Genomic DNA, 64769 nt, shown 5'->3' on the forward strand with positions numbered 1-64769 from the left:
TCTGCCACATCACCCCCTGACTCCACAAGCAAAATTCAGAATTTTAGCATAGGGGACTCAGTATACACCTTATCTTGTAGAGCTCGAGGACGGTCGGAATTGGAGAAGGCACATTGACCAACTCTGTGGCTGCCTCTCCAACTCCACTCTTAGACAACCAGAGGTAACTCCTGCACGAGTTAGCCAAAGCCCTACCCAAACGGAGCAATCACTCACTCCTTCCACAGCCAGCTCAAGCCCGAGGTTACCAGGAAACTCATCTGGTTATGTTGCAGGCCCGCAGCGAGCTCCGAGCGAACCAGCTCTAGAAGCTCCAGCCACGGCCTGTGAAAGGTTCCAGGAGCTTCCACCAAGCGGAGCTGCAGAACAAACAGGTCCGTCCGACCTGTCCAAAGAACACACTCCGACTGAACTGCACAGGTCTGGCAGAGCTACCCAAAAGCCCGCCTACCTGCATGACTACGTAACGAATAGGATTATCCCATCTAAGAGGGGAGGGGTGTTAGATACTTGCTTTGGCTACAGTGGTTTCCACCAAGGTCCTCTGTTCCCGTTGGATCCTATTGGTCAAAGGGTCTGACATCTCCCTATAAAAGGGCTGCTGTCAGACTCTACCTTCACTGGATTGTTCTTACTTACTGTACTTTAATAAAGAACTGTTGTTGCCTTTTAGCCTTGTGTGCCTTTCCATTACCCAATCTAACAAGGACATTTTATGCATCAGAATAGTCTCTAGGCTGAAGAAGATTTTTGTTGTAATAAATATGCTAAACTCTAAGGCCTTTGCTTGCTACTAAATTATACCACTCTGGGCCTGTCCTTATGCAGGCAGAAAGCAATTCCAGCATGAATTTCTAATACACACACCCCTGCCGCCTCCATGGTCTACGTGTATCTTGTCTCTACTATCTGCTCTCCGTCCTTGTCAGCCATCTGACTTCGTTCCAAATGAGCTTCATGGGTTTTCCATACCTTGAGGCTGCCTTGGACAGCGTCGAAATAAGGTAGAACTGATGACTGTAAGCTGGCACAGGTAAAAATGACTTAACCCTGTGTTACGTATGGGCTGGGGATGAGATGAAGGCAATAACACGGGGACCCGGCAGGAAAGATACATGTTGCCAGGGCATGTTCATGTTGCGGTTAGATGCAAGTGAGGGCACAACTTTTCATAAAATGCAGTAAGGCTTTTTGGTTGTTGTTGTTTTGTTAAGCATTTGATCCACAGGCTGTTTCTACAGAGAAGTAACCTTTTGGGAGCTCTCTGAAAAATTTAACTTGACATTTCATATGATGGAGTCTATGATTTTGTTGCCTTGCATCAGAGGTGGTATTCAGCAGGTTCTGACCAGTTCTGGAAAACCAGTAGCAGAAATTTTGAGTAGTTCGGAGAACTGGTAAATACCACCTCTGACTGGTCCTGCCTCCATCTATTCTCTGCCACCCAAGTCCCAGCTGATCGGGAGGGAATGGAGATTTTGCAGTAACCTTCCCCTGCGACACCCACCAAGCCATGCCATGCTCACCAAGCCACGCCCACAGAACCGGTAATAAAAAAATTGAATCCCACCACTGCCTTGCATCTAGGCAAAGAGGCACAGATTCACACCGCTTTCCCCAACCAGGACCCTTTCAAATAGAATCATAACTCTCCTGTTTTCCAACCAGTAAGATACCAGGAATTTTAATCCAAACACATTGGAGGGTAATGAGATTGAATAGAGCTGCTCTAATATCCTGCTTCCAAGAACATCCATGGGCTTCTTAAATTTGGCTTTTCATTTGCATGCTTCAAACATCTGATTAAACTGAAATAGGCTTCGATAGGACTACAACACCTGTCTATTTCGCTAATTCTTTCCTGCTTTCCTTGCTGCCAATTGGATAAATTAGATGAAGAACTGCTAATTTAAAGTATTTTTTTAAGTTAGCTTAAAAAAAAACCTTGGTCTCTGCGACCTCCAAAACCCTCACAATAATTATGTGGTTTGAAGCAAGCGAAATGTGTTAACATTTTGAACTGATTAGGAGTAGGAATTGGAGAAATTCATTTGGCATTTTGCTGTTCTCCTAAAAACATTTTTTTATTTTGGAAATGAACCTATGAAGTTTATTTTGAATATGAACAGGAGCATTCTCACCTTCCGTATTTGAAGACCTGCTGTTCCCAACCCAGCAGGGAAAAAAATTAGGACAATTGCAAGCTTATTTGGGTTTTCTTTTAGTATGTGCAACTCTTCACAGCTGAAATTTGGAACTCATGCATTCTGTGATCTATTTATCATCAGCTCATCTTATCTTTTTTACAAATCTTTGCCAGTATCACCATATGGTGGCCCCAAATAAGCATCCCGTATATGCATAAATTTCAATGGCAAAAGGCCACAAAATGCCACTGAATGTCATGCTGACATATACTATGACTAGCCATAAAGGGAGAGATGTGCTTTGTTGTGTGTAGGATTTTTTTTAATATTTATTTTTATTACACATTTTTCTTTACATATCTCTATCACATATTTAACAGATCTGCGGCATTATTCATATAACTAGAATCAATATTTGATACATTATATACATTCTGTTTCTGTAAAACATCTAATATTGATTTTCCTTATAAGCTACAGATTTCATGATTGTATAATTTTTGTTCCAAATTTTTTCCCAATCTTCTAATTTTATGGTAAGTCCCAATTTTTTGGCCCAGGCAACCATGGGTTCTTTTATAATCTCCTCTGCCCTAGCAAATTTTACAGGAGTTTATTTGTATGCCGCCCTTTTCCCTGGGGGGACTCAGGGCGGCTCACATCTGAAAGGGAAAGGGGAAACTGACTTTTACATATACAACAACACATAATTAAAAGAAAACACAACATTCATACCATTCGGGAGGGTACAATCTTAGCCCCAGGCCTGGCGGGATAGCCAAGTTCTGATGGCTGTGTGGAAGGACTGGAGAGTGGTGAGGGTACGAATCTCCACGGGGAGATCGTTCCATAGGGTCGGAGCTGCCACCAAGAAGGCCCTCCTTTGCGTGGTCGCTAGTCAGCATTGACCCGCAGATGGAACCCGGAGGAGGCCCAATCGGTGAGATCTAATAGGTCGTGTGGAGGTAATTGGCAGTAGGCGGTCTCTCAAGTACCCAGATCCACTACCATGAAGGGCTTTATGAGTGACAAGTAGCACCTTGAAGCGTATCCGGAGATCGACAGGTAGCCAGTGCAGCTCGCGGAGGATAGGTGTTATGTGGGTGAAACGAGGTGCACCCACAATGGCTCGCGCGGCTGCATTCTGGACTAGCTGAAGTCGCCGAATACTCCTCAAGGGCAGCCCCATGTAGAGCACGTTGCAGTATTCCAGCCTAGAGGTCACAAGGGCACGAGTGACTGTTGCGAGAGCCTCCCGGTTCAGGTAGGGGCGCAACTGGCGCACCAGGCGAACCTGGGCAAATGCCCCCCTGGTCACAGCTGATAAATGGTGTTCAAAAGTCAGCTGTGGGTCCAGGAGGACTCCCAAGTTGCGGACCCTGTCTGAGGGGTGTAATGTTTGACCCCCCAGCCTGAGAGATGGAATACTTGCCAAATTGGTGGGAGGGAAACACAACAGCCACTCGGTCTTATCTGGGTTGAGCACGAGTTTGTTGACCCTCATCCAGTCCCTAACAGCTTCTAGTCCCTGGCTCATCACGTCCACCGCTTCATTGAGTTGGCACGGGGCGGACAGATACAACTGAGTATCGTCCGCATATTGATGGTATTTTATCCCGTGCCGCCGAATGATCTCACCCAGCGGTAGGTGATTAGTAGGTAATTATATAATTTAGTTATTATTTTTCCCTCTGGACCTACCAACAGATTACCTAATTGTTGTGGTTGACTATCAAATCCATATTCTTCTGCATCCTTTTTGTATCTAGATTGTAACCGTAAATATGGCCAGCAGTCAATACATATTCCTTGTTCTTTTAACACCTGATTGTTTTTGAGTTTCTCTTGGCTATCTAAAATTTCATTGTATCTAAACATTCTACATATATCTAATGTATTGGAGTAGATCATTGCTTCCATGGTGGAAAGCCACCCCAGGATCTTAATATAGTGTTTTCTCTTTATGTCTTCCCAAGTTTGTATCAACGCAAACTAGGATTTAATACATGTAGTCCTTGATGTATGGCCACAATTAAGCTCAATATTTCTATCACTAAGCAAGAGCATTTATCCCATTTTACAAACTTTCTTGCCACAGTTGTTAAATGAATAACTGCAACGGTTAAGTTAGTAACATGGTTATTAAGTGAAGCTGGCTTCCCCATTGATTCTGCTTGTCAGAAGACTGCAAAGGTGATCACATAACTCAGTGGTGAGATTCAGCCAGTTCGCATCCCTTCAGGAGAACCGGTTATTAGGTTTCTGAGCAATTTGGTGAACTGGTTGTTGGAGGAAATCATTAGGGCAGAGAACCGGTTGTAAAATTATTTGAATCCTACACCGACATGATCCCAGGAGACTGCAACCATCATAAATACGAGTCAGTTGCCAAATGTCTGAATTTTGATCATGAGTCCTTGGGGATGCTGCAATGGTTGCAAGTGTGAAAAACTGTAATGTCACTTTTTCAGTGCTGTTGTAGTTTTCAATCAGTCACTAATTGAACTGTTGTAAGTCAACCTGTAATCTAAATGTCTGGACATGCACATAATTGCAAGAACTCCATTTATTGTTCTGACTTTGAAAATGTGTCCTTTTCTTTTCTACAGCAAAATGCTCAGCATAGCAGGGAAGGGGATATCCATAGGATAAGGACTAAGGACTAAAATGATATATTTGTGCCACTAATTTCAATCCCACCCCCTTGAGGTATTTTAATCCATCAACAGGTAAAGCTCATTCACTCATTTTCTATACTAAACAGTTGACCTAAATACTTTCATAAAACTCCTGCAAGGAAAAAAAACACCCTACCAAGCAGGAAAAATTACTGTACCGTGTTTCTGGACATGAAAGAGAGAATTATTTTACTTCTCTGATGTTGGTTTTCTTTTTAATCTCCATTATGTTCTTCAATCTTTTTGAAATCCTAAATGTTTTCCTTTTCATCTTTCCTCTTTCTCACAAGGTGGGATTTTGTCGTCATTGTTTGGAAGGAGGTTGGTTCATTTTCTTTGTTTTTTGCCTTCTTGGCTGCTCCTGATAGCAGACACACCAAGATAATGTTGTTTTGTCTGACATTATTTTCCAAACTATTGATGACTTAAATAGCCTGGCATCTGGGACTACAGTTAGTCTTTATGATGCTGTTACTCTGTTATATTTGTTTTTTAATCAGAATGCTGTATGGAGGAACTATAAGCCATTCAGAGCTGGGCCAGAAGGATTGGCATATAAATTGAAGTACGTAAACAATGTAGAATCATTTTCCTTTGTTCTGTGTGGATTTTGTTTCTTCAAATGGAAATTAGACTCTGGGTAAGCCTGAAGAGGCTGAGTGTGTGCCCAAGAAATTAGGCAGACAAAAGTAGCAGAATGGTAGAAATCTTAGCGCCATATCTATTTTCTGTCTAGGCAGGGCTTAGAGGCCACCTAAGCAATATTAACCTCAAAGCAAGCGAAAAAAAACTGATGACAAAGCAAGTTCGTGTTAGAATTGTTGTTATTATTACATTGACGCAGAGGAAATGTTCTTTAGGCATCATCATACTTCACTCACGGCAATGCCAGCATTTGCCAATTGGCTCTTTATCCCAATTAATTAAATAAAAAGGATTGTATCTGAGGATTTTAAGGTTTCGGGAGCAACTTCCTATACATTTTTAATCTGATAACATTTACAGGAATGCATCTCAACAGCTGTATGGAGATGTTTGCCTGACCATAATATTTCTGTTAGCGGGCGTAGTTAATGAAGGTCATAAATCTGCACTATATCTAGCTCGAGCAAAGCCTTCTCTTAGTTCTTCACTTTAAAGATGGATTGTCAAAGATCAGAGGAAGTATCACAGGTAATCATGGATACTATCAAGCTGCAGCTCACCATCTTTACCCACCACCGTGATGGCGAACTTATGGCATGCATGCCGGAAGTGGCACGCAGAGCCATTTCAACAGGCACATGTTGAGTATCGTATGGTACCGGAAACTGGCTCCTCTTCTGGTTTCCAACACACACGCATGTGTATGTGAACGTGCGCTCCCATTTCAGCATGCAGTGCCAAAAGGTTCGTCAACACTGACCTACCATATGATAGATGCTTCGAGAAACATTTGATACATAATCTTCTGTATTTATGTTCCTTCAGATTTTTTGATAGGACTCATAATGAATACAATTGATAAAAAGTATCTATAGGTAATCCTTGACTTACAACCATTGGTTTAGTGACTGTTTGAAGTTACAGTAGCACTGAAAAAATAGCAATAGCAATAGCACTTAGATCTATATACCGTTTAATAGTGCTTTACGGCCCTCTCTAAGCGGTTTACAGAGTCAGTATATTGCCCCCAACAATTTGGGTCCTCATTTTACTGACTTGGAAGGATGCAAAGCTGAATCAACTTTGAGCTGCAGACACTCAAACTGCCAAATTGCAGGCAGCCAGTAGTCAACAGAAGTAGCCTGCAGTACTGCATTCTAACCACTGCACCACCACAGCTTATGACCATTTTCCACACTTACAACTATTGCAGAATCCCTATTACATGATCAAAATTCAGACGCTTGGCAACTGGTTCATATTCATGAAGGCTGCAGTGTCCCAAAGTCATGTGATCGCCTTTTGCAACCTTCTGACAAGCAAACCCAATGGAGAAGCCAGATTCATTTTACAGCTGTATTACTAATTTAACAACTGCAGTGATTCACTTAACAACTGTGGCAAGAAATGTCATAAAATGGGGCAAAACTCACTTAACAACAGAAATTTTGGCCTCAATTGTCAGCATAAATTGAGGATTACCTGTATTAGGAGAATGTATGCATGAAAATGTGCATATGGAAAAGGGAAATATGTGTTATATGAAGAGAACATGTTATAATAAAGAAATTACTGGGGAAAGTATGCACAAAAATGCATACAAATGCACTTCTTTAAAAAAAAATCAAATTAATGCAGGAAGTTTGGCTTGCTGCCCGGGAAATAGGGGGAATTAGAGTTCATTGCATCTAGAAACTACGATCAAATCATGGAATGCTGGGATAGAGGTTCAGGAACTATGGGGTGAGTCATCCTGAGTAGTGAACTGAATTCATTATGAGCAACCTGGTTTCCCGTTCGTGATGATGTCTTCTCCCATCCTCTCCTAAAAGAAACAAGACTTCAGCCTGTTCCACTATACATATCCAGGCATGTTCTATATATTTATGCAGCAGGGAAGAATCATCATCAGGTTTAAAATATTGCTATATAGGGAAGGCTGCAAAGTTGGGATCTGCAAGAACGAGAGTTCATTGGCACAAGTTCCGTTTCTCATCCTCTGGTGATATAAATTTTTGACTAGACGCAATTCTGCTTTGAACTGTCTCATAAGCAACCTACTCTGATGTTTAGGGCAATTGCATATTTCCTCTGTGTTTTTGTTATTATAACAAATAATAATAATGTAAAAAAATATCTGGCTCTTTTCATCTTCAAAGAGATTTGGGAACATTTGGCTTGCTAATCCACATGCTTTTGAAATGTACGTGCACAGTATTATTATCCTCCTTACATTACCAATGAGAAAAGCCAAGGGAGAAAGAGATTTGCCTAAAGACACTCCGTCAAAGGAAATCACGATCAGCTGGGGGATCAAAACATTTGCCAGTTGTTGTAGCTGCTTTGCAGACAGTGGCCTTGTCTGCAACACTTCCTGGGCCTCAAGTTAGAGCCTGAGTCTCAATATGTAACATGGAAGTCTCAGAACAAGAGATTGCAATCAACTGGCCATCAGTTGTCTCAACTTCAAACTCCCAGCCGTCCCAACTTGGCTGGTGGCAAGGACCTGCAAGATCTGAAAGGAACTAAGCTATCTGTTCCAGTGGTAGGTTCCTACCGGTTTGGACTGGTTCAGCCAAACTGGTAATAGCTTGGCAGTCTGGGTCGCTAGATCTAGGCGTACCATGCCTCCAAACTGGTTTCCCCAGCAGCATTGTAGGTGCCACCATTTTGTTTTTTGCTTCTGCTCATGCCCACAGCAATTTTACTTGTACTGTGCATGCACGCCCAGCACGCATCAAGCGTGACACATCCCTGAGCGAACCAGCAGTAGTCTCTGCCGGAACCCACCCCTGGTAAGCTCCTATTTGTAGACATATGGTTCCTTCTGATAAATCTTTCATGAGCTGTGCAGAACACACATGCATAGTTCTTGCCAAGCTAAACTAACCCATCAGCTAAATCCAATAATTTCCCTAGTGCCTAGTCCACACTTCTGCCTCTTTGCAGTTCCAGATAGGTAGCAAAAGAGGAAAATGATGGAGAAATCAATGAGATATCACATGTGGTCTAATCGACTTGTTTTATCATAAACTGTGCAGAATTGGGACTCAGCACTACAGTAGAAGAAATTCAGATGCAAGCAGCCAACTGTAAGACCTTCTCCCTGGAACAAGCACGATGTAGGCTTCCTGTGACTGATACTTTTCGTATGTAGACTTCACTTGGGCTTCTAAAATCTGGCTGAAGAATGAACACAAGACTTCATTTGACGTTATCATGCATTCTCAATATCCAATATTTCAGGGGTTGCCACAAAGAAAAGGGAGTTAAGCTATTCTTCAAAGCACCTGAGAGTAGGACAAGAAGCAATAAGTGGAAACTAATCAAGGAGAGAATCAACTTAGAACTAAGGAGAAATTTCCTGACAGAACAATTAATCAGTGAAACAACTTGCCTCCAGAAGTTGTGAATGCTCCAACACTGGAAGTTTTTAAGAAGATGTTGGATAACCATTTGTCTAAAGTGTTTCCTGCCCAAGCAGGAGGTTGTACTAGAAGACCTCCAAAGTCCCTTCCAACTCTTTTTATTCTATTCTTTTGTTTGAGACAAAGATTGGGTTTAATGCCCTAAATGTCCACTTCCAGCTTATGATTCTAGAATTCATGATTCTAGAATTAATTATACATTTTTCTTGCAGCATCTGAGTTGAGTTCTGAATTTATCTCATCGTCCAACTTTTACATTTGTAATACTACTCATTTACCCATTCACCAAAGATGGCATCATCAACATTTCCAGTAAAAGCAGATAGAGAACATTAGTGATTTTTTTTAGTTACCTGGTCTATTGCATTATCCATTAAATATCCAGTAAACAGATTATTTAACAGTCTGACTGGGTCTGTTTTAAAATACAGAAGAGATGTTCACGGTAATGTCATCAAAGTTTACCTCAGAATATATGGTCATCTTCAGAGTGAATCTTGATGTGTCAGTGTGATGACTTAACACAATATAAAGGCAGACAGCAAGGAGCTTGAACCAGAGCAGCAGCTATCTTACAACAACCTCCTGCCCCCAGATCACATGACTAGAAATGTTAACTGTTTCCTAACCTGCATAAAGAACTGTGCATAACAATTGAACTTGAGATATAACATAAAATATACACATCATTACATCTTCCCTCTTAAGTATAAAACATCTAATATGATACAAAGTCTTTCCATATTTTTGGTTTAATAGCTCGACCATAGTGAGAGAAAGTAACCGCTATCTCATCAGCAGTAGGATTGCTGTCAAGTTGAGAGTCACTCCCAGCATTGTCACATGCTGATACGCTTACGCTATCCTTGGTGTCCTGGGTAGGCTGTATATCCATGTTCAGGTATTTTGTGCCATCATGCGTTTGCGCTTCATTTTCCTTGTTATCTGCTTCTTCTGATGAAGTATCAGCGACAGTGTCTGGACGAAGATGATGCCTGTTTCTTCTCAGTTGCTGTCCACACTTGGTTTCAAATACATATGATTTTGGTGAATTGGCTTCACTGACAATTTGAGCAGGCTCCCATGTTCTCCCAGTGACTCTGTGTCTCACAGCTTACCTAGCACACAGTGGATGAAGAGACTTGGTAGATTTATCAAAATACAGTTTTTGCTTTCTCATGTTTATGATCCTCTGCATCATTACCCGCTCATGTGGGATAGAATAAGGCTGCAGTTTATGTGGTGCAATAGGCACTGTGGTCTTCAGTGTTCTCCCCATTAGTAGCTGTGCAGGTAAACATAAACCCTCAATGGATGTTGCGTGATAGTTTAGCAGGCACATCCTGCCCTGATGATTGTGCTTTCTGTATAATGGATTTGGCTATGTCAACATACTTCTCTGCTAGGCCATTGGCCTGTGGGTGATAAGGGCTTGTGGGTTTGTGCCTGATTCCCCATTCACGCAGGAAGCACTGGAATTTAGCACATGAAAATTGTGGCCCATTGTCAGACACAAGTTCTTCACACACTCCATGTCTTGAAAGTATTGTCTTAAAAGCCCATATTACTGTTGATGCTTTTAGACTTCCCAGCTGCACTAGTTCAAAGTATTTGCTGTAGTAGTCTACTACCATCAGGTAGTGGATGTCTTCAAAATGAAAAATGTCTGTAGCCAATCTCTGCCACGCCCGTGAAGGAGCATTCCATGATGTAAGAGGTTCCTTCATATTGTTTTTTTTAAAATGTCTGGCAGGTGTCACACTTCTTCACAAGTGTCTCAATATCAAAGTCCAAATTAGACCAATAAACCACCTCCTGTGCTCTGCGCTTACACAGAGTAATGCCCAAATGTCCCTGGTGAATTTGTTCCATTACTTCTGCCTGCTGTGACTTAGGAATAAGAATACGGTCACCCATTAATATGATATCCTCATGAATGGATAGTTCATCTTTCACAGGCCAGAATTCCTGCAGCTCAGGACACAGCTTCTTGTGTTTTTCTGGCCAGCCATTGCACATGACACGAGTTAGTTTCACTAGTACTTTATCCTTTTCTATGTCTTGTCTTATCTTCTCCAGCCGTAGTGGCATGTTCATTTTCATTCATTTCATTTCATTTTTTTTTTCATTTGATTTTATTTGTAGGCCGCCCTTTTCCCTGAGGGGACTCAGGGCGGCTCACAGAAAACCAGGGAGGGGGGAATACAACACTAAGACGACAACACATAATAAAATAATAAGCAACATGCATACAACATTCGGGCGGGGTAATGGTCCTTATCCCCAGGCCTGACGGGCGAGCCAGTTCTTCAAGGCTGTGCGGAAGGCCTGGACGGTGGAGAGGGTGCGAATCTCTACGGGGAGCTCGTTCCAAAGGGTCGGGGCCGCTGCTGAGAAGGCCCTCCTCCTTGTGGTTGCCAGCCGACACTGGCTGGCCGATGGAATGCGGAGGAGGCCTAACCTATGGGATCTTATAGGTCGTAGGGAGGTAATTGGCAGAAGGCGGTCTCTCAAGTATCCAGATCCACTGCCATGTAGGGCTTTATGGGTGATCAGTAGCACCTTGAAGCGCATCCGGAGATCGACAGGTAGCCAGCGCAGCTCGCGGAGGATAGGTGTAATGCGGGTGAATCGGGGTGCACCCGCGATCACTCGCGCGGCTGCGTTCTGCACTAGCTGAAGTCGCCGGATGCTCCTCAAGGGCAGCCCCATGTAGAGCACGTTGCAGTATTCCAGCCTAGAAATCACGAGGGCCCGAGTGACTGTTGTGAGGGCCTCCCGGTTCAGGTAGGGTCGCAACTGGCGCACCAGGCGTACCTGGGCGAATGCCCCCCTGGTCACAGCCGCTATATGATGGTCGAATGACAGCTGTGGATCCAGGAGGACTCCCAAGTTGCGAACCCTCTCTGAGGGGTGTAAAATTTGACCCCCCAGCCTGAGTGTTGGATTAGTGGCCAAATTTTTGGGAGGAAAACACAACAGCCACTCGGTCTTTTCTGGGTTGAGCACAAGCTTGTTAATCCTCATCCAGTCCATGACGGCTTCAAGCCCCCGGTCCATTACGTCAACCGCTTCATTGATTTGGCACGGGGCGGACAGATACAATTGAGTATCGTCCGCGTATTGATGGTATCTAATCCCGTGCCTACGGATGATCTCTCCCAGCGGTTTCATGTAAATGTTAAATAGTAGGGGGGATAAGACCGAACCCTGCGGCACCCCATATTTCAGGGGCCTTGGGGACGATCTCTGCCCTCCCACTAACACCGACTGCGACCTGTCCGAGAGGTAGGAGGAGAACCACCGTAACACGGTGCCTCCCACTCCCACCTCCCGCAGTCTTCGCAGAAGGATACCATGGTCGATGGTATCGAAAGCCGCTGAGAGGTCAAGGAGGACCAGGATGGAGGGATGTCCTTCATCTCTGGCTCTCCAAAGATCATCCATCAATGCGACCAAGGCGGTTTCAGTGCTGTAACCGGGTCTGAAGCCTGACTGGAAGGGGTCTAGGTAGTCTGCTTCCTCCAAGGACCGTTGGAGCTGGAAAGCCACCACCTTCTCAACAACCTTCCCCAAAAAGGGGAGGTTGGAGACCGGGCGATAGTTGTTAAGGACAGCTGGATCTAGGGATGGCTTCTTCAGGAGGGGTCTCACCACCGCCGCTTTCAGTGCGGCGGGGAAGTTCCCCTCCCGAAGAGAGGCGGTTACAACCGCCTGGATCCAGCCTCGTGTCACCTCACTGCAGTTAGAAACCAGCCATGAGGGACACGGATCCAGAGCACAGGTGGAGGAACTCACAGCTCTCATGGCCTTGTCCACATCCCCGGGGGTAACCTCCTGAAACTCAACCCAGAGCTGTTGTACTTGGTCCCCCTGAGACTCGGCTGGAACTGCGGGTGTGGAGTCCAAGTCCGTCCGAAACCGAGCAATTTTGTCCGCTAAGAATTGGGCATATTCTTCAGCTCTGCCCTGCAAGGGTTCCCCCGCCTCCCTTTTGTTCAATAGGGAGCGGGTTATCCTAAACAGGGCGGCTGGGCGGGACTCAGCGGATGCGACCAGGGAGGCTATGTGTGATCTTTTAGCTGCCCTAAGTGCCCTAGTATATTCCCTGGTGCAGGTGGTTACCATTGCTCGGTTCGATGCGGACTTATCGGACCTCCAACGGTGCTCTAGGCATCTCCTCCGGCGCTTCATCTCCCGGAGCTCCTCGGTGAACCAAGGGGGTCTCCGGGATCCGCCGCCTCGGAGGGGCCGCAGTGGCGCAATCCGGTCGAGGGCCTCTGACGCTGCCGAATGCCACGCAGCAGCCAGAGTCTCTACCGGACTGTGGGCGAAAGTATCAGGAATAACCCCAAGCTCTGTCTGGAACCTTACTGGCTCCATAAGACGCCTGGGGCGGAACCACCTGGTCGGTTCCTCCTCCCTACAGTGGGGGTTTGGCCTCCGGAAGTCGAGCCTCAGTAGGCAATGGTCTGACCACGACAGGGGTATGATGTCACTCCCCCTCAGACCAAGATCACACATCCACTGCTCCGAGAGAAATACGAGGTCAAGCATGTGTCCCGCTGAATGGGTTGGGCCTCGGATTACTTGAGTCAAGCCCATGGCTGTCATGGAAGCCATGAACTCCTGCGCCCCATCAGAGTTTTCACCGAGCGACGGCAAATTAAAGTCCCCCAGGACCATCAACCTAGGGAACTCAATTGCCAGCTCGGCTACTGACTCGAGGAGCGAGGGGAGGGCTGCTGCAACGCTGTTGGGAGGCAGGTACGTTAGCAGCAAACCCACTTGACCCTTGAGGTCCAACTTTAACAGCAAAGACTCACACCCGACAATCTCCGGAGCAGGGACCCTACGAGGAACTAACGACTCCCGGATAACAGCGGCCACACCCCCACCCCTTCCCTGGGCTCTCGGCTGATGCAGCACCTGAAAACCTTCTGGGCACAGTTCTACAAGGGGGACTCCTCCCTCTGGGCCCAGCCAGGTCTCAGTAATACATGCCAGGTCTGCCCTCTCGTCTAAAATTAAGTCCCGGACGAGAGGTGCTTTATGTACAACAGACCTGGCATTTAGCGACAACAGCCTGAGACCAGGGTCCTGATTACTTGCGCCATCTGGTCTTGGAGTGGGGCTCCTAGGGCCGGAAGGAGGGATCTCTGTGATGTAGCGAACCCTCCTTCCCCGGTAATGGCCTGCCCTAAAGTCCCCGCCGTATCTGCCCCTCCCTGTCACGACCGCAATACCCCGACCCTCTCCCGTATCTTTAGTCCCCTCAGCCACCCCCATAGCCCCCGCAATTCCCGGCAGGTCCTCCGAATCAAGCACACTCATTTATACACTCAAGCAGTCCCCACGTAATAATTAAAAACACATAAAAATACAAGAGTCATGGGGTAATAAAAGTGGGATCATCCAATTCACACATACAATCACATGCACTCACCATACCATTTAAAAGTTTGCGCAGCGTGCGTAGATCTTATAAAAGAGTATATATAGAAGGGGAAGTAGCCTTTCTTCCCTTCTTATGTAGTTGGGAAGGTCCCAAAAGTCCAGGCGATTAAAAGAAATCGTCAAAGATGTTAAAGTCCGATTTGTCAATAATGTCAGTAAAGGCAAAGTCTGGGTAGTTGAGATGGTTTCCCTGGGACGACGAGGGGTAGTATTAACCAGATGGGTACAGTTAGTTCGTACGTGGAGAGGCCCAACAGATGTAATTATAGATGTAATTATAGGAGGGGTGAGTAGATGGTAATTAAAGAGGCGGTAAAGATGATAAAGATGGTAAAAATGATGAAACCAGCCAAAAGATGGAGGAAGTGTCGGTAATGGCCACTGGAGGGAGTCAGAGGTCCACATATGCTGCCTTTCCGGAGCAATGGTGTCCAATGCAAGATGATCCGGTGGACGATTTTGCCTAACGTGGCCCTCCTGAGGCAGCAGCAGTAACAGATGGTACCCAACACAACAAAGAGCTTGTCGTTGAAATCCTGGGATCACAGTCCAGGTGGATAGATGATAAATAAAACGTTGCAGAGCCCAGTGAAAGCAGCGGCAAAACACAAAGGGGATGCCGTGCCAGGGGGAAAGGAAGCAATCAGCAGGGCCGCAGTACAAAGCAGCAAAGTTGCGGTGGGGGTAAAGAGCTAGTCCTCTAGTCCAAACAGGCACTTCCATACAGTTCCCTACCCTCTGTTCAGGGCACAAATCAAGCCTCCCAGGGTAGCGGGGCAGCCTCTTGAGACAGCGGGGCCAAAGCCACCGCCGCTCGTGTAACGCCGCCACCGCCGCCGCCCAGCTGTTCGAAAGGGAGCAATCAGTAGGGCCGTAGTACAAAGCACCAAAGTTGCGGTGAGGGTAGAGAGTCAGTCCTCCAATCCAAACAGGCACTTCCATACAGTTCCCTACCCTCTGTTCAGGGCACGAATCAAGCCTCCCAGGGTAGCGGGGCAGCCTCCTGAGGCAGCGGGGGTTCACTAGTACTGTATGTACCTGCTCTTCCAACTCCGGTTCATCCCTGTCTTCATGTCCTTCTGGAAACACCCTTGACAGGCTATCAGCCATTGGAATTTCCTTTCCAGACTTATACTTCACTCTGAGATCATACTGCTGTAATTTCATAATCATTCGCTGCAAGCGTTGAGGTGTAGAAGCTAGCGGTTTTTGTAGTATGTACTCCAATGGCTTGTGGTCGGTTTCCACAACTACTGGGTGACCATATATGTATTGGTGAAATTTCTCACATCCATTCACAATGGCCAGCATCTCTTTCTCAATTTGAGCATAATTGGCTTGTGTCGTGGTCAGTGCGCGTGAAGCATATGCCACAGGATGTCCTTGCTAAGTCAGCAACACACCTAACCCAACTGGGATGCATCTACTTGAAGCACAGCATTTACGTCAAAATATTTCAGTATTGGCCCTGGATGTTTAATGATCAGCTTCTTCACTTTGTCAAAAGTCTTTGCCATGTTGGCATCCTAACACCAAATAGCATCCTTCTGAAGCAATGCACGTAGCGGTACTGTCTGTTAAGTGAGGCCCTGAGAGAATTTGGATAGATAGTTGAAAATGCCCAGTGATGTCTCCAGCTCCTTTCTGGAGGTTGGGGCCTTCATGTTTAGAACTGCTATAATCTTCTTTGGATCAGGCTTCAAGCCCTCTTTGGTTAGTAGGTGTCCAAAATGTCACTTCTTCTACCCCAATTTGCATTTTGTTTGGATTGAGTTTAAGATTTTTCTCACGACATCAATTGAGCAAAGCAGTAAGGTTTCTGTCATGCTCTATTCGATGCTTTCCAAAGACCAACCAATCATCAACTATTACTTCAACACCCTGTAGACCAGCAATCAGTTCATGATTGCTTTTGAAATATTTCCTGTGCAGATGCTGTGCCGAAAGATACCCTTGTGAAGTGCTATCGACCCGCAGGGGAGTTGAAAGTGGTGAGGTAACTGCTGGCTTCATCAAGATGCAATTCCCAATAAACAGAATGGGCATCTAGTACACTGAACACTGTTGCTCCTACAAGCTTGTGTGCTATGTCCTCCATGGTGGGGAGTTTGTAGTGTTCTCTCATTATCACTTTGTTCAAATCCCGTGGGTCAATCCATATGCAAATTGCACCTGTGTTCTTCTTCTCCACCACAACCATAGAACTGACCCATTCCGATGGTTCAGTGACATCCTTTACTACTCCCAGCTTCTCCATCCTGGTGAGTTCCTGTCTAACTTTATCCACAAGAGTTAGAAGTATTTTCCTTGGGGCATGAATGACAGGCTCTTTTGTGTGGCTTATACCTGGAAGGCACCCCAGGCCCTTGAATAGATCACAGTACTCACATTTAATGTCAGCCTCTGTCAGATCTCTATGCCCACCATCCACAGTCATCATGATCTTCACAAGTCTAATCTCTTTACTTGCTTTGAGACCTAGTATGGCTGGGGCTTGCGTTTCTATCACAGATCCATTGTAAGAGCATTTTGCATGACACCGACCCATTACTTTCAGCTTTTCTTCATCATATCCCACTAGTTTTTTTCTGAGGTGTTCCAAGTATATGTGGCTTGGCACACAATTTACTTGCGCTCCAGTATCTATTTTGAATGTGACTGGAGTTTTGTTAGTCCCTATCTGTAATGTTACATTTGCTTCAACTGCAAACTGATGTGCTTTCTCTACCGCTGCAAGATATATCGGGCACAGCCCAAGTCTGAACCTGCATTGTCATCATTGTCCTCTATGGTGTGTACAGCCCATATTTGTGACCTTCTAGTTTGTGAAAACAGTTTACACACCCTGGCAAAGTGTCCTCTTTTCTTACATTTATTGCATATCTGCCCCCACGCAGGACAGACACTATTTTTATGGTGCATGTTTCCACAATATCCACAAGCTGCTTCTCTGTTACTTGTCCAAGTGCCATAGGTGCCTTTTGTTCCTTTGTGTGCCCTTTCTTGACCATATCTACTGCTTTGAGTTTCTATAGCATTGATCTGGTTGTTGGTCATTGATCTTGAAAGTGTTCTTTCCAGCACCTGCATGTCCTTTCTTGACATTTCATATGCTCTGGCAATCCTTATGGCTTTTTCAAGATTTAAGTCTTCTTCCTGCAGCAGTTTTTCCTGAACTTCCTTAAACTTACTGCCCATCAGAGTACGGTCTTTAATCACATCTCCAGCATCATGAAAAGCACAGTCTTCGGCAAGCAAGTGCAGCTGTGTCCACAGATTCACCTCCACACTGGTTCCTCTCATAAAACAGTTTTCTTTGCACTGTGGGATTTTTTCTTGGGTTGCAATATGCTTCAAACTTTGCAAACAGTACCTGTGTTTTCTTTTTGTCCTCTGCAGTGATCTCCCCACTTGTTTGCCAGGCTCTGCACACATCACATCCTCTCTGTCCCACATTTATCAGAAAGTGTGCTGCTTTCTCCTGATGAGTCCACTTGTCTGCATCAGGTCCTGCAAACACAAGCCCTATCAGCTCCCTCCACTTTGACCAGTTTTCGGATATGTTCCCTGACTCCAAATCCAGGGAAGGAATGTTCTTTGTGTTGCTGTTTGCTACCACGACTCTTCTCATCCCACTCCTGGTACCACGTGATGACTTAACACAATATAAAGGCAGAGAGCAAGGAGCTTGAACCAGAGGCTTGTCTTTATTCAGCAGCAGCTATCTTACAACAACCTCCTGCCCCCAGATCACATGATTAGAAATGTTAACTGTTTCCTAACCTGCATAAAGAACTGCGCATAACAATTGAACTTGAGATATAACATAAAACATGCACATCATTACAGTCAGTAATGTTAATTGCTGATTTACAGCTCATTAGAAATCCAAGTTGCTGCAGAAAAGATGAGCAAGCTCTTAACATGCACTGTGGAAATACAGCAACTGCAGCTCTGAAAAATGGAAGTTGAAGCTCCTGGTAATCATTTTCCAAAGAATGATTCTTTTCAAGCTCAAAATAAAATTCTTTAATCTCTCGTGCAGGTTCTTAATATCAACTGTACAGACTGATAAGAGATGCACACGCATATCAGAGGTGGGATTCACAAAAGGAGGATGTATGTAATTAATATGAAAGATGTTTATTGGAATGTAACTATTAATATCATCAATATTAAATGGAGTTTGCTCAGACACTGAAATACACCATGTAAGCTAAGTGGAGAGAGTGGAAGAGAGAAAGGGAGAGGAAAGGAGGGAAAGAGGGGTTAGGAGAGAGGGAAGCAGAAGGGAGGAAAAGAGGAGGAGAGAGAGGAGTGGAAAGAGGAGAGGAGAAGGAGAGAGGAATGGGAAGTAGAGAAGAGAGGGATGGTAGAGGGAAGAAAGGAGGTAGGGTGGAGGAGAGAGGGGGAAGAGGTTGAATAATCATTTATATATCATATAATATGGTGTATGGAAAGCAGAAGAGCAAATGATAATTGTTATGGGTTGATGTTAAGAGGAATTGATATAATATTGGATAATATAAAATAGTCTTGGTTAAAATGCAATAGTATATTTGTGATTACTTGTATGAAAAAACTTTTCACAGAAAAAAAGAGGTGGGATTTACTTACCTTCCCTACCAGTTCGCAAATGTGAGCGTGCTCACTTGTGCCACACATGCACATTGTCTTATGTGTATGCGCAGTGCTTGTGCATTACATTGGGCAAGTGGGCAGAGCCTCCTGCAGTCACCGCTTCTGGTTCGCCCAAACCATCTGAACCAGCTGAATACCAACTCTGACTCATATACTGTACACCCGGGCTGTCCAGGTCTTGTCTCAGTATCTTGGGACCTCAATCAAGTACAACTCTAGCAAGGTTGATTGACTGTGGCCTCTTCCCCCCCCCCCAGCTTGGGGGATTTGACACATTTGGTCCTGAATGATGGGACTATTTGTGGCTAGTGCCAAAGTTGGGAGTCTTTCTGAATTTTAGTTCCTGCTTGAGGAACAGGTGGCAGCTGTGGCCAAGAAACCCTTTGTCTACCAGTTACTCCATTCTTGCACAGGAAGCCTTTCGTATAGACACTTACGCCTAGGTCATCCTGCCCAGTGTTGGGACGCTGCTGGTTTAACAACCGGTTTGATGAAGCACATGTGCTTTGCGCATGCAGCCAAAGCACTTGTGCATAGTGCTGAAAATGGAGCATTAAGAAGCTTAGCTGCTTACCTTCCAAGTCAGCAATGATAAGTAGAACAGGCGGCGGGGGGGGGATCAGCTATTCCATGTGATTGAGATGAGCTCGAAAGCAGGAAATAAAGGACAGGATAGGGCAGGGATGGGTAGGCAGAGCCAATTGATCGTCTGCGCTATCGGTTCACTTAAACCGGTCCAAACCACCTGAATACCACCTCTGATCCTGCCTATGTACTACTGCAGTGGTTCTCAACCTTTTTTCCACCACAGACCACCTTTAAATGCCTTTTATGGCCATGGATCACCAAGATTTAACTCAAGATTTAAATCATAATATTTCTTCAGGCCTTTGTGAGCCCCTTGTGATGACATCACACACACCCTCCCCGGGGTCCCTGGACCACAGGTTGAGAATCAATGGACCATTTTATTGCAATGCATTCTACATGGGGGTGTTCTTGAAGGCCACTCAAGTTGGAGTTGATTCATAATAAGGCAGGATGAGCAGTTATGAGTGCTCCTGTTTTGCCTAAGTAATATCTCTGCTCCATGAGTTGCATTTATTACTACTTAGGCTTTCAGGTGCAATCCAAGATGGTGGTTATCACCTATAAAGCTCTACATGCTAAAAGCCTAGTTAGCTGAAGGACCTTTTGCCTCTTGTGGTTTCTACCCATCCTGTACAATCGAGAGAATTAGCATAATCAATGAGACCAGTGGTAGTATTTAAAAATTCTACTACCGGTTCTGTGGGCATGGCTTGGTGGGTGTGGCGTGGCTTGGTGGGCATGGCAGGGGAAGGATACTATAAAATCTCCATTCTCTCCCCACTCCAGGGGAAGGATACTGCAAAATCCCCATTCCCTCCCCACTCCAGGGGAAGGATACCGTAAAATCTCCATTCCCTCCCCACTCCAGGGGAAGGATACTGCAAAATCCCCATATTCTCCAGATCAGCTGGGACGAGAGGCAGAGAATAGATGGGGGCAGGGCCAGTCAGAGGTGGTATTTATTGGTTCTCCAAACTACTGAAAATTTCTGCTACCGGTTCTCCAGAACTGTCAGAACCTGCTGAATACCACCTCTGACTGTTGCCCTGGGATACTAGTTCTGTCTGATTGTATAGGATACACAGAAACCATGAGAGACAGAAAGTCATCAATCTCATCTAGCAAGACCCAGAAAGTGCAGCTTCTCTATCAAAAACTCACCCTCTGGAACGGCATCTGTCCAGAGATTGGGATCTATCCTTCTCTTAGTGTTATCCCTGGATGATTCTTGTTCTTTCCTGATGCGGGCAAGTTTCTTGCTAATATGTAAGCATGTAAGCATTTACTGTATGTATACTTATAAACACCTACCGTGTACATTAGTATCAGTCTGTTTTCCAAGAACTGCTCCTTTCATTGCCTATAAATCTATAAACAAGCATCAGCAGTCTCAATGAAACTCCAGAGAGTGAACAAATATATCCCGCTCCAAATATATTTAAAACAACAACACTTTACTTGCTACAGGAAAACCCCTCCTCAAGGAAAACTGAGTATGCTTAGAAAATGTGGAATGACTGATGCTGGAAGTGGGGGAAAAGGGAATGGAGTGCCCCAAACAAGACTCCCTTTCAACATTATTTATAGCCATCCTTTTTGTTGATCCTTTGAATCCAACTAATTCTAGTTTTTTGCTCTAAAGAAGCAGCTTTAACTCTGTCTGATAGAACTCCCTGCATCTACTATTTCTTTTATGAAAAGATGAAAAAAAATGTGAAAAATATTTGGAGAAACAATTGTAGAATGACGAAGGCTCCATCTACTCATCAAGCAAATTTGCTCCGCATTGCAATCTATGACAAAATTTATGATGCCTCCAAACAGAGATGGAATACAGAGAACAAATTGTACCTGCCAAATCTCATCTTCCGTTAATACTACAGAGTATCAAATAAACAACAAAGAGTCTCATGGCTCCTTAAAGTCTAAGAAATTTATTAAGACTTAGTTTTCATGGATTGCAGCCCATTTCACAACTGTTCTTTAAGTTAAGTTATATAATATTTGGGGGGGGGTGTCAAATCTCAGTGCAGTATGCCTGCGTTTATTACAAAATCTGCAATAAACTCTATAGATCCATGATAGCGAACCTATGGCATATGTTCCAAGGTGGCATGCAGAGCTCTCTGCTCTGCATGCCACCATCGCCACCTGCTGTTGGCGGGTGATGCATCATCGCCACCTGCTGTTTGCAGGCGATGGAGTGCCAGAACATGGCCCAAAAAATGGTCAGAAAGAAGGCCATTTTCTGGGCCATTTTGAGGGTTGTTTTGGGGGCATTTTGGGGCCATTTTTCAGGCCATATTCAGACCAAAAGTAGTTTGAAAACGGCCCCCCAAATGGCCAAAAAACTGGTATGCGCATGCCAGCCAACTGGTATTTGGGTTTCCAGTGCTCTATCGTATGTAAATACCAGCTGGCCGGCGTACATGCACATGCCAGAAACCCAAAGACCAGCTGGCTGGCACATACATTGTGGTCCAGCCAGCTAGTCTTCGGGTTCCCAGCTCTCTGGCGCATGCACATGCATGTCCATGCACACGTATTCCGGTTTGGACACTCGATGCCGAAAAGATTCATCATCACTGCTATAGATGGTGGTAACAAGGTAAGGTAGCTAAGTTACAACAAAAGACATATTTTGTATCCGCTAAGCATGACAAATTAAGGTTCTCAAAAACCTTTGGAATTGAGATACGTATTGTGAGCAGGCTTTCTTCTAATAGATTTTAGAGACAAACTAATAAATTGCCAATAGATTTATAATCAGAGTGCCAATTAATTCATAATGCGAGTGCTGAAATTAATAAGAAATTATAAGGAAGTATATTTAAGATATGTCATAACTTCATAACAGGTCCTGGGATCCCTTTTGCTGATATAGTATCAAAGAAAAAAGAAATGTAATTTGAAACAAAATGCTTAGAGGAGAAGTTCACAGTTCTTTTCAAATAAATAAGTTTATAAATGGCTAATGAATATTTAAATATTAGAGGGTATTTTTTCTTAAACGATTTAGAATGTAAATTTTGCTCTAGTAATTGGTCCAGGTAAAGTGTTATGCTTAGTTGTCTGTTTACTCCAAAGTAATAATAATTTATTAAATTGATATGGCTCCTGATCCCAGATATTCAGAGCAGAAGTACGTCCCACTATGTTCGGTGTGGTTTATTTCCAAGAGTACATATAAGTACATTTATGAACTGCAACAATTTACCCTAGTGTACTGACTTCCAGTCAGTTGGGATTACAATTTCCAGAATTTTTTACCATATATTTAGAGGTCTTCTGGCTGGAGAAAACTATAGAATTATATATTCTAGGGGAAATCTAGACAAAGATATGAAAAGTAAATTGCTTAAAAAACCCTAAATGATATTATCTAGTCACGTTAATGTGCTAATAAACTAAAGACAAATTATTATATTGCTTTCATTTATAATAAATAATATGTAAATTCAGTGCCACCTTCAGGAAAATAAACTTATTTATATACAGAGATACATAGGGGATAGTCTTCTGTCCTTGCAAGTTACTGTATTTAAATGTGGCTGCAGGTTGCACTTTCATTCACGAAGTTAATACTTCTAGAACGTTAAAAAGACAGATAATTTTGCATGCATTATGATCTATTGGTTGTAGGAGCAGGGGTGAAATTCAGCAGGTTCTGACATGTTTGAAAAAACCAGTAGCGGAAACTTTGAGTAGTTCGGAGAACTGGCAAATACCACCTCTGACTGGCCCCAGAGTGGGGTGGGAATGGAGATTTTGCAATATCCTTCTCCCAGGAGTGGGTAGGGAATGAGGATTTTGCAGTACCCTTCCCCTACCACACCCACCAAGCCACACCCACAGAACCAATAGTAAAAAAAATTGAATTTCACACTGGGTAGGAGTAGGTAGTAGGAACCTGTTTCATTGAAACCTGTGTTTGTAAAATGTGCAAACATCTACAAGCGTCTGAAAAAGAAAATTCTATCTTGTAGATCCCTGCAAGCATGGCAAATATGGCTCTCATTAAAAATATTCTGTTTGGTACGTAAGTCCCACACAAATTCACAAATCCCTTATCACTAACTCCTTTGTGTTATATATTGTTATTGTATCAAAACAAGGCAATATATATGCTATTTTTAAAAAATGGCTATATGCCAAATCCTATATATGCAGCATACTAGTGGCAAAACCAAGTCCTTTGAAAATGTTCATGAAAGCTTTGACCCATTTTTCAGACTGGAAGCATAGAGGCTGCTAACATGTAGACGCATCTTTTAGGAACTACAAATGCATTTTTAAAAAAGTTTGCCATGACAATCTCCCATAATTTGTTATTTCTTTGTTCAAGAAATTCAAAGCAATATACATTTCTGTTTAGTTATTTATTTAGATTTCCCATTTTTAAACTGTCTCTCTCCCTCAGAGATATTCCTTCTTCTCACTTAATTCTCATACTAATACTTTGAGGCAGTAACTGATGAAAGTTACACAGGGAGTATCCATAGTTTACTTCGGATTTAAACCTGACACCCCCAGAAATCGAACTCTGCTGCATATTTTGCACTGCAATGCCTGGAATCTCTCACTAATAGCATTGCTGCTGAAACTTTCAGTAATGTCTAAAGGGTGTTCCTCATTTCTCTGTTAAGCTTCTGAAAATCGATGAATGAGGAAGCTGAATTATTCAAATTTGATCCAATAGAAAATGTCCTCAGATTAAAAGTTGTTCAACATTGAGTAGCATATCTTAGTTTTTTAGGTGGGGAGGGGAGTTGCTCTTAATTGAAGCAAAATGTATTTTATTCAGAGCTTATTGAAGGAGGCAATCTTCATTGGCACGGCCAAAAAAATAATAGAAATAATGGCTGACACCAGGGTCCTGTCCACTCAGCCACAATATCTCACTGGATGATTTGGGGTACATATTTGTCTCCCAGTCCAGCCAATTTTATAGGATGGTGATTGCAGAGAAGAAATAAGAGAGTAATAATCAGTTAAATGCATTTCTAATTGATTATGTGCCATCAGGACTTTGCCAACTCTTAGTGCCAGCACAGATAGCTTTTACCAGAGGTTTGAATATCACTCAGGTTTTTCTGTCCTACTAAAATCTATGCCTGCAGGTCTGTCAGCATTTACAGAAATCAGTTTCATTCTGAAGTTTGAATACAGCCAATATGCCAGGACTTGCAGAGGGAACCATCTAGTGGAGTTTGGGGGCAATGCCTATTTCTCTAATAATATGGGAGAACAGGATCTCCCGAAGTCTGAGATGCTATAGAGCAGCGATGGCTAACCTTTTTGTAAAGATGTGCCAAAATTGTGTGCCCACACCCACAATTCAATGCTCCCTGCCCACCTGTGCATGCGCACATGACACACACAGACCCCATGCAGAGGGGGAGTTTTCACCTTCCCCAGACTTTGGGAGGGTGAAAATTGCCTCCCCCTGCTCCCTGGAGGCCCTATGGAAGCTGGAAACAGATCGTTTCTGAACTTCCGGTTGGCTCGTTGGGTCTGTTTTTTGCCCTCCGCAGTCTCCAAAGGGTTTCCTGAAGCCTGGGGAGGGTAAAAATGGCCTCCCCCGGCCCTCCAGAAGGCTGAAAATCAGCTAGCCGGCACCAAAGCTGACAGCTCGTGTGCCTGCAAATATGGCTCCACGTGCCATCTGTGCCCTAGGTTCACCATCAGGGCTATAGAGGCAGTCGACTTACAACCATTTGTTTAGTGATTGTTTAAAGTTACAACAGCACTGAAAGAAAGTGACTTATAACCATTTTTCACACTTATAACCATTGTGGCATCCCCACAATCATGTGATGCTTGGCATGTATTTATGACAGTTGCAGTCATGTGATCACCTTTTGCAACCTTCGGACAAGCGAAGTTCATGGGGAAGTCAGATTCACTTAACAACCATGTTATTAACTTAATAACTGCAATGACGCACTTAAGAACTGTGGCAAGAAAAGTTATAAAGTGGGGCAAAACTTAACAACTGTCTTGCTTAGCAACAAAACATTTGGGCTCAGTGTGTTCATATGTCCCTTGACTACTGTACATTTTGGGGGTGGGTGGGAAATAGGCAACATTTTGTTTTAAAATTACTTAAAAATAGGTGTGGGAGATCTATTTCTATCAATTGGTCAGTAGTAGGGGGAGCCCATTCCTTGAACACATTATCCCACTACAGACTAGGGCCGTGATGGTGAACCTATGACATGCATGCCACAGTTGGCACGCATATCCATTTGTTTGGGCACGCGAGGCGTTACCCTGTAAGCTGGCCAGCGCGCATGCGTGCTCTGGCCAGCTGACTTTGGCCTTCTTTTGAGGCCATTTTTTACCCTCCAGAGGCTTCCTTGAAGTCTCCAGAGTGTGAAAAACAGGCCCTATGGGCAAAGCGGAAATTCGGGAACGGACTTCCGGTTTGCTCATAGGGCCGTTTTAGCCCTCCAGAGCCTTCAGGGACCTTCAGGAGGCTTCCCTGAAGGCTCCAGAGGGCTAAAAACAGCTCTACAAGCAAACCAGAAGTCCATCCCCAAACTTCCGGTTTGTCTGTAAGGCCAGTTTTCCCGGAGCCTTCAGGGAAGGATGGGAGGGAGGATGTTTTCGCCCTCCCCAGGCTCCTATAAAACCTCTGGAGCCTGGGGAGGGCAAAAAAAGCATGGCAAAAATGGGGGGGGAGCGCTGATCATGCATGCATGTGTGCTGGGGTTGTGCGCATAGCATTAGGGGTGTGGTACACCTGTGCACGACCCCCCTGAGCTCCTCCCACTTTTGGCATTCGAGCGAAAATAGGTTTGCCATCACTGGATTAGGGCCTCTAAATGAATGTTAGAGTTTTTATTGTACCATGTTCTTCCAATGTTCAGACAGTTGAATAGAAATGGCATTTGTAGATAGAAGCAGCATTTCCAGAGTTTGACATTCCTTTGAAAACATCAGATATAATAGAATAAAATACTCTACAAGTAGTCCTCAACTTACAATGGTTTGTTTAGTGATCATTCAAAGTTACAACAGCACTGAAAAAGGTGCCATATGACCGTTTCTCATACAACCATTGCAACATCCCTATAGTCATGTGATCAAAATTCAGATGCTTGGCAACTGGTTCATATTAATGACCATTGCTGTGTACTGGGGTCATGTGACTTTTGTGGCCTTCTGACAAGCAAAGTCAACGAGAAAACCAGATTCACTTAACAATCATGTTACTAATTTAACAACTGCAGTGATTCACTTAACAAATGTGGCAAGAATGGTCCTAAAATGGGGCTAAATTCACTTAACAAATGTCTTGCTTAGCCACAGAAATTGTAGTTGTAAGTCAAAGACTACCTGTATTCCATCCCTTTTTTGGTGGGAGACTGGCAGGAAAAGGACATAATGCCTCAAACTGATATTCTGCCTTTTACAGTCACTGTGGATATGTTGAAAGCATGGGCAGCAAAGACACTAATTTTAAGGAAGACAGACACATATTTTTCTTTTAGTTGTTAAGCATTCTCATATTATAACGTTTCCCACTAGGGAGATACGGTTGAAGTGGAGAAGATAGTGATGATACCATGTAAGATCAGAGATAACTGGATAAGTCCTTTATGTCATAAGGAGTTGAAACAAAAAAAAATGATTCACTTTAAAAGACAGCTATTAAAGATAGAGAAGAGGACTTGGAATCAGAAAACCAGCTCTCTTTGGATGATCTTTGGCCAAGTCACTTCTTCATACTTTTCCTTTCTTTGAAAGGTTGTCAGAAGACTGTGGCTGGGAGAAGACTGAAAAAAATATTCATGTGAGAAAAGGGACAAGGTATTACAGTGAGTGACAGTTTGTTTATCCCTTAACAGAGAAGTTCTAAAAGATAGTGGTACCCGAAAAATACATGAAGGAAATTCTCCAGTTGGCCCTTGACAATCCCTTGAATGGACATCTAGACAGGGATTAGATTCTTTATCTAGCCTAGGAAAGATTCTATTGACGGGGCTTAGCTAGAAATAATGCTATTGATGACTAGATTGACAACTGATGTAACAAAAAGGATTATAAAATAAGCCACCCCAATAATTCCTCTGGTCCTTTCACCATTTACAAAGATGGCATGGATTTGGCCATGTCACTTCTGAAAGTGAACAAAGCACATTGATGTATTCCATTTGTATATAACAACAAAATTCAGTATCCTAAGGCAGACAAGCTTGCCAAATTAAATAACTGGTAAACTATCCAAAGTCTTCAGGATGGAAATCCCTGAGTTATATTGATAGATCAGGAGATAAGCTTTGTTCATCAATATTAAAACATTTCTAAACTATATGGGATTAAGAATGTAGGCACTAATCCACAGGTGTCAAATTTGCCAAGTCATGTTGCCATCATATGTTTTGTGACATTTTTCTCATTTGCGGAGCTGGGGTGGGCGTGGCCTGCATGTGACGGATCCAGCCCATGGGCCGCCAATTTGACACTCCTGTACTAGTCCACATCATCCTCAGTTTCCTGCTGCTTACCCTCTGCTTGAATACCTACAGTGAAGATCTTATTATCTATGGAGATTCTCAGTTATCCAGGTCATGGTTGTCTCAAAGGTAATTTTTCAAGACGCAACGGACATTCTTTATTTTTCCTTGAAGAAAAGAAAGAAACTTCATTCAAGAAACTTCTTCATTTCTTTTTCAGTTCAGTCTTATCATGTCTCTGGATAATCAGTTCCATTGCCAAGCTGTTCTTGCCATACGTTTTTGTAATATTTAATGAAAAATTGCCTTCCTGCAGTCTATATCCTTTATTTCATGTATTGTATTTTGGGAGTGATGGGCAACATATATCGTTCAGTTGTTTTGATCGATACAGTTTCTACGTAAAAAATAGGCTGCTCATACATTGGAGAATAATTTCCTAGTAATCTCCTAGCTAAATACTAACCAGATCCAATCCTTTTCAGTATCTCACATCAGTCAAGGTTAGTGATGCCACCTAGCTGTTCCATCCAAAACCCACATTCTATTTTAAATAATTATCTTCCAACAATATGATCATAGTTGCTATTGCCACCTTCTGGAATTTTTCAGTTCCTGCTAGAACCATGAGATTTTTGATTCTCCTATTCAAATATTAACCTTGACTGTTTAATGCTTCTTTTCCCCCAAGAAGATAAATAATTTATCAGTGATAAAACGAACTTTAAGAACAGACTTCCACACCACCAAATTAAAACATTATATTAGATTATCCGAGATGCCCATAAACACTGTACAACGTCCCAACTTCTGTTTGCTTATAAGCTTTCCCTTCATTTTATTCCTGAAAGGAATAAAATTCATTGATCAAAGAAGACACTCTAAAGAAGTCTTGATTAAACCCCCCGAATCTTCGTCGCATATTTGTGAGAGAATTTCTTTATTTCCCTCTGGAACCGATTAGGCACCGATTTGATCAGAGTCCCAACTGAGCTCAGCAGAAAATCAAAGCCAGGGTACGTCCACCCGATCACATTTTTTCCTCCTTTTTCCAAATCGATTTCCCCCACTTGGGCGGCTTTCAACGTGTGCTGGGGTTGGAAATTGGCTTGGCCTGGCGAGGACGCCTAATGCAAAGCAAAGAGAGCTCCGTCAAATAATAATAATAATAATCTTTTTATAAAGCGCTGCAAAACCTCCGCCCATTCCCCACCACCGAAGAAAAAAAAACCGGGAAGAGGGGAGGGAGGACGGGGGACGGACTCGCGCAACGATATCGGCGCAAGGCGAGACACTGGGATTTTTTTCCCAGATTTTCAGGCTCCCGGCACGAGGGACCATCCCTGGGCGGAGAAGTCGGCACCGCCTCCTTCCTCTTTCTTCAGGCGAACATGGCTGCAGCCGCTGTCTGCTCGGCCGTGAAGGTAAGGCGCCTTTTGCCGCTGTTTTCGTCAAGCGGGGAAAACCGGTTCCGCGCTCCCTCGGCTTTCTCCGTTTGGGGAGGAGGTGGGGGGACCTTCAACACCACCACACCACCGCGGGAGACGGGGGGTTTTCCTCGGGGCTCGCTCGCCGCTGCAAAGAGGCCTCGGCACGAGGGAGAAGCTCCGAACACCGACTCCCCGCACCTTTTGGCCGGCCTAAGAATCAGCGCTTATCTCCGCCGGCGGCGGTACCTGGCGGCGCGGGAGGAAGTGGGGGCAGGGGGTGGAAAGCTTCCGCTGTCCCGGGCTGTCCCGGGCTGCAAACCGAGGAAGCCCGGCTGGACGCTGGAAGATTTACTGCAGAGCAAAAGCGCGCAGGTATGAGTTGTGTAAACGTTTGTTGCTACTGCGGGCTGGAAAAAGGGGAAGAGAGCGCGCCTCGATCCCGGGAAGTGAGATTGTGGCAAGAAATCCGGTTTTCGAAAAGGGTTTGTAAGCTTGCCACGGTTGATCTCCTTCTCCTGTAATCTCTTTTTCACTGCATGTGCTGGACTTTATTCGACCTCTTTCCCCACCCCCTTTGATCCTTCTGCGGCTATTAGGCTGGATTTTCTCCAAATTTTCAGATGAAAAGGCAGGAGATAGATCGTAGGACTGCCTGCCTGCCTCCTTCAAGCAAAATGCAACGGGCAGAGAGCCCCCCAACCTCTGAAATTGGGGATCAACCCAGCGTTGAACTGGAGGCTTTTTTGGAAACCTTGGAAAGCAATACGGGTAGTTCTCCACTTTCAATAGTTTACTTAATGACCAAAGTTACAACGGCAATTAAAAAATGACTTACGGCCAGATTGTTGTGGTCACATTCCTGAAAACTGATTCATGTTTATGATGGTTGCATTGTCCTTGACTAATGGGATCCCCTTTTGGCGACCTTCTGACATGCAAACAAGGAAACCAGATTCACTTAACAACCATGTTACTAATTTAACAACTGCAGTGATTTGCTTAACAAATGTGGCGATACAAGTCGTGGAATGGGGCAGAACTCCCTTAACAAATTTCTCGCTTGGCAACCTAAATTTTGGGCCTCGATTGTGGTTGTAAGTTGAGGGCTATCTGTACAGTGGAAACAAAGCCCTACCTGTGAAATTGATTTTTTTCCTGCCATTCTTCTGATGCAGAAAGCATATCTGAATAAAAACAAATCGCTATACCAATACATAAAAACTTAACAAAAACTAGCACCTATACCTAAATGTGCCTAAACCCAAGTAATTTTCTTGGGTACGTACCTTCATGGAAATCTCTTGTCTATTTTGACATATGTATATGATTTAATTTTCCAGATTGGCTCTACTGATATTTCCCTATCTTAACCAGGTTCAACCCTGACTAGCTTTTCATAATGTGCAAGGTTGCTACCAGCAAAAATTCACTTTTCAATCAATCAGAATAGAGCTGGAAGGGACCTTGGAGGTCTTCTAGTCCATCCTCCTTATACCATTTCAGACAACTGACTGTTCAGTCTCTTCTTAAAAACTTTTAGTGATGAAGCACCCATAACTTCTAAAGGCAAGCTGTTCTGGTTAATTGTCTTCACTGTTAGGAAGTTTCTTCTCTCATTCACCAAGGAAGCCTCTATAGTCTCTTCCTTTTGTTTTTTGTGATCAGACACAAATATATTTAGTTAGGCAAGTGTGTGGTTTATAGTAGTGAAATCCCCTAGCCTGTCTTATGTTACAAGGAAGTCAAAAGACACCGTTTTGGAGAGCGTTGTCCACCTTGCCAAACTGTAGTTTCATCAGTCAAACAATCCATAGTTTGAGGTTTGGATGGGAGAACATAGATTACACAAATTTGTCAACCCATGTTCTTATAAGACTGTAACATGAAGTTGCCATAGATTAAAATAGGGCTTCATGGCTTATCTCCCTTTACAGTACAGGTAGTCCTTACCTTACGATCACAATTGGCCACAAATTTCCATTGCTAAGCAAAGCAGTTGTTAAGTGAACTTTGCCTCATTTTATGACCATTTTGCCACAGTTGTTAATTGAATCATTGAAGTTGTTAAGTGAATCACACAGTTGTTAAGCAAATCTGGATTCCCCCGTTGACATTGCTTGTTGAAATCCAGCTGGGAAAGTTAACAAATGGTGATCATTTGATCATGGGGATGCTGCAGTGGTTGGAAAAGGTGAAAAATTGTCATAAGTCACCTTTTTCAGTAGGTCACTAAACAAATGCTTGTAAGTGGAGGACTACCGGGATCAAAATGCAGAGTGTCTTATATGGTATTATCTATTAACTGGAAGCGATTAAGTCAGTGATGTTAGAAAATATTTTTGAGGGTAAGACTCCATAATAAAGTTGGTTATATCTGGTTCACCCTTAGAAAACAGAAAAACAATTACTTTGCCAAGCTCATGTCATAAAGATTAACTACTGCATGGGAATTTTGAATGAGTTTACATAATTCTTATCCCCTCTGTCTATTGCTTTGTGGATTTCTTGTTCAATCAGCACATTAATTATCAAATTCCCATTATGCAATAAGATGTTACACAGAATCCATGGCAAATATCAAAAGATCTTGCCTTCTGTGCTAATGAAAGAAAAATTCTAATTATATATAATGTCATAAAACCATATAGTTAAAAATAGAACAGGATATTTTAAAAACTTCTGTAGGATCAATATCAAATAGGGATTTGCTTTTTTTAAAAATATCTGTAACACAGTCAATGGCTTCTTTACTAATTTGATTTTCAAGCAATGTTTCAGGGAATCTTGCCATTCCTAAACTTCTGCACAGGGTCTAGAAAAAAGTAGCCTATCCTCCCTTAAACATGGTTTATTTACTGCTCTTATGTTCTAAGTAAATCTACAAGTGGACTGTACTTCTCTGGAGAAGCATGGATGGTGGAGAATCCCAGTAATATACAGAGTCAATGATGAAACAACGTGATAGAGTGGTGTTGGCGAACCTTTTCGGCACCGAGTGCCAAACCAGGAGAGCAGCCACCCAGTGCACATGTGTGCTTCAAGAAAATGATGTTCCAGTTTCCAGCACACGCACGCACCCCGGCCACCTGATCTTCCGGTTTCTGGCATGCATGCGCACGCTAAGATCAGCTAGCTAGCATGCCGGAAACCGGAAGAGCAACAGTGACAGCTTGCGTGCCCGGAGAGATGGCTCTGTGTGCCACTTCCAGCACGTGTACCATAGGTTCGCCATCACAGTGATAGAGGATAATTTCCATATCACATGAGTGGACAATCTTTGGTTTGGAAGTTGTAGCCATGTGCCAGTGATTTGATCAAGGTTGTGGTTGTGGGGAAAATAGGAGAAGGAAGGTATGTTGGCTATGTTCGCCATCTTGAAGTATTTGTAAAAATAATAAAGGTGGTATATACATAAATATTTTGGCCTAGATTTTTAAAAGTTTTATTTTAAGTTGAGTTTTTAGCTTTCTTGAGGGGCAGTTAAGAGGCAAATTTATTGAAATACTCTCATTGTATTTCTTTTTCACTGTTTATTTTATTCTATTCTTTTACTTTCTTCTGTTTACACACCTTTCATTTTCTTCCTTTATTATTGTAAGCCGCTCAGAGTAGCACCATAGTGAGATAGGCAGCAAATAAATTTAAGAAATTAATAAGGTTTAAGACATCAACTTTGCCAAAAGAGCTAGTTGAGCTACAGGTGAAATGCTATGGTCTGGGGTTGCCCATTCTATCTCATGTAGTAGAAAGATCCAGAAGCTACTTCACTAATGTTACATAAGAGCCTTCTCCAGACTTGGTGCTTCTGGGATGTGTGGATGTTTGGGAACTGAAGTCTACATATCTAGCATGTGTCTGGTTTAGGGAAGACTGCATTAGACACTTCTAGAAGTTTTTCAGTTTTTAAGAGCAGAGATATCCTGTTCATTCGATGAAAACATTACCAGCATTGGTTGATTGGGTCATCTAGAACCGAGAAAAGAAATAAGGGGGCAGGCCTGTTCCTCTCAGTGTTGTTGTTCAATTTGTTCTTCTGGGCTTCTGGCAGCTTACAAAGGAAGTGAGGTTTTGATATCGTGCCTGTTTTGACAAGAATGTCGTATAGAAACTCTTGATGCCCATCTGTTTCTAGTACTTTTCCCATCTGTCCTGCATTGTGATTAAGGGAGTAGCTTAAGGCTAAAGCAGGGTGGGTTTGATTTAAATCACAATTTAAATCACTAGTAAAAAGGCTTGATTTAAATCAACTCGATTTAAATCATAATTTTTAAAGAGCAACTCTCATCTCTGCCCCGCAGCAGCTCCCCCTCTTATTTGCTGTTGACTCACTGACAGTTCCAATATTGCAGGATATACAGCCGCATGCTACATAACTACATGCTCCATTTCCTGCTGAATAAACTAAATTATTAATGTATCTTAAATAGAAAACTATCTTTAGATAGATTTTACTGCAAACACATTTTATTAAAATAAATTTAATAAAAATTTAAAAAATCTGATTTAAAAAAAAGCTCATCAATTTTTATCCACACTGGGCTAAAGAGATGTGTTAGCTAGCCATATCAAAATAAATAAAACAATAAAGAAATTGTGATGTTAGTGGTACATTCATGAAGAATTTATCCTTTTATATTGTCTCCTAATCTGTATTTCTTCTTTGGAAGATTGGAATTATCGGAGGGACGGGTCTGGATGATCCTGAGATATTAGAAGGTCGAACAGAGAAATACATTGATACACCATTCGGAAAGGTGTGTATAGGTAACAATGCCATTTTTTTTTATGCGTGTATATAGTATGTTAGGGAAAACACCTGAAATAGTGCTATATTTCCAAGAATTCCTCATAGGTTTCTAGGGAAAAAAATCCAATACCTTTGTAGCTTGACTGGATTTTTAATACAGCGTGATTAACATTTTCAAGGGTTGAATGAAGAAAGATAAGGAAGTCCTCATAAAACATTATAGTTCTCTGAATGATATCCACCATGTGTTTTTCGGGTGCCCATATATTTCTAATCTCCTGGCAAATGGCTCTGATTTCATGGCAGCTGGCTATGGGTCCACGAATTCAGCTCCTTATGTACACATGAAAAAGGCTTGTACATAATGGGGTCTATTTAGTGGAGTAGGTGTATTCACAAAGTGTGACTTCATATAGATTTCAGATTTATTACATTTACTCCTCATAGAATATTTCTCATAGAATCAGAGCTCATCCTGCTGTTTAATGATGATGCAAAATTGTCTTTCCGGAATGTTCTGTACTTTGAATTAGTCCCATACCATTCACTAAGAAACCCAAGCAGTCAGGTCCCAGAATAGCCATTACTGGTTGGTGGCCTGTTGCTATCGATCTTGTAATTCTGCTGTCTCCAACCTTTCCAGCTCGGCAGAGATGGTGGTGTGGCGGGGAGAGGGGATGGTTTCGTGTGCATGGGCATGCTACTTCTACAAATGCAGCTTTGTGCATGCATGTGTGTGCGTGCGTGCTTGCGTGCTTGCACACCAGTTCTATGGCCCAGTTGCAAATGGGCTACTGCTTAGCACCAGGATGTGGACTGGGGGTTGGGGAACCCTGCTGTAATTGTAATATTCTGAAGAATGTACAACATGACTTCGCAGTTGTTTTTTGTACATCAAAGTCTGTCAACTTATTGAGATGTATTTCTGCATGTGATTTAATGTGTAGGATTGTAGTGCATAATGGATTTCCACTTCGATTCTGCATTAGTGGCAATTCAGATTTTTTAAATTTGTTGGTGGGGGGTTTATGATGATTCTGAAGTATATATTTGAATGTGTGTTGTTTTTAATTCCAGCCATCAGATGCACTGATTTCAGGAAAGATAAAAAACGTTGACTGTGTGCTTCTATCCAGGTATGGGAAATTCCTTTAAAACACATGAATTAGAGTTGCATTAGAAAGTGTGATGTGCCATTTATCATAATCAAGCCAAACCTTGAAGCTTGCTAACTATGCAAATTGGATTGAGAGCTGTTTGGCAAGTAACTAAGGAGCTCTGCAAGAGTTTCCTTGTGCCATCATCTCTTCTTGCTTCCTAGAGCAGTTTTGCTAACCTTTTTGTCGTTGCGTGCCGAAAGCACCCGCACCCATAAAGCAATGTGCCCTGCGTGTGCATGCGCAACCCCCATCCCCCCACATGCGCACATGATGCCTTTGCCCTCCCACATGCGTGTGCAGCTCCTGCATGCACCCTGACCCCTTCACATGCATGACACAGACCCAAAAATCAGCTGGATGGCAGGAGGCATACATGCATGCGTGGTGGAGCTGAGCTGGGGTGACAGCTCGCATGCCCGCATAGAGGGCTCTGCATGCCACCTGCCATAGGTTTGCCATCACAGTCCTAGAGGCTGACCAATCAGGCAGCTGATAGAAGGCATAGTATGGGTGGTGGGAAGTAGCAACTTTCACAAGAAATTACATAATCACCACAAATTGGCCATCTCGAGGTTGAGGATTATATCAATTACTCATGAAATTCTTCCAAATATAGGATTATATACTTTATAGAACTGAGACACAATGGCTCCATGGTTAATGACATTGAGCTTATCAGCTGGAAAGCTGACAATCCAAGACTTGAGTGCCACGTGAAGGGTGAGCTCCCATTCTTTGCCCCAGCTGCGGCCAACTTAGCAGTTTGAAAAGATGCAAATAGATAAATAGGTACCACTTTGGTGGGAAGGTAACAGTGTTCCATGCCTCTCAGTATATAATCATGCTGGCCTCAGGACCATGGAAATTGTCTTCGGATAACAGTGGCTCCCTTGGTTAAGGAACAGAGATGAGTACCACCCCCTAAAATCAGACATGACTGGATAGGGGAGACCTTTGCTTTACTTTATTGAATGGATTAAGTTTCTTAACTTATTTTTTTTCATTTTCTTATGAGCTTCCTTGCCAAATGAACTGTGATTTGGGATAGAGAAACCTAAGGACTGAAAAAAAAGTCCCTTATGGGTATAAGCATGATAAAGGCTCTTAGTCCAAACACATTTTTTAAACAAAATCTAATATATGAACCAAGAACCTCATGACCTGCAGCTGATGTCTGCTCATCTGGCCTACAAGGTGAGTAATATAGATAATGTGGACGATTCTGGATTGACCAATCTAGAAGCTTTTCCTTTTAGCTTACTCAAAAAGCTGCTTTTTCCCCCGTGCTTCAAATTGTAGCTGTATCATCAAGCACTAATAAGATAGTTGAGGGATTCTGAGAAGGGGCCACCATGTTTAGATCACAGTTTGACTTCTTGTCACCCTGGTCTTGGTGTCCAGTATTCTCCTCAACTCACATTTGCATAAGGTTGCGATAAATTATCTGTAGCTCCAATGAAATTCAAAGCCCTTAAGAAAAGTGCTCTGGGGTATCATTTCAATAAATGATCACTTTCATTGCAATTGCAATGAAGTGAATTGTAATTTTTCTATCCCACTACGCTTTCTGGATGTGCCTATTGTCCTGTTGCTCAAAAAGATCAGTTATGAACCTTCAACTTGAAAAAAACCTTCAGCATCTTTAGCTGAAATGCGCCAGAGCAAATCACGATTTGCAACCGCTTCCTGATTGCAGTGCAGATTTAACTGCCCAAGTAGCTTGTCCCATTTATTATTCTTCATTGTTATATTATGTTTTTAGGTTTAACCAGATTCCTTCTCTTTTTTTTTTCCCTAGGCATGGGAGGCATCATTCTATCATGCCAACAAACATCAATTTCCGTGCCAATATGTGGGCACTAAAAGAAGAAGGTTGCACTCATCTATTAGTGACTACTGCCTGTGGCTCATTACGAGAAGACATTCAGCCTGGAGATCTTGTTATAATTGACCAATTCATAGACCGGTAAGGAGAGTGGGGGGTGGAATCTGGTTCTGTATAGAGTTAGAACCAACAGAAATAGAATCAAGTCAAATTTGGCAAGAGATTCTGCTACTTTGATATAATTCCAAAAATCCACTTCTGTCAAATGCATTAAGCACTATTTTTAATCAGTAATGGCAAGCGCATTGTTTTATTCCAATAAGAAAGCCAACCTCTTATGCAGAAGTATGTACAGGAAGAGGAGGATAGATCTCGGGATTAAGAAACTGCCATACATTACTCCATATCACCATATGATGATACCTCACCCCAGAAAAACAATCATCATGCTGCCTGCTTTATTGAAAGACTTCTGTCCTTTGGCAGTGTTGAAAAAAGATTGCACTATTTGTCTTTCTCCATTGTGGTGGAGATAGCATCCAATTGTCTTTTTCTCCTTCTTAGAGAACAAAATGTCTTGGATAAGTCTATTCTGCTGAGATTTGCCCAGCTCATCTGCCAAGTTTGCAGAAAAGGAAAGTACAAGGGTGGAGAAGCAAGAGACATCTATGGTTAGGAGGAGAGAGTAGGTGGACAACACAGGGAGAGAGGTTGGAAGCTTTAAAAGCATCAAGATGTTTTGAATTGATTTTTAAAGTAATTGGGAAATTGACAGTCCCCCTCTTTTTGCACTGTTTTACACTGACTCTTTAATTTACTGTTGTTCATAGATGCAATTTATTTTTAAAAACCCTGACTTTTCTTAATTTACTATTTTTCATATATGTAATTTATAAAAAAATATGAATTATTATTAAGCCAATCACAAGAAAAATGTGTCATATGTCTCTTTAAGGTTTATCTGTTTAGCTTTTAATATATCTGATGCACAGGAAAGGAAAGATTTCTGCATTTTTTTTAGCCTAGTTTTCTCAGCTAGGTTAGACCAGCATTCAAGTCACAATACAAACTATGTATTTTGGTGTTACCATCACTTGGCCTCTTTTTCCTCCCTTTACTTCTGCACAAAAAGAATTACTGTTGGAGGAGACAGCATCAAGAAGGGGGGAATAAAATGAAAAGTGCAATTGACTTGTCAGATTTCATTTATTATTCGGTAGAAACAAATACAGTATTTATTAAAGAAACTGGAATGGATCTTGAATGTTTTTATAAAATGAACTATTCTATTATAAAAGCCCAGCTCTACAGTCAGTCCTTAGTGCCTGATTTCTTCCACCATTGCCCATAGACCCAATTCATGTTTCCTGCAGTTCACATACCCAAACCTCTCTGTCCGGCTCATCCCAAGAATGACATAGTCATAGAACAATCAAACCAAACATCAGGTCTTTATTTTCTTACATCATATAGACAGAATCTTACCAGACTAAAGGTATAGTGATGGATTGTGTCTGTGAAGGGAGAGGTGTTGTGATGGACTACAGTGAAGTGGTAGGTTCCCAAGAAGGAGGAGACACATTCTGGCAGGGGGAGGGGGAGCGAGGCCAGAGAACAACACAGGCTGGAACTGCATTGAAGAAAGAAGAAGAGATTTAGAACAGCCATTCCCTAGCCTCTCCTCAAAGGAGCTACCCTGGGAGAGTCTAGGCCAGTGATGGCTAACCTTTTTGTCATTGCATGCCGAAAGCATGCGCACACACCCATAATACAATGAATGCAGCCCCCACACCCCGAACCCCCCACACATGCACACGCGACCCACCCTCACACAACCAGATCCCTGCGTATGCGCGTGTGACCCCTGCACATGCGCCCCACACATGCGCATCAGAGACATGAAAACTAGCTGGCTGGCGGGAGGCGCATGCGCGGTGGAGCTGAGTTGGGTGACAGCTCGTGCGCCCATAGAGAGGGCTCTGCATGCCACCTGTGGTACACGTGCCATAGGTTCGCCATCACAGGTCTAGGCTGTGGCTGTCTTAAATCTCTTCCTCTTTTTTCAATCCAAATCCAGACTGTGTTGTCTCTGGTCTCACTCGCCCCTCCTTGGAATGTGGTCTCTCCTTCCTGGGAACGTACTGTGCTTCGTTGTAGTCCATTACTACACCTTCCCCTTCATAGACCTTTCCATCACCATCTGTCATATTTTCTGCATCCTTTCTTCTGAAAGCCTGGCATCTTATATCCCCAAACAATCCTATCTCCTTATCCTACTAATATAGATAGTCCTTGACTTATGGCAACAGAGCCCAGAGTTTTTGTTGCTAACCGTTTGCCACCGTTGTTAAGCAAATTGCTGCAGTTGTTTAGTGAATCTGTCGTCGTCCCCACCCCACCCAAAAAAAATTGATTTGGGATGTCAACTTGGCTGAGATTTTGGTTGGAAGAAATGAATTGAATAAGTTTCCGGGTATTAAAATACAGGTAATCCTCAATTTACAACAGTTTATTTAGTGAACATTTGAAGTTACAAAGGCACTGAAAAAGTGACATATTGTTTTTCACACTTAGAACTATTGCATTATCTCCATGTTCATATGATTAAAATTCAGATGTTTGGCAATTGACTCATATTTATGACCACTGCAGTGTCCCAGGGGTCATGTGATCACCTTTTACAACCTTCTGACAAAGTCAGTGGGAAGAACAGATTCACTTAACAACTGTTGTTACTAAATTAACAACTGCAGTGATTCACTCAACAACTGTGGCAAGAAAGATAGTAAAATGGGGCAAAACTCACTTAACAACAGAAATTTTGGCTCAGTTGTGGTTGGAGGTCGAAGGCTACCTATAGCTGGCAGAACTGTTTATAATGGCTAGACTTCATAATATCCAATTTTAAAATCCTGTTTCTAAAAGTTAACATTTGCGATAGTTTTCTTTTTTCAACTGCTCCTCCAAAGGCTACATTTTGAAGGGAAGTTGATGGGATTCTAGTTTAAAAGTACACATCCCATCACAAGAAATCTAAGCAGAGTTCTTGAGCCACATGCGAGCAACTGATTTAAACATACACTATATTGCCAAAGGTATTCGCTCACAATTGGTTCTGATTATTTGGATGGGTGAGTGAATACTTTTGGCAATATAGTCTAACTTTGGCTTCTTGAAAATCAAACCATGAGCTGAAATAATTGATTCCCAGAATAAATGCTAGCTGCTGAAGAAGGCTGTAATCCAAGAGTAGCTGTAATTGAATTCGTTTATTGTCACAGCAAGATTTATGCAGCTTTATTAATAAAATAAGCACTGCATCGCATTATTTTTTTGTTGCATGAAGTATGGTGGTATCTTCATTCCCCTGTCCCACAGTCCTGTTGTCAATGCTGCAGCTGTACATTGTGACTCCTCCCTAATGCCCACCCCATGTTAGAACTGCAATTCCCAGAATCCTAGTCATTACGGCCATTGCCAGAGAATTCTGGGAGTTCTATCCCATTGGAGTGGTCTTATCATTCTGTTGCAAGCCTGCATATTTCTCATATGCCTCATAGTTGCTAAGAACTTTGCAGCAAAGCTATTGAAATGTGTTTCTTACTCATTTAGCAGAGTCATTTGTCAAGAGGCCATATCTTATTGGCAGGAGTGGCAGATGTTCCTGTTCATTCCCTATAGATTGCATTATGAGCGGCCACCTGATCCCTTCCAGATGTTTGGATTTAACAACTCTTCCCGTTCTTTGGTAGTGCTGACAGGGTTGGTTTGAGTTGAAGTTGGCAGGAGTGCATTGAGGCTATTTTTAGCTTTACTCTTCCCCCCCCCCCCCGCCCGTCCATTTGCTATGTATGTTCACAAATGTTTTCAGCTGAATTTTGCTGACCAAATAGCATTCTTTGTGCATTTTAAGGCACAACAAAGTCTTCATGTTTTTCTTGCCGGTTTTGTTTTACAAATTGAAAAGCATTTTGTTTCTTTCCATATTTTTTTCTTCTGGTCGTCTAAGCATCAGTTAAGATGATGGTTTCGTTTCTATTTAAGGCCTCTTTCTAATTGTGTGTCCGAATGTATATTTCATTTTTCCCCTAGAAGAAACTATAATTCTGTTACTGTGGTTGTCCAGTATAATTTAGGGAGGAAAAACACCTGTTATTACAATCTTCCCAACTGGAAGGATGTGGGTATGTTTTGTTTCCATAATGTCTGGTTTCAGTTGGAAAGTACTGTTTGCCCTGGTTCGCATTAATTTGCCTATGACAATATTATTTCTTCTAACCTTAAGGATACAGGTAGACCTTGACAGTTTAGTGATTGTTTGAAGCGACAAAAAGTGACTTATGACCGTTTTTCACACTTACGCCCATTGTAGCATCCCCATGGTCACATGATTAAAATTCAGATGCTTGGCAACTGGTTCATATTTATGACGGTTGCAGTGTCCCCTTTTGTAACCTTCTAAAAAGCCAAATCTAGTGGGGAAGCCACAAGATCCTAAACTCTTAACATTATTACCATGTTTCCCCGAAAATAAGACAGGGTCTTATTTTCTTTTGCCCCCTGAAATAAGCACGGCCTTATTTTCAGGGAGGTCTTATTATTTTTGAGGTGCAGGAGGCGGCAAGCATGGTCAACTCATGGCTGCTGCTGTGTTGCAATATTTTTGGGGAGGGCTTATTTTCAGGGAAGGGCTTATTTTAGCGCATGCACTCAAAAGCCCGATTGGGCTTTTTATCCAGGGAGAGCTTATTTTCAGGATAACAGGGTATGTGATTTATGTCATCATACATTAGCTATATTATATATTTTAGATGCAGCCCAAGACAATCCCTGTTCAATCAAGGCAAGCCAAAAGGATGGACATGCATGATTTACATCGTCTTCACTGATTAGTGTTGTTGTTTTTTCTTTGCAGGACAACAAAAAGGCATCTCACTTTTTATGACGGGTCTAATTCCTGCCTCCCAGGAGTGTGCCATGTTTCTATGGCAGAACCTTTCTGTGCCAAAACAAGAGAAGTTAGTAAATCTTATATTATGGATGTTAGTCCAGGTCATCCTCAACTTACCACCATTTGTTTAGTAACCATTCAAACCATTCTGTTAAAACAGCCTGAGTGACCTATGATTGTTTTTCATACTTATGACTGTTGCAACATCGCCATGGTCACGCAATCAAAATTCAAATGCTTGTCAACTGAGTTATTTATGACGGTTGCAGTGTCCCAAGGTCATGTGATCACCTTTTGCAGCCTTCTGGCAACCAAAGTCAATGGGGAAGCTGGATTCACTGTATAACAGTGTCACTAACTTAACAGCTACAGAGATTTATTTAGCTGTGGCAAAAAAGGTTGTAAAATGGGGGAAATTACCTAAGCAGCTGTCTCACAACAAAAATGTTGGGCTCAAATGTGTTCGTAAGTTGAGGACTACCTGTATAGGATCCAATCTGTGATTGAGCAATGAATATTTTCCCACCATTTTCCTACCAGTCTGCTACTAATATATGCAGTTAGATGGATACTAGATAACACATATAGCCCCCCTTCTTTGCTGTATGTAATCGTGCTAGATGAATTATCTTATCATCTTGCATATGATTGAAAATTGCACTAAAGCTGGTTCTCCCTTTAGTTATTTGTCATGTCAAAAATTATAGCAGTGAGATAGTTGGGCAGTCAGTAATCTTTAGGTCAGTGTTTCTCAACCTCGACACCTTTAAGATGTGTGGACTTCAGCTCCCAGAACACCCTCGCTTACATGCTGACTGGGGAATTCTGGGAGTTGAAGTCCACATATCTTAAAGGTGTCAAAGTTAAGAAACACTGACCTAGAAATTACTGACTGCCCAACTATCCCACATGATTGAGAAATATTGCAGTAAGTAATGTAAGATTCCCCAAGGTCTCTATGACTATAGTTCTCCCTGTCTCTTCCCCATTTGCCTACCTTGATTGATTGATTTGGAAAATTTATATTGCTGCCTTCTCACTCTTTGTGACAAAAGACGGCTTACAGGAAATAAAAACACAATATAAAAGAAAATAATAATAAGAAATAAAAATAATAAAATAACCCCCACCCTGGCGTCAACACACACTCACTCATACCAACTATTTAATGGGCTCCATCCTGCTCTGGGTTCCCCAGGCCTCTTCAGGGCCTTCCAAAAGAATGTCAGAGTGGGGGCTAGTCTAATTTCTAGAGGGATGATGTTCGGGGAGAGGACAGCATGGAAAAGGCCTTCTGAGTCCCGCCAGATGTACCTCCTTAGGGAATGGGACCCACAATATTCCTTGTCTCCCCGCTCTAGCGGGTCAGGGAGGATGTGATGGGCAAGAGAGAGTCCCTCAGATAACCTGGTCACAAGCTATGAAGGGCTTTAAAGGTGACAACTAGCACCTTGAATTGCACTCCACAAAACCATGTGGGCTGCTGCATTTTGCACCAACTGGAGCTTCCGGATGCTTTTCAAGAGCAGCCCCATGAAGAGCACAGTAGTCAAGATGGGAGGTGACTAAAGTAGGGATTTGCCAACATTGCAGGTGCTGCCTTTTTTCTGCAAAATCCAAAAATCTCTTGGAAAGACATGGAAAACGCTTGGGATAGAAGCCAAAGCGTTGAATTTGCTATCCTGTACTAAAAGGAGTCTGTGGTCTTAAGCCTTGCAAGAATGAGTCTTAGGAAATGAAAGGCAGGTTAGCCATAGGACATTTTCCATACAGAAATCAGAGCATCCAATATAAGGCCTTAAGCACTGAGAACAAGCTGATCCTCAGCCTTGAAGAAATAGCCTTGCAGAAACATCAATGGCTATGATATAAGTTAGGAGGGAAGGAAGCAAGTAGGGAGAGAACAGATATTTTAATCTTTCCTCTTTTAGAATCCAAATTTTGTCAGAATTGTGAGGTGGTGAGGGGGTTGCCTTACCCTGGCTTACGCCATCAACTGCTATAAAGCAAACAGTGGATATATCCATCCATGTTTAGATTTTCAGCATGTGGCAATATGATTTACAAATATGTTTGAGCTATGAAATAAAAATAACATAAGAATTGCATTTCCTTGAAGAAATCTATGAAGTGATATATATTGATGATTTAGATTTGGGGGTTATGTTACCTGAACCTTCATGATAACAATGGGCCCCAAGGGCCTGCCGTGTGTGCCCAGCATCCTTCCAATTTTATCTACCTCAAATTCTCAAAGCAGCAGAAATGGAAGAATGGGGAATAATGCTCACATTTCAATTAAATATCAACTTCCCTTTTTTTTCTTAGCCTTAGCCTCTTGATTATTCTATTTCCTAGCATATCATTTCCAGGTCAGATGAGGCTGCTATTGGCTTGACAGAAAACCAAGTATGTTCCCAGGATAAATAAAGCAATAACTTCTTTTTAAAGCGTTAATCTATTAAGTTAATGAATTTTTTGTTGTTGTTCTCAAAGTACTTTGTACTTGAACTTCATTACAGGTCCAGGAAAAAATTGAGATAATAGAGATGACCTTGATATTCCTCATGAGATATTAGTTAATATTTGGAGGGGACTCAAATGACACACCAGAGGAATAAAGTAGGGTGGCTTTTTATCTCCCTTGATTTCAGGTTCTTCTGGATGTTGCCAAAAAGCTTGGAATCAAGTGTCACTCAAAAGGAACAGTAATTACAGTCGAGGGACCACGTTTTAGTTCTCGGGCTGAAAGCTTGATGTTTCGCAGCTGGGGAGCTGATGTTATCAATATGACGACAGTCCCAGAAGTCATTCTGGCAAAGGAGGCGGGAATCTGCTATGCGAGTATTGCTATGGCAACAGATTACGACTGCTGGAAAGAACATGAGGAAACGGTGAGTGAAAGTTGCTGTTTTCCTTGGGGGTATGCGCTTAGCATAAACAAGAAAATTGGAACGATGCTACTTGCCAAATAGCTTGGCGGAGCTATTTATTTTCTGTATATCACTTTTTATATGAGTCTCTCTCTCAAAAAAAAAAAAAAACTGATGGAAAAATTACAAATGCTGACAATCTGTGTGGGGCTCAGTTTTTTCCCCACACGTCAACCTTCAGTTTTCCAGATGTGAGAAGAAATGAATGCATATGACATATTTGTAAATAATGTATGCATGTCTTGTACATTGTATTTGTGTATGTATGCTTGCTACAAACTACACAGCCAGAAAAGAGCAGTGTGCATGTGTGAATACGTTAAAAGTGTACAAACCAAAGATACCGTATTTTTAGAGTATAAGATGCACCAAGATTTTGAAGAGGCAAATTAAAAAAACAACAACATTTTTTCACTCTGCAGACCTCCCAAAAACAGCTCGTTTTTCACAAAAACGGGCCCAATTTTTTTGTCAAAAAAAAATGGCATGCATAGCCTCTAGGAGGCTTATAGAGTGTCCGAGGGGGGGGGGGGTGAGCAAAAAACGGCCTGTTCTTCACTCATTTCTGTCGTTCCCAGCCCCCAGGAGCACTCTGAAAGCCTCCTAAAGGCTATGCACGGCCATTTTGGTGAAGGGGGGGGTGGGTTTCAGGAGGCAAAAAAAAATGCTATATTCAGATTTTCAGCCTCTTTTTTGAGGGAAAAAGGTGCATCTTATGAAAAATACGGTAGTAAGAAAAAAAAGGGAACGGAAAGAAAACATTTAGTTATGCTTTCCACCCTTTATAAGTCATTACCATCTTACACTTCTTCCCATCCTCTGGCCCTTTTTAATTCCCAAACTATCAGTTCAGTTTTTTCCTCCTTCAACAAAAAGACAATAAAGGTTATGCTGTTTTTTCCCTGATTGGTCAGATTCACCATTGGTCAGATTTGCCATTTCTGTATGTTCAGTTAATTTTATAATTCAGTCTGTGTATGCAATAAGCTTGCTGCTTTGACTGGAGGCCTTCTCAATAGCTGCTCCCTTGCTGTGAAACAACTTGCCATCTGAAGCCTGTATGGCTCCATCCTCATGTTCTTTTACAAGTAGATGAAAACATGGTTGTTCCAGAAGACCTTTGTAATTATTCTTATTTACTGTTTGCCTTCTTACACCATATTTTTTTTGTGTTCTGCTTTTAGTAATGTGCTATTTATTTAACATATAGTGTGTGTGTGTTGTGTTGTGTTCATACATTCTGGATGCTGCCTAGAATCCAGTTGGTTTCAGACCGTCAGATAAATTTCATAAATAATACACAGGTTGCTTTCGTACATTTAAATAAACAAGCACATGCAGAAAAACATGGTCAAAATTAGAGGGGGGAAATGAAAACATTAATTGCACCAAGGAAGAAAGGAACAAACCTGGAGGGAAATGAGATGAGAGAATAACAGAAAAGGCAAGAGAGTATGAGGTCTTTATTAAATAAAGGATTATTAAATAGCATACAAATCCCTCAGGGGAACAGCACCTTCCAGGAGCAGTTAATCTTGAGGTTAATTTTTAAAGGCAATTTTCCAGCAGTAGCGCCATTACCATCCATTAGCATCACATGTTCACTTTTTTTATTTCAACAGCTGTTTTTATCCAAAGCTTTACTCCAGCAAGTGTAAGACCAACTCACTTGCCAATCCACTCTAGTTATTGGATGGGGAAAACCTTAGCTTTCTTTTATTTATGGTAAATTCAGCAAAATAGGTAGTCCTCACCCAAAATCTCTGTTGCTAAGCGAGATGGTTGTAAAGTGAATTTGGCCCCGTTTTACGACCTTTCTTGCCATAGTTGTTAAATCGCTGCAGTTGTTAAGTTAGTAACAACTGTAAAGGGAATCTGGCTTCCCCATTGACTTTGCTTGACAGGAGGTCACAAAAGATGATCATATGACCCGGGACACAGCAAAGGTCATAAATTTGAGTCAGTTGTTGCCAAGTCTCTGGATTTCCAAGTCACTAAATGAACTATTGTAACTCAAGGGCTACTTCTATGCCTTCACTCAATAAACCTAGGAGATACGTTGGGATAAGAGATAATAAATGACCTGGATATCACTCAGTGAACTTCTATGGTTGAGTGTGTATTTTTTGACCCTGATCTAACGCCCTAACAATAGCTGTTCACTGTTGTTACTGTTGCTTGAATGGATACTATGTTTAATTGGCTGCACATGTATGTAAAGGAAATTCACAATCAAAGAGAGGTTGCTATATTTTGAACACAAATGTTTGCCAATGAGCCTTGCTGCTTGAGAGATACATTCCTAGATACTCTGATTGCTTGCTCAGGGATATACGGTCTATAGCTGTGATGGCGAACCTATGGCACACGTGCGCAAAGTAACACATAGAGCCATGTTGCCTGGCATGCGCAGTACCGGCCATTCCTCTTCTGGGTTTCCGGCACCGCACAACAATCAGCTGGCCTTCATGCATGCGGCAGTACCGGAACCTGGAAGAACTGGTCTTCCGTTTTCTGGCGTGAGCATGGACCCTGGCCAGCTGATTGTCATGTGTGCATGCACAGCAGTAACCAGAGGACTTGCTGGCCAGTGCGCATGCATGCACCGTAAACCCGGAAGTTCATTTTAGGGCAACTGCTCTTCCTGGTTGCGGCCCAGACAAGCTCAAGCTCATACATGCTCCCTTTTTGGCACTCGCTGCCGAAAAGATTTGCCATCACTGGTCTATAGCAAGTCTCCAACCTTTCCAGCTCTGTGGTCTGGTGAAGACACTGGAAGAGAGGGGGTGGGGTGTGCACGCTGCTTTCACAAATGCAACTTTGCACACGTGCATACTCACCCACTACTTCTGCAGCCCAGTTCCAAATGGACTGCAGCCCGACACTGGGTTGCGGACCAAGAGTTGGGGACCCCTGGTCTATAGAACGTTAGATGTTTTACATACAGTGGTGATGGATGTTTGGAATTGTAGTTCAGCATTATTTGGAATGCCTTAGGTGTGCTAGTTGCAGGCATAGGTGCAGTTGCAGCCAAAGAAGGTTTGCCCACACCACATACAGGAAGGTGGTATTAACAGAATCCTTCTGTTCACAAAAGTACAAATAATCCAGAAAGAAAAATACTTGTGAGTGTGAGGATGATTTAAACACACACACACACACACACACACACACACACAAAATATCCAAGGAAAAATTGGCTGCAGAATACACACCTTCTGTTAGGGGAACAGAAATGAAAAATCAATGGAAATGGAATTACAAACTGACTAGGAGTATTCCGAACTCTAAAACTTTGTATCACTCTCAGCTCTCTCAAACAGTTGTAGATAATTTTAGGCAATCAGTCTTTTTCACAGCTGAAATTAAATTTGGAGGAGAGTATGAAAGTGCTGAATTGCAACTTGGAAAGCAGTTTAATTTTATCTCCTCAGTACTCAGTGCCAGGAAATTTGAGTAGTCTACATACACTGTTTTGGTCATGTCCAGAGTTAATACCGTAATATGATGATCACTGCCTGTATTTTCTACACTTTGTTTTCCTGTGATCATTTTGTGGGTACATGTATCTGCAGATCACTGATGAAGTCCTTTTTTTTTATTTGTTTAAAAAATATTCTCATGTAAATTTGTCAGCCTTTAAGAGTTCACATGGGTGAGGTTGGGGTCCTTACCATACTAATATTTTTACTAACACAGCTATTTATTTTGAAATAATTTCACTGGTAAAGTGACATGGGCAAATTATTGTCAACCTCATACTTGTAATATAATGATAACATGGACTATTTTGTAGGGTTCTTAGTAGAATAGCAGTAGCAATAGCAGTAGACTTATATACCGCTTCATAGGCCTTTCAGGCCTCTCTAAGCGGTTTACAGAGAGTCAGCATATTGCCCCCAACAATCTGGGTCCTCATTTTACCCACCTCGGAAGGATGGAAGGCTGAGTCAACCCTGAGCCGGTGAGATTTGAACCGCTGACCTGCTGATCTAGCAGTAGCCTGCAGTGCTGCTTTTAACCACTGCGCCACCTTGGCTCTTATATAGAATATAGTAAAGAGCTTAAATGTGCTAAAATTGTAAGTGGGTTCCATGTTGAGTTCCATTTAAGAAATCTGTTAATGAAAAATTGAAAATTACAGCCCTCTCTAAATTGTTTACAGAGTCAGCATATTGCCCCCAACAATCTGGATCCTCACTTTACCAACCTCAGAAGAATAGAAAACTGAGTCAACCTTGAGCTGGTCTGGATCAAACTCCTGGCAGTGAGCAGTGAGTTAGCCTGCAATACTGCATTCTAACCACTGCATCACTAGAGCTTTATGGAGTATGTGGTGTTCCTTCCTATTTTATCCCCATTTCAATGGCCCTTTGAGGTAGGCTGGGCTCAGAGAGAGTGACTGATGCAAAGTCTCCTGGAAAACTTTTGTACTTGAGGGTACATTTGAATCTGACTTTGCCTGGTCCATGGCCATGCTAACCACTATATGCTGCTTGTCTGAGTTTGTTGCAGAAATCAAATCCAGAAAGCACACACAGGTAACTGATGCAGCAGGATTCATTAACTTCTCTTTATATGTAATGTATCACATGAGACATATATACAATACCAAGAGTGGTTCTTTCAACGTGGTAGAGAGGAAAGATTGGTTTCAGTTCCAGCAGCAGACTAGTTTTTAGCTTTAGCACAGATTCAGATCTATAGTACTAAGTCACACACAAGGTCCCATTGGCTGATTGTTGCTATGGGCTATTCCAGTTCATGAATATATCTACTCTTGACAGTGCTGACTACTATTTATTAGTTACTGGTATATGTGTTTGTGCACAGAACTACATTTTACCTAACCTTAATCCTATTTAGGTTTTTTTTTTACTGTGGCTATTGACTTTTTAAATAAAATTCTATTAAATGTGCTTAATATATTAGGCAGGTTTTGTTTTTCCTTTAGAAGGAACTTGCTGAGGATGTTCATAATAAAGTTACTTGTTATTGTGATAAAGATCATTTGCCTGCATCTATCTGAAAACTTTTCTGAATTGCTTTGGTTGAAATTATACTAGAGCATACCTAATGTTTGACATTATTGTTCTGTATCTCTACACTCTATATTTTGTTTATTGGGATTTACTCTAATATAAATGGGAATAAGATCAAATCATGAGTGCTTTTGTTAGTACAAATCACACCACACACAGAGGGGTGGGTTCCTGCCGGCATTACTACCGGTTCGGCGCACACATTTTTTTGTTCCGCGCACATGCACATTTGCACCTTAAAAGGTCTGTGCATGCACAGAACATTAGAAAAGGAGGAAAAAGTAACAGTTTTCCAATGAAGATTGTTCTGCGCATGTGCAGAACAGAAAAATCAAGATGCCGCCGAGCATAGAACCGGTTCGAGCAAGTGTCCGGCCGAGTTACTACCTACTCAACCTCTGCGCGCATGCACACACACAGAGGGATTGATTGAGTGATTAGTTGGCTATTTCAATTTCTATGGTAATCCACTCATATGTATGTATGTATGTGTATGTATATATGTGTGTGTGTGTATGAAGAAAGCCTAATGATTGTCTTGTTCTTGTAGGTCTCAGTGGACAGAGTTCTAAAGACACTGAAGGAGAACGCAAATAAAGCAACTAGTTTGCTACTCACTGCCATACCTCAGATTGGATCCATGGAATGGTCAGAAACCCATCAGAACTTGAAAGTAATTTGATATTTGTATTTAATTTATTATTTAAGTATATGTGTTTCTTATTTTTTAAAAAGTTTCCAGGATACTTTTAATAAGGGAAGCTCCAGTCCCACTGACCCTCCCCCCCCCCCAGTGGAAGTAGAATTTATATTGAAAAGCTCTAATGCCATAAAAACTAACTACAGTTGGTACAATACAGGTAGGCCTCAACTTATAACCACAATGGAGCCCAACATTCTTGTTGCTAAGTGAGATAGCTGTTTAGTGCACTTTTTCCCATTTTATGACCTTTCTTGCCACAGTTGCTAAGTGAATCATTGCAGTTGTTAGTAACACATTTAATCTGGCTTGTCCATTGACTTCGCTTACCAGAAGGCCACAAAAGGTGATCACATGACCTCAAGACAATGCAGCCATCATAAATATGTACCAGTTGCCAAGTATCACATGACATTTTATCACATGACTATGGGGATGTTGCAGTGGTCATAAGTGTGGAAAAATGGTCATAGATCACTTGTTTCAGTACCATAAATTTCAAACAGTCGCTAAATGAATGGTTGTGTCATAAATTACCTGTAATATTAAAACATTGCAGTGGTAACATAGGTAAGATTGATAAAATGTAGAAAATCTAACATTTAGAACATGCTATAGAGTTCTGGTTACACAGTTAAAAATCCAGAACAGCCCAATTAAATCTTCTTTAAGAGCAAAACATTCAAATTATTAATTTGGAGGCAGATATATACAGGTTTTTTTTAATGAACTTGAACCTTTAAATTAAATAGAGCTCATCTGCTCACCCATCAACGGTGCACTTCCTTGCATTATCAATAAGAAGCTGCCTTAACATATTCAGACTCCAACTTTAAAAAAAATAAGTTGTGTGATCCAGACATCCACTCCCACCAATTCTTGGACTTCTGGTTTTTGCAATTGTCAAACAGTTTGAAATATATTGATGTTCTAACTCCCCAGAAAACGTTTTTAAAATCCTGGACATTTTGCAGTAGATACTTATAATCCATGCTTACATGCATGCACACCCATGTGTTCACATCATAATTAAGAACTTTTGTTTAAACACTGAAACAGAGAGCTGAAGAATTTCAGAGCCACAGTAGTAAGAGTCTGGGTAAGTAAATACTGATTCCAGAAGCATACAACTAGGCACCAGTTCTGTACTGTAGGCCCAAGAAGGACATTCCATGAATTAGTTCAGGGGTCTCAAAACTTAGCAACTTGTGGACTTCAACTCTCGGAATTCCTCAGCCAGCCATACTGGCTTGCCAATTCTAGGCATTGAAGTCCACAAGTCTTAAAGTTGCCAAGTTTGAAAGTCCCTGAAATAGACGCTCTCTAGAACAGAGCTCCCAACTTTTCTGGCTTTGCGGACCAGTGTGGGGGAATAGAGGGGATGGTTCCACCCAAGAAAAAGGCACATGCACCTGCTGCTCACATAAGTTGGGGTGCATGCATACATTCGCCCACCACTTCCACAGCTTGGTTCTGAACGACTCACAGTCCAGTAGTGGGCTACAGCCCAGGGTTTGGGGACGCATCTTCTAGAAGGTGATAGCTACAAAAGTTTGATAACTCTTGTGATGGCACTTGCAACACTGAAGGAATCACCTGGAGAATTTGGATCATGACAAAGGCTATAAAAACTGGAATCAATCCATATCTTATAGATGGCAAATCTACAGTAAAATTAGTGAGGTGACTTCCAAATCATCTAAGCCCTTCTTTGGGCAGTTATCCTTCAACCTGGCTTTATTTGCAGCAAATGTCCAAACAATCAACTATATTTAAATACAAGAGTAAAGTTGTGTAAATCTTAAACTGTGCATTCTTTAGCCCAGAAACAAGGAAACTATGTCTCTTACATGTTAAAAGGTAAAGGTTCCCCTTGCACATATGTGCTAGTCGTTCCCAACTCTAGGGGGCAGTGCTCATCTCTATTTCAAAGCTGAAGAGCCAGCACTGTCCGAAGACATCTCCGTGGTCATGTGGCTGGAATGATTGAACACAGAAGGCGCACGGAGCGCTGTTAACTTCCCACCAAAGGTGGTCCCTATTTTTCTACTTGCATTTTTACATGTTTTCAAACTGCTGGGTTGGCAGAAACTGGAACAAGTAATGGGAGCTCACTCAGTTATGTGGCACTAGGGATTTGAACTGCCAACCTTTCTGATCGACAAGCTCAGTATCTTAGCCACTGAAAGCTCAGTGTATTAGCTACTGAGCCACTGCGTCCCTGGTTTACATGTTGTTAATGTTTTAATCCCAGGTTGTTAACCAATGGTAAGATATGCCAAGATGTTCTTCAGCAACACTTGGTAAATCTCAAGTTTCCTTTCCGTATTCTAGAAAAAAGAGAGTGGCAAGTTTGATTCATATTTATCTCCTCCCCTGGATAAGAAGAAATGTTGTAGATTTGGAACACAAAATATGATATTTTGTAGGAAGAAAGCACACTTTAGTTGACCTCTTTCCTTACAGATAGTCCTCGAGATACAACCACAGTTGAGCCCAAAATTCCTTTAAAAAAACATTTTAGATTATAGAATAAAATACAAAAATACAAAATCAAATAGTAAGACATGGAGGAGGGGGCGAGAAGAGGGAAGAAAAGGGAGGAGCGGAGGAAGAAAAGCGGGAAAAAGCATTGATGTCCGACTCCTCGTTGCAGTAGAACAAAGCATTAACATTGAACCTCAACTTTTCACTTTTCCATAATAAACTAGCCATTTCTATAGCAACAAATCAATCCAATCAGTAAAACCCAAAATCAAACTTTCATTTTTTTCCCCACCTCAAGCACAAAGTCCAGAAGCGGTTTCCCTGTAGCAACAAAAGTACTTGCATTCTTTTCTTTGATCAAAAGGGTCAATTTAGCCATCTCTGCCAACTTCATTAACTTCTGTAGTCATTCATCCATGGTGGGAGTCACAATGTCTTTCCATTTTTGTGTATACTGTAGTCTTGCTGCCATCAACATATATAAGACCAAAAATGTCTGTTGCTGAACACTTAACTTCAATCGGTCACTAAATGAATTGTTGTAAGTCGAGGTCTACCTGTATTGGTTTCTGACTCATAGTAATAATGACGTAAAACACTAATATTGTTGTGTATAAAGCAGGATTCAAGCAACAAAGCCTTCAGGTTCTAGGTTAAAGTGAATTAAGGCTCCTAATTGGTACCCCATAATTTTTGTGCATATTTTGAATGTTATCTTTTACCCAAAATCTGTTGCTGATTTGTAGTGCTTTTATTTAACTAGATCGTAACTTCGTATAATACAGTAATTACAAACCTTAAAGAATTGCTTCTTAATGTAGCATTTCACCCCCACCCTTGTTCTGATTCTTGTATTTCAGAATACTGTGCAGTTATCTGTTATGCTACCAAAACATTGAAAACCTAGCAAGCTACAGTACTTGAAGATCAGAAGATAGACGTCTTTACTTTTAAAGAATGCCTTTGATGGATGCAGCATTTTTCATTACCATCTGCTAATATGCTTCTTTTGGAATAAGATCTTGCAAAGGCTGAAAAACAACATTCACAGCAGATTTGAAAAGTAATTAATTCTTAAAACTGACATTTCAGACTGTGAACACAAGAGCTGATACTTGATAATCCCGTTCCACTGATGTGAAAGAGATTTTTTAAAAAGGGTTATTAGCTCTAGTTCAAATATTCGATCATAACTCAATTCAAAAATGGCAAATCCATAAAAAGGTATGTTAATATGCCCTTGCTCACCCCCCAAATGATCACTTCCCTGAGTGGTTATAGTGGTGGACTGCCGTTCAGTAGCATTTTTATAATGCAAAGAAATGGTTTTGAATGGTGATTAAATGCATTTTTATTATGCTTTTTAATAGAAAATTAATGACTTTTAAAAAATAAGGGCAATTAACAGATTGCACTTTTTTGTTTTTAAAGATTTCTTGGCTAAGATTTTCCAAAGTGACATGATACGGTTTTTATGTATTTAGTCTATTGTTAAGAAAATATTTGCTTTTATTACGAATGTCAAATCTGTTTTCTTTTGTGTCTTCAATTTAATATGCTGGACTTCATGAATCAGAATAGAGTAACAGAGTTGGAAGGGACCTTGGAGGTCTTCTAATCCAACCCCCTGCTCAGGCAGGAAACCCTACATAAATTGCTGGATTTATTTTCTTTTTATACGTTTTGTTTTGTTTTAAAGATCTGTGTGGTGGATGTGTAGACTTGGTTGATTTATTATTTTTTTAATTGAATGGCTTTGAGGGGGTTTTTGGACAGCAAAAAAGCAGGATATGTGGCTTTTGTGTGGAAAAGAAAAAAGACATTTTAAGACCACAAAGGACTCAATCATGAATTCCCTCAGTTGTTAATAGTGAGTGTTGAGCAACTCCATTTCCGTTAGAAGTTTTCTGGTGCCCTTATGGCTGTAGTAGCTTCTCCAAACCAAGGCCACAATGTCACTTCAGAAAAAATATCCTCTCAGTTTTGCAACTCACTTTTTATTGAAGACTCCAATACACCATTTACTTCTAGCAAAAGCAGCAGAGTAACAGAATCTAGGTTGGTGATGTTTCTGAGTGTTTGAAGGCATCACAAACCTGTTTGAACGGGCTGTGTACAGCCTCCGAAACAATTCTCTCTACCAAGTCATTCAGGACTTGTTTTTTGCTAAATATTTTGAAGAGTGAAGAACAACTACCATGTCTCTGAACAACATATTCACATTGTTTGGAATGCTGCTGCTGAATGTTTACAATACACACTGTACTGTTGTATCCTTGCAAATTATGCCTTAGTTACGTATGTTAAATACCCCCTTTTCTTTTTAAAAAGGATGCAATGCTGCTTTTCTCAAATAAAACTCAATGTAACCTCTTCTGTGTTTTACTGATTTGAAACTAGCCATGCCTACTCCTAGGTATTCTTTAGGTTGCTCTGGATGAGCAGAAAAACGATCAGGCTTTTTTAAAAAAAATGGATTCTTGAATTATATAATCATCCTTTCTTCCCATAAATGCCCCCATCAAACAGTTTGAGAGATGTTTCTTAGCCTTCCAATCTTTGGAAATGGAAGTATGATATTTTAAGACTTAAATAGCAATAGCAATTAGACCTTTCTACCGCTCCATAGCGCATATCTTTAGCATCCCTAACAAAACATTCCAGAAAGTTCTCATTTCCTACGCCCCAAGAAGCAGAGTAGCAATTGAAAAAGGAGAATATTTGTAGTTCAGGGTTGAACTTCAACTTCACAACTTCTGAAGGCAATACCGTTGCGTTGGTTAATTGTCCTCGCTGTTAGGAAGTTTCTCCTTCATTCCAGGATGCTTCTCTCCTTGTAGTTTCCATTCATTGTTTCTTGTATTGCCTTCTGGTGATTTTGGTGGATACCCAAGTAGAGGTAGTTTCCAATTGGGAGGTAAGAAGCTGAAGTTGGACAGACGTATCCCCTTTATTACCATATTTCTGCTATAGTTAAGGAACTATCCCATCCAGATTGTTGGGGTTTCAACAGTAATCTGCATGATAGGGTGGCCTGGGTGACTGATGAGAACATGCCCAACAGTTGGGTTGTTACTAATAAAAGGTAAATGTTCCCCTTGCATATATGTGCAAGTTGTTCCTTACTCTAGTGAGCGGTGCTCATCTCCGTTTCAAAGCCGAAGAGCCAGCGCTGTCCGAAGACATCTCCATGGTCATGTGGCCGGCATGACTAAACACTGGAGGCACGCAGAATGCTGTTACCTTCCCACCAAAGGTGTTCCCTATTTTTCTACTCGCATTTTTACATACTTTTGAACTGCTAGGTTGGCAGAAGCTGGGACAAGTAACGGGAGCTGAACTGCTGACCTGATCGACAAGCTCAGTGTCTTAGCCACTGAGCCACCGCATCCCTCTAATTACTAATATTACTAATAGCTGAGGTTATATTTAAAGATGCTAACCACAAATTCATTTCCCATCCTGCCTCCAAAAACTCAACACTGCTGCACAATCAAATCAGGCACAACACGTCCTGTCCAGCTCATTTTAGAAATTAATTCAACAGCCATGAATGCCAAAAGATAGTTGGAGCTTGTTGCTAGTCTTTCATCAGCAAAGCTTTCCTTTGCCTGGGAAAGATAGTTAAAGAGGGGAACATTTTTTAGACTGGTGGATTCACCGTTTTAAGGGCAGGATACTTAAAAAATTCGATCGTGTAGTCAATAACACCTAATAAAGACCTCTTCACCTAGGATTTAAAAAAAGTTTTCCACTGGTGTATTTTAATAATCACTTCCTTTATTGAGGCTTTGTATATAGCTTCAGTATTTTTATTCTGCTGATGAAAGATAGAAATTAAAGCTTGCAATGAGGAAAAAATTCAATATCCACAAAGCTGGACCTGGTTTTATTACTGAAACACACAGTGGAGTGCGTATACAGTAGTTATCCCATAATGACTTCATGGAGTGGAAGCCCTACTGTTCCACTTGATTAATTATAAGTCCTCATTAAGGCTAATGACCGGGCACTTAGCCAGGACAGATTGCAGTCTTGGATGACTAGCCCATTTGTTTTTCAAGACCCCACTTGTTCCATCGGAAGAAAGGACTGGGCAGAAAGCTCATAGAACCATAAGATCTAAATTCAAGGATTTTCCTAAAGCAGAAGTGGCATTATTGATGAAGAGGGTTCCACAGCCAAAGAATAGGTGGAAGATCCCATACTTAAGAACCAAATGATGTAATAAGACATTAGCCACTGCCATGGCATTAGTCTTCCGTATAGGAAAGGCTTCCATTCCTTTAGAAAGTGCACTCATGCAAACATTTTGTTTGCATCTTGATGAGGGCAATTTCATAAATCTAATTATATGTCTCCAAAGAGCCAAGCAGGATAGCCCAATCCATGTGGAGTAAGTGCCACTGCTTGCATTAGTTGCTAGGCATAGAGTACAAATAATAAGGTAAAGGTTTCCCTTGCATATGTGTTAATCAGTCACTAACTCTAGAGGGCGGTGCTCATCTCCATTTCAAAGCCAAAGAGCCAGGGTTATCCAACGATGTCTGTGATCATGTGGCCCGCATGACTAAACAACGAAGGCGCACGGAATGCTGTTACCTTCCCACCAAAGGTGGTCCCTATTTTTCTACTTGCATTTTTACATGCTTTCGAACTGCTAGGTTGGCAGAAGCTGGGACAAGTAATGGGAGCTCACTCCATTATGCAGCGCTAGGGATTCGAACCATCAAACTGCCGACCTTTCTGATCGCCAAGCTCAACCTCTTAGCCACTGAGCCACTGTGTCCCCGTACAAATAATAGTCACGGCCATAATGGCTTGATTTAATGCCAGTGCAAATCAAAGGATTGAATTTGATGCTTCATAGCTTAACACTATGTGTTAATCCTGCCAAAAGAAACAGCCATCTAGAGGCATCCACAGGCCTATTTGTATCCACCCCACAGTCAAATGCTTTTTCTTCCTTTTCCACTACTGACTGACATTCTGTGGTTTTGGGTTGTTGTTGGTTTTTTTGCAATATAAGAGGGGAAAAGCCCAAAATAATTAATGGCTCTGCCAGAACAGTTTGCTTAGTTCCTGCATCATTACCAGAATGTCCTATTACCCTAACAATTGACAGCAAAGGCAGATATAAAGAATCCTGAAATGCTTATACTACTGTTGTGGTACGCCAGCAGCCAGCAGAGCTGGCAGCAGATTCGGACAGTGAGGAGGTTCGGGAAGAACATGGGCCAATCCTGGAGTCTGGGGAAGGCTCTGATGGCGGCTCTGTATTGGAGGCAGAGAGGGGGGCAGAACTGTATGCCAGTTATCAGCTGCCTTCAGAGTCAGACATCAGCGAGGCAGACAAACAGCTGGAGCCTGTTCCCAGTATGCGCATGCACAGAGTTGCCAGACAAAGGGAACAGCTAAAGAACCGGGGTTAACTTGGGAGTAAGGCCACAGGTGGATGATGAATGGCCCCTCCCAGAGGAAATAAAAAAGGAGGGAAAGGGGAGTGGAGTTTGCAGGAGACAATTAATTCCCTTAATTGGTTTGTGACTCTCCGAGACTCCTTGCCAAGTTTTGCAGTTATCGGCCTGTCAGTGCTCCAAGCCAGATAAGGTCTGTGACTGTAAATCCTCCCTTGAAAGACTTTGCTGAATGTGAATAAGCAGAATTCGGAGTTTAATTAATAAAAGGGGTTTTTGTCGGGACAAGGAGTTTGCTTCATGCTCTTGAGAAGCCTAAGTCAGAACAACTGCTCCTGTATTTTTACAGTGCCTGCTGCAGTCAAATATTGTACTGTCTTTTCCTTCCACAGTGACTCATAGTCATAAACAATGCCAGTTCACTGAGAGCCAGTTTGGTGTGGTGATTAAGCCTAGAAACCAGGAAACGGTGAATTCTAGTCCGACCTTAGGTACAAAAGCTATCTGAGTAACTTTGGATTGGTCGTTCTGTCTTGTCTCACCAGGGTTGTTGCAAGAAAAACAGGAGGTGGAAGGAGGATGAGGTATGTTTACCACCTTAAGTCACTTATAAACTTATAAAGGCAGGGTAAAAAAGGTGTGTTCAGAGTCTGTAAGTTTTACAGCTAGTCCTTGACTTACAACCATTCATTTAGTGACCTGCTACACCAGGTTAGCATGGGAAAATGTCTACTTAAGTGAAGATCTCAAGCATTTGGACAGAGATGCAACAAATCAGGTTTAATTGGCATGTCACTGATAATAAATTACCTGGCTACTTGTTAAAAATAACATAGGAGAGTCCAAAACCATAAGATTATAGACTATTAAGCCATGATGGTGAACCTATGGCACACATGGCACAGGTGACACGCAAAGCCTTCTCTGCAGGCATGCAAGCTCAGCTCAGCTCCACTGTGCACCCGCCTCCCGCCGGCTAGCTGATTTTCAGGTCTGTGCTGCACATGCACAGGGGGCGGGGTGTATGCAGGAGATGTGCGTACATGCAAGGGGGAGGAGGCAGCGTGCCCCCCGCGGCCCGTTTTTGTTTCCAAGAGGTTGCAGGGAGGCCTACTAGGCCCAAAAGGGGGTGTTGTGGAGTCATGCGCAGGGTCATGGGGGTTGTGTGTGCATGCGCAGGGGGTAGGGTGTTACGTGCACATTGCATTATGTGCTTTCGGCACGCAACAACAAAAAGGTTATTCATCATTGCTATATACCTTCTGAAAGGATTCATTGGATTTTCAAAGCAGTGTACACTACATGACCTTTATTCCAGGAATACAGGTAATCCTTAACTTACACAACTGAAACCAACATTTCTGTTGCTAAGTGAGACAGTTAAGTCCCATTTTACGACATTTCTTGCCACAGCTTTTAAGTGAACTGTTAAATGTTAAGTGAATCACTGCAATTGTTAAGGTAGTAATACAGTTGTTAAATAAATCTGGATTCCCCATTGACTTTGCTTGTCAGAAGGTGTCAAAAGATGATCACCTGACTTCAGGAGACTGCAAATGTGTTCTCTTTGAAAGTGATTCCAAGTCACTCTTTCCACTGATAGTAGCAGTTTCTAACACGAAAGTGCCCTTTATTGTACCCATATTTTGGTCTCATACAAAGGGAAAGACAAAAAAATTGGTTTTTATTATAGTCTGTCCCTTCAGGGTCATGCCAATTTGCCTGCTCTGTCTAATATACACTTCAGAATCATATATGTAATAGGTTATTATTTGTCCCACAGGTGTTCTTCTAAATTTTAGATTCTTTTAGAATCTAAAAAAACCCACATTTCATAAACATGTATATCTCATTCTTGCAAACCATTGGTAGAGAATCAAAACCAAAAACATAAAGTAGTGTTATAGGACAGTGTTGGCAAACCAGTGGGAGTGTGCGCATGGGAGGAGCCCCAGGAACCAGAAGAGCAGTTCCCCAACACTGAACTTCCGGTTTCACGGCATGCACATGCCCGCTGGTCACCTGGTCTTCCAGTTTCTGGCACACATGCAGACACAAAGTGGACGCCCTGGGTGTTCAAATTTGGCAACTTTAAGACTTGTGTCCTTAATGTCAAAATTTTATGACTTTAATATCCCAAACTTTAGTTGTCCAATATCCAAATTTAAATGTCTTACATCCTTAAGGCTTACATCCTTAATGTCCAAATTCAGGGAATTGAAGTCCACAAGTCTTAAAGTTGGTTGATTGGTCAATAATGGGGGGGTCCTCGGTGCACTCTGAGCTTGGTAATTTTCTTAGACATTTCATTACCAGAATAAGTAACACCATCAGTGCACCAAACACCAAAATCAGAGGGCACTGAAGACCCCACATTTCAACCCTGAGCTACAAATATTCTCTTCTATTGGTCCATAAGGGTTAATTATTACAGCTATTAAAATTCTCTAGGCAAGAAATTAAGAGGTTGTGTATGTGTGTGTACTCTGTGTGTGTGTACTGTATGTGTGTGTATGTATATGTGTGTATACATACATACATACATACATACATACATACATACATACATACATACATACATACGTATGTATATCATGCACCATTACAATGTGACATTTAGTCATTAGGCTGAAACAATATTGCTGAATTAATCAAAAATCTTAACCTGAAGGGATCTCTGCACTGATTTCCTTTGCCACTTGGGGTCACCATTCTGTTGATAATATATCTATTTTTTTAACTATGACACACAAGTACATTTGAAAAAAGCTTTTAACAGAACATAACATTCTCAGGTCAAACCACTTACAAATGCCAATGTTTTTTTTCTTCCTATGGGGGAGGGAGTGTTAAATTAATCAGCTCTTCTTTAAACTCGAGAACGCATGCCCATTAGAAGGGTTAGCTCTGGGTTTTCCCTAACGTATTATTTTTGTTGCTCTTTGATGAAAGGAACGTTGCTCAATGTACTGAAGCTTGTGAATCCCCTGTTGACATCATTCCTATAAATATTAAGAGATTTTTTGCGCCCTGTAAAAGTTAACTCTTTTTAGTACGGTAGAAGAAGAGAGTGGAAATAAATATATAACTTTTCTTGCTCATGAATAGGAAGGCTCTCCCCATACTGATCATGTATCATTTATTACATAGATGCGATTTATCGCAAGAGGAAGGAATGGATGAGATCGATGTCTTTTGAAGAAGGAAATGCAAGGAATCCTCAACCTATGACCACAATTGACCCCCAAATTTCTGTTGCTAAGTGAGATGTTTGTTAAGTGCCCCATTTTGTGCCCGTTCTTGCCACACTTGTCAAATGAATTACTTCAGTCGTTAAGTTAGTAACATGGTTGTTAAGTGAACCTGGCTTCCCCATTGACTTCGAATGTTGGAATGGGGTTGGCATGTTCGCAGGATGCCATGACCATAAATATGAGTCAGTTATGAAGTTTCTGAATTTTGATCACGTAACTATGGGGATACTGCAATGGTTGTAAGTGTGAAAAACGGGCATAGATCACTTTTTTCAGTGCCATTATAACTCCAAACAATCACTAAATGAACAGTTGTAAGTCGAGGTCTACCTGCATGTCATTTGAGATTCTAGAGAGCATAAAAATCTTTTTCAATGTTTAAGGAGCAGTTTGTAGATAACTTTATTTAAATACATTTTGTCCATGATTACTAATCTTGGACAATGAATCACCTATAATGCAATGCATGTGGAATTCCCATGTGCCCTGACCCCCTGTGCATGTGCGCACCCCTCTGCACCCTCCGCCCCAACGCATATGCATGCAAGCCCCACGCATGTCCATGCTAGCCCACATATGTGCACCCCCATGCATGCACGCGCAACCCCCTCCACTCTCCCTGCCCCTTCCTCTCGCATGCATGGCAGAGCCAAAAACCAGCTGGGCAGCGGGCGTACATGCACGGTGGAGCTGAGCTGGGGCAACGGCTTGCGTGCCCGCAGAGAGGGCTCTGCGTGCCACCTGTGGCCTGCACAAGTTTGCCATCACGGGCTTAGAACATGTCCCAGAATTCTCAGGAAAGGGCCATGTTTATTGATTTATGGATTAATATTATGGAAATTAACCAATTCTGGTTTATTCAATAAATCATGATAAAACAAGCCATGTTTTTATATTATATGAATTAGACTAAAATGAATTTTATTTCTTGAAAGTACAATTTGTGAACATTACTGTTTTCAAGGGGTACATTTTAAATTAATTTATAAATAACTCCAGATCATTAATTCATCATTACATTGTTACATTACATCATGGTAAATGCAAGTCCTTTTTATGATGACCATGTAGCCAAAATACAAGACTCCTCAGAGCTCAACCTGAATAATGTGTTCACATGCTAAACTAATCCATAATATTACCAGCCCAATTTTACCTATTACTTTAAGAAAGGAGTGTCCAACCTTGGCAACTTCTAAGACTTGTGGACTTCAATTCCCAGAATTCACAAGCCAGCAGGGGAATTCTGGGAGTTAATACAATACAATACAATAGCAGAGTTGGAAGGGACCTTGGAGGTCTTCTAGTCCAACCCCCTGCCTAGGCAAGAAACCCTATAACGTTTCAGACAAATGGCTATCTAATATCTTCTTAAAGATTTCCAGTGTTGGGGCATTTACAACTTCTGGAGGCAAACTGTTCCACTGATTAATTGTTCTAACTGTCAGGAAATTTCTCCTCAGTTCTAAGTTGCTTCTCTCCTTGATTAGTTTCCACCCATTGCTTCTTGTTCTACCCTCAGGTGCCTTGGAGAATAGTTTGACTGCCTCTTCTTTGTGGCAACCCCTGAGATATTGGAACACTGCTATCATGTCTCCTCTAGTCTTTCTTTTCATTAAACTAGACATACCTAGTTCCTGCAACCGTTCTTCATATGTTTTAGTCTCCAGTCCCCTAATCATCTTTGTTGCTCTTCTCTGCACTCTTTCTAGTCTCCACATCTTTTCTACATCGTGGCGACCAAAACTGAATGCAGTATTCCAAGTATGACCTTACCAAGGCATTATAAAGTGGTATTAACACTTCATGTGATCTTGATTCTATCCATCTGTTTATGTATCCTAGAACTGTGTTGGCTGTTTTGGCAGCTGCTGCACACTGCTGGCTGATGTTTAAATGGTTGTCCACCAGGACTCCAAGATCCCTCTCACAGTTACTACTATTGAGCAAGGTACCACCTATACTGTACCTGTGCATTTCGTTTTTCTTGCCTAAATGTAGAACCTTACTCTTTTCACCATTGAATTTCATTTTATTAGATAGTGCCCAATGTTCAAGTTTGTCAAGATCCTTCTGTATCTCTAGCCTATCTTCTGGAGTGTTGGCTATTCCTGCCAGCTTTGTGTCATCTGCAAATTTGATGAATTCCCCATTTATTCCCCCATCCATATTATTGATGAAGATGTTGAAGAGTACTGGGCCTAAACAGAGCCTTGGGGTACTCCACTGCATACTTCCCTCCATGTAGATGCAGTTCCATTGAGAACTACACATTGATGCGGTTGGTCAGCCAGTTACGAATCCATCTGGTGGTGATGCTGTCTAACCCACATTTTTCTACTTTATCTATTAGTAGGGTATGGTCTACCTTATCAAATGCCTTACTGAAGTCCAAGTAAACTATATCGACCGCATTCCTCTGGTCCACTAATTTTGTCACTTTGTCAAAGAATGCAATAAGATTAGTCTGGCATGATCTGTTTTTGACAAACCCATGTTGGTTTTTGGCTATTACTTTGTTTACTTCTAGGTGTTCATCAATTCATTGCTTGATTATCTTTTCCAGAATCTTTCCTGGTATTGAGGTCAGGCTAATAGGTCTGTAATTTCCTGGATCTATTTTTTTTCCTTTTTTGAAGATGGGAACCACATCAGCTCTTTTCCAGCTCTTTTCCAGTCCCCTGGCAGTTCCCTGGTGCTCCAGGATCTCTGAAAGATATAGTTCAGTGGTTCTGAGATCTCATCTGCCAGTTCCTTCAAAACCCTGGGGTGTA

At 41.9% G+C, this 64769-nt stretch overlaps 1 protein-coding gene across 1 annotated transcript; it reads left to right on the forward strand.

The window, feature by feature from the left end:
• Window positions 1-29347: 29347 nt before the first annotated feature.
• MTAP (methylthioadenosine phosphorylase) lies at window positions 29348-55697 on the forward strand. Its single transcript, XM_087716119.1, has 8 exons — window positions 29348-29473; window positions 34147-34233; window positions 35304-35362; window positions 37185-37352; window positions 42127-42229; window positions 44817-45056; window positions 50688-50810; window positions 54185-55697. Exons 1-8 carry the CDS (start codon window positions 29441-29443, stop codon window positions 54221-54223), a joined length of 852 nt encoding a protein of 283 aa, XP_087572245.1. The 5' UTR covers window positions 29348-29440; the 3' UTR covers window positions 54224-55697.
• Window positions 55698-64769: the final 9072 nt, after the last annotated feature.

This window comes from Thamnophis sirtalis, unplaced genomic scaffold, assembly GCF_051295495.1.
Source record: "Thamnophis sirtalis isolate CommonGarterSnake01/CBP01778 unplaced genomic scaffold, rThaSir2_p1.2 scaffold_5, whole genome shotgun sequence".
Classification (NCBI taxonomy): Eukaryota; Metazoa; Chordata; class Lepidosauria; order Squamata; family Natricidae; genus Thamnophis; species Thamnophis sirtalis.

Excerpts from the sequence above, each read along its gene's own strand:
- MTAP (XM_087716119.1), top strand. The coding sequence starts at position 29,441 with ATGGCTGCAGCCGCTGTCTGCTCGGCCGTGAAG. Across the intron at positions 34,234-35,303 it reads TTGATACACCATTCGGAAAG|CCATCAGATGCACTGATTTC; the intron begins GTGTGTATAGGT and ends TTTTAATTCCAG. Across the intron at positions 35,363-37,184 it reads GACTGTGTGCTTCTATCCAG|GCATGGGAGGCATCATTCTA; the intron begins GTATGGGAAATT and ends TTTTTTCCCTAG.